The sequence below is a fragment of the Clarias gariepinus genome, chromosome 28, assembly GCF_024256425.1.
Source record: "Clarias gariepinus isolate MV-2021 ecotype Netherlands chromosome 28, CGAR_prim_01v2, whole genome shotgun sequence".
In the NCBI taxonomy this organism is placed as follows: domain Eukaryota; kingdom Metazoa; phylum Chordata; class Actinopteri; order Siluriformes; family Clariidae; genus Clarias; species Clarias gariepinus.
In genome coordinates, this window is record NC_071127.1 from 4964544 (window position 1) to 5028499 (window position 63956).

Consider the following 63956-nt stretch of genomic DNA (forward strand, 5'->3'; position numbering starts at 1 on the left):
TTTCTTAAATTAGGTTTAACAATATTGCAAACCTGCTTTATATGTTTTTGTAACATTACACATAACAGGAGCAGCTCAGGGATAATTAGCAATAGTTGATAGGCAACAGTTGACATTCTGCTATCTTAGCTATTTTAGTAAGCTAGCGCTTAGCATAATGATATTAACTTGCTTATACACTCACCTAAAGAATTATTAGGAACACCATACTAATACGGTGTTTGACCCCCTTTCGCCTTCAGAACTGCCTTAATTCTATGTGGCATTGATTCAACAAGGTGCTGAAAGCATTCTTTAGAAATGTTGGCCCATATTGATAGAATAGCATCTTGCAGTTGATGGAGATTTGTGGGATGCACATCCAGGGCACAAAGCTCCCGTTTCACCACATCCCAAAGATGCTCTATTGGGTTGAGATCTGGTGACTGTGGGGGCCATTTTAGGACAGTGAACTCATTGTCATGTTCAAGAAACCAATTTGAAATGATTCAAGCTTTGTGACAGTGTGCATTATCCTGCTGGAAGTAGCCATCAGAGGATGGGTACATGGTGGTCATAAAGGGATGGACATGGTCAGAAACAATGCTCAGGTAGCTCGTGGCATTTAAACGATGCCCAATTGGCACTACAGGGCCTAAAGTGTGCCAAGAAAACATCCCCCACACCATTACACCACCACCACCAGCCTGCACAGTGGTAACAAGGTATGATGGATCCATGTTCTCATTCTGTTTACGCCAAATTCTGACTCTACCATTTGAATGTCTCAACAGAAATCGAGACTCATCAGACCAGGCAACATTTTTCGAGTTTTCAACTGTCCAATTTCGGTGAGCTCGTGCAAATTGTAGCCTCTTTTTTCCTATTTGTAGTGGAGATAAGTGGTACCCGGTGGGGTCTTCTGCTGTTGTAGCCCATCCGCCTCAAGGTTGTGTGTGTTGTGGCTTCACAAATGCTTTGCTGCATACCTCGGTTGTAACGAGTGGTTATTTCAGTCAAAGTTGCTCTTCTATCAGCTTGAATCAATCGGCCCATTCTCCTCTGACCTCCAGCATCAACAAAGCATTTTCGCGCACAGGACTGCCGCATACTGGATGTTTTTCCTTTTTCACCAATTCTTTGTAAATCCTAGAAATCGTTGTGCGTGAAAATCCCAGTAACTGAGCAGATTGTGAAATACTTAAACCGGCCCATCTGGTGTAGATTCATATTTTGACAGGCATTATACAGAAACAATGGAGCTAACTGTTTACATCACGTATATGTGTCCAAATACACTATTAAATTATTATACTGTATATTAATGAACAAGCTAGTTTCCGTGTGCTAAGCGCTAGCGGTAAGCATAGTGATATTAACTTGCTTATAAATCCATATGTGGATGTATATTACAGAGATGCCATGGAGCTGATGGTTTACATCAGTGTTTAATGGTCTAAATAAGATGTTATTCCTTTTACATTTACATTTAGGCATTTAGCAGACGCTCTTATCCAGAGCGACTTACATTTTTATCTTATTACACATCTGAGCAGTTGAGGGTTAAGGGCCTTGCTCAAGGGCCCAACAGTGGCAACTTGGTGGTTGTGGGGTTTGAACCTGGGATCTTCCGAACCATAGTCCAATGCCTTAACCACTGAGCTACCCCTGGCCTTTTAATCACTGACATTTACACTCGGCACGGCATTTCCCCCAAACACTTCAATAGTATTCATCTGATTAATTTTATATATTAAACATTACCTGGTACGTGTGTGCAGTTGAAAATTTAGTAAAAATTATAACGTTATCACGCTATAATTCACTATATATTCCATCATGTTGAGTCCTGGAGCTGATATCCGGAAAGGTTCAGTTGCGTTTTGACCTCACTCCCATAGTCCTTTGCCCATTAGCTTTAGCTTTTAGCTTGCAAAATACGGGAGAAAGAGAGTTCTCACACAGGAAAAAGCACACACACACGGGAAAAAGCACACATTTACAAGAGAAAAAGCGCACATTTACTAGGGAAAAAACATACATTTACTAGGGGAAAAACACATTTTCAAGGGAAAAAAAACATTTACAAGGGAAAAACACATTTATAAGGGAAAAAGCACACATTTACAAGGGAAAAAACATTTATAAGAGACAAAGCACACATTTTAAAGGGAAAAAAACACTTACTTGGAAAAAAACATACACATATACAGGAAAGATGATTTGCCTTTCTGGGCCACCGTATTTCAATGACAACATTATACAGCATATAGGGTTCCTGCTGGGTTCAGTCTGTATCTGAACCAAAAAGATTTTAACTATATTAAGTAGCAAAGTGATAAATATGACTTGTACTGAGTCTCCTACAGGTTTCCTCAGATAAACTCCCCAATGCCAGTCCTGTCAGGTGAGAATCCCATCAATGTCCTGAAACTGTTCCTGTCCATTTAAGCTCTTTGTTCCACTCACTGGGTTCAGTTCGAGTCCATGTGGTTTTTCACCTGCTGATCCTTCAGGATTTTTTGGGATTGAAGAATGTATGTCCAAGTCTCTGAGTCTGTTCAATGTTATTATTAAAAGATTCCATTTGCTGATATAAAAAGGCAAGAAAAAGTGAATCTTCGGCACACCGCTGTTCATCTCGAACCAAATCTAAAAGAGAAAGATCTGAATTAATAAACACAAACTAGACAGGGCCGCTTCATGATCAACAGCACGTAATCACCTTTGCTGTAAGTAAAACATTACTACCTCATGTATATAATGTAATTTAACATTTATAGAATACTGTATTTCAGACTATTTATTACACCTGTACCACCACGGTCCCGGGGAATAAGATCTGGTTCTCCGGATAACTGAGCCGCCGCTTTGTCTCCCCCTAGTGTGTCTACGTTGGTATATGTCTCACGAAAACACTAAATCACACTAAACTGTGTCTTTCCCCTGTGTGTCTATTTAAACCAGCCGAACCCGTAGCTGCCTCTCCGTGCACTGTGATTTTCGTTGGTATGAAAGGTGTTCTAATCTCCACTGTCTCTTGTTTTTCTCAGGACTGAAAGGAGTCTGCAGGGGCGAGGTCTGATTTGTACCACATCCGAACGGATTTGAGTTCCCAGCTGAGGAGCACTTAGCCCTTTCGTTATCAAGCAACTTTGGTTGTGATTTTCTTTTAATTCGGTTTTGTTTTCTATGAAACCGACCACCTACAGACCCAGTCTGAGGAGTTCTCTGAACCCCTTGTTATTTTGTCTTGTTTAAACTATTGAACTTAAATAAATAGTCGTTGAAATCACTTCCTGCATCTGCGTCTGTCTCCAAGCACAGGAAATCATGACACTATTCACTTAGAACAAATGAAAACTTCCACAAGTTCTAACAGGAAAGTGAGCCGACATTTACAATCACATCACAGACTGATGCTTTAAAATCATATCACTGCTGTGTGTTTTATCTCCTGTTCTACATGTATATTTAAGTGCAGACTTTAAGAAGAAGCGGAGGTGAATTTTACAGGAATGACAGAAGACGCGGTGAGGAGGTGGAGAGCTGGAAGGAGTGTCAGAGTGAGTAAAGTAGCTGATTAAATCTAATATTTGTGGCAGATTTACAATCTGCATTTCTTCAAACCTGCACTCAGGTGGGATGTTTTGTAAACTCTGTCTGACTCCCTGTCTCCTGCTTTCACATGAAGTTTAAATCAACACCAAACAGCATTAAAGATAATGGTTAAAAAAAGTCTGATTTAATAGAATAAAGTGAAATTTTAACTCTGTAATCTGATATTTACTGGAACTAAAGAGAAATGCTAATGTACAGTACAAGCTAATGCTAATGTACAAAATAATGCTAATTAGCCCGTTAATGTGTTTCAGTGTTTATATAAAGAGATCATTACTCACCTCAGTGTCTGTAGTTTGTAATGTTCATCGTCCTTAAGGGCAGAGAGACACTTCCGTCCTGAGTCTCCTATTTTGTTCCCATACAGATCCAGTAGTCTCAGGTGTGAGGGGTTTGATTTCAGAGCTGAAGCGAGAGCAGCACAGCCTTCATCTGAGACACCACAATCATCCAACCTGCAGAGACACAATGACACACACTTCACTCTCAGGATGTAAACTTCAAGAGAAGGTGTGTGTGTGTGTGTGTGTGTGTGTGGAAAAAACTTGGGCATTTAATCTAAAATATATTACTTTAAGCTCTGTGATCTCTCTCTCTCTCTCTCTCTCTCTCTCTCACACACACACACACACACACACACCTACTGATGGTGTTCTCTCCTTTAGCTCTGTGTTACTATATGAATGGATTTAAGTCTGTGGGTTTATTCATAGACATTCTGTATTTATGACTAAATGTGTAATAATATAAGACTATTTTAAAATGTTAGAGAAAGAACTGATGGGGGAAACTGCATGTGTTTAATACTGCTTGTCCATTTGTCTGTTTCTGTAACCCAGATCTGGCACCTCTATTCATAGCACATAAAGTCAAACTGAAAGAACATTCAGTAACTAAATGAACTTTTAACTCTTAGAAGGAATAAAAAGAATGGTTTTTGTCTTGTATTGATTTTAAGCTTTTAAACCCTGCAGCTCACACAGTGCAGTTAGTTTGTGTCCAACTGCCCCTATCTCACATACGCGGTTTCGCGCCGTGGCCGTAAGTATGGATCATCATGATTCATCTTTAGTTTTGGCGCTGTGGTTATGTTTCCATCTTTCCGCGTGTCGGTCCTCGCATAGTCAAACTGCATAGATGAGATGTAATAACAGTTTCGGGCAGGTTTTCAGGGCCAGGGCTTGTAGGACGACTTTCTTACACACACACACACACACACGGATTGGGAATGACTGCTGTCTGGCTCACGGATTGCATATATTGCTGTTTGTTTCCGGCTTCGCTACCGTTTGGACGTTCCTGCTTACTCCTCTGCGCTTTGCTCTTTGTATCTGTAATTTTCTCTAATTCCTCTACGATTTTTACAAAAAGGGGACTTTTCCCTCCCCCTGCCAGCAGTTACATTCCAGAGATGGGAAAACAAAGCTGCCTACATTCAAATGAACAAGTGAAAAAAAAGCCCTTTGTGGAATCTACTTGTTGCATGACCTGCCACACATTTCGACAAAGGATTGCAGTTCTTGAAACAAAGTTACTTGCTGGACTTCCCAAACTGGCAGAACATTTAGCGGATCGTCAGCATGGACCCCTTCAGCATACAGCCGATGAGTCTCGTGAATCTAGCAAATCTCAACAGTTTATACAGAGTGTAGAGGAACATGCCAAAACTGATCAACAGATTAATCGATGGTACAAACAAGGAGAAAGACGCAAAGGCACTCAAGATATCAGATTGTCACGAGTATCTCATATTGCTGCAATAGCATCCTCTTCCCCAGATATAGCTGTGACAAGACTTGCGACTTGCAAACACTGGTATTTTGCCACCCCCCATTCATCTTGAGAACAGATTCAAAGCGTTGATTAATGTGGGTTAGGAATCCCCAAATGTTATTGAATATAGATCGGATCAGCCATCAGCTAACGCCGCTAACAACAGGCATTCAATGTCGAGCAGTGAGCGGCACTCAGCTCACAGAAAATGGAGAAACTGGCTTTTTTTTGTATTGTTGCCACGAAAGTTTCGCGTTTGTATCAGCGTTTAAATTACATAGTTTTTTATTTATACAATAATAATATTAATAGCAAATTAATAGTGAGAGCAGCGTTATTCCCGTAGCGGACAGTCTGGGTGCCACAGGCGGAGATAACCAGCCCCCGACTCCGGCATTAGAGCCCTCACAGCGGGGCGAGTGGGTCTCCTCTGGTTATAGGAGACTCTATAATGAGGCACGTGAAATTAGTCAGGCCTTTAGGGGCGCCAGCAGCAGTGGTTAGGTGTATCCCGGAAGCCAGAGCACCGGACATCAGGTAATCTTAGGGCTCTAGGACAGCACAGGTTCTCTAAGATAGTGGTACATGCTGGAGCTAATGATATACGCCTTCGTCAGTCAGAGGTTAGTAAGAATAACTTTATAGAGGTGTTTAAATTAGCGAAGGCGATGTCCGATGAAGTAATAAGCTCTGGTCCCATCCCAATGAGACGTGGCGACATAGCTTACAGCAGGTTATGAACTGCTGGATGTCCAGGTGGTGGACAGACAGACAGGCTAAACCAACCGTCTGCTAGCTGCATAAAGTCGTCACTCAGGGTTCATCATATTGAGACTGTGTCTGTTCCCCGAGCTAAAAACAAATTTAGAAAGACTCAAAGTCTGTTTTAGTAATTTAATTAACATAAAGACCACAAACTCAGATCATACTGAATGCACAGCCGGCACCTCTGATCTGAAGCTAGGACTATTAAATATTAGATATACTCTGTTTAACAGAAACCTGGATTAAACAGGACGAGTATGCAGCTCTAAATGAAGCTAGTCCTCCTGGATACAGCTACATACACCAGCCTCGGTTAACTGGTAGAGGAGGAGGCGTCGCAGTTATTCACAATGATAATTTGACTATTGTACAAAAACACGGACACAAATTTAATTCATTTGAAATTCTTTATAGTAACATAAGTGTATTTAACTATATTAAGTCAGCTCAGTCGATTCCACTAATTGTCATTTACAGACCTCCAGGGCCGTACTCTGAATTTCTTAGTGAATTTGCAGATTTCCTCTCAAACCTAGTCGTTTCTGTAGACAAAGTGTTAATTGCTGGAGATTTTAATATTCATTTTGAGAATTCAGAAGACCCTCTGAGAATAGCATTTATGTCCATACTGGACTCGGTAGGAGTAAATTAGTGTGTAGTAGGGCCCACTCATAAAGCAGGTCACACTTTAGATTTAATAATATTATTCAGATTAAGTATAAGAAATTTATTCACAATTCCACTATCTGAAGTTATCTCAGATCACTATCTTCTCTCAATTCAAGTGTGTCACAGTAATAATGTACGCACAGCGCCGCGCTACCGTATGAAACGTACATTCACGTCAACTAATCTCCCAGGGTTCCCAACTTCGATTAGATCACCGTCTGACCCCACAGAACTCGATCAGGCGCCTGAATATTTAGAGTCGACATTTCACTATACCTTAGATAATGTACCTCCAGTTAAAAGAAAAATTATTAGAGATAAGAAACTTGCTCCCTGGTATAACGATCACACGCGCACTTTAAAACAGACCGCTCGGAAATTAGAACATAAATGGCGTCAAACTAAATTGTATTATTAGTATTATGTAGTATTTCAAATAGCATGGAAGGAGAGCATCCTGAACTATAGAAAAGCTCTTAGTGTAGCTAGATTAACATATCTCTCCACTCTTATAGGAAATAACAAAAATAATCCTAGATTTTTTTTTAATGCTGTAGCCAAATTAACCAGAAATAAGACCACTGCAGAAATCTCCACAACAACATCATGCAATAGTGAGGACTTTATTAACTTTTTTAATAATAAAATTGTAAATATTAGGCATAAAATTGAGGCTTTGAAACCGAACAATGTAATTGATGCAGATGTTAATCTAGCCATGTCAGATCAGAACCTAGAGTACTTTACTCCCCTTGAAGAGAATGAACTAATTTTACTCATCTCTTCTGCAAATTCATCAACCTGTATATTAGATCCTGTACCGACACATTTTCTTAAACAGATAGTACCAGCAATAACAGAACCCCTGTTGAGAATAATTAATTCTTCACTCAGCATTGGTTATGTTCCAAAATCTTTTAAATTAGCAGTTATTAAACCGATTATTAAGAAACCTGACCTCGACCCCTGTCAGCTTTCCAATTACAGGCCAATATCAAACCTCCCCTTTATCTCTAAGATTCTGGAAAAGATAGTAGCGGAGCAGCAATGCTCAAATCTACATAGAAATGGCATAAATGAACTGTATCAATCAGGATTTAGGCCTCATCACAGCACAGAGACAGCACTCGTTAAAATAGTAAATGACCTCTTGCAGCTTTTGACACCATTGATCACAGTATTCTTCTTCTCAGATTAGAAAATGTAGTAGGAATTAAGGGTACAGCCCTCTCCTGGCTCAGATCCTATCTGACCCATCGTTATCAGTATGTAGACTTAAATGGTGATTATTCTGCATGTTTTTTAGTGGAGTTTGGTGTTCCGCAGGGTTCAGTTTTAGATCCACTGCTTTTTTTCCCTTTACATGCTTCCTTTGGGCAACATAATCCGTAAGCATGGTATTAGTTTTCATTGTTATGCTAACGACACACAGTTATATGTCTCAGCAAAACCTGATGAGAAAAAACAGCTTACTAAAGTTGAGCAATGTGTGCAGGACATAAGAAATTGGATGCTAATTAACTTCCTTCTGCTTAATCCGGATAAGACAGAAGTTCTAGTCATAGGACCGCAAAAAGCTAGGAGTAAAATTTTAGATCACACCATAACTTCAGATGGCCTATCTGTTCCATCAAGTGCAACAGTAAAAGACCTTGGTGTGATTATTGATTCCAGCCTTTCATTTGAAGCTCATGTAGATAATATTACCAGGATAGCATTCTTTCACCTCAGAAATATTGCCAAGATAAGAAATATATTGTCGCTAAACGATGCAGAAAAACTAGTTCATGCTTTTATCACCTCTAGGTTGGACTATTGTAATGCCTTACTATCTGGTTGTTCAGCTCGGTGCATAAATAGGCTTCAGCTAGTCCAGAATGCAGCAGCGAGAGTCCTAGAACCAGAAGATATAAGCACATCACACCTATCTTATCTTCACCGCATTGGCTCCCTGTGAAATTTCGCATTGATTTTAAAATACTACTCTTGACATATAAAGCATTAAATGGTCTCGCGCCGCAGTACCTGAGCGAACTGCTAGTGTCTTACGATCCGCCACGCCTACTTCGATCAAAGGATGCAGGCTGCTTGTCAGTACCGTGTATTATGAAAAATACAGCTGGGGACGGAGCTTTTTCTTACAAAGCCCCAAAATTATGGAATAGTCTTCCAAATAGTGTTTAGGACTCAAACACAGTCTCAGTGTTTAAGTCCAGGCTAAAAACCTATTTATTTAGCCAAGCATTTTTATAAATAGATTTGCCTTAGTAGAAAGGAGCAGATCTGAGGGACTCATGGGCGTAGAGTATTATGGTGAACTGGTATGTTTAGATGCTGTCTTCCTCACTCTCATTGATCACTCAGGTTTGCTGACGGTGAGGTGATTGTTTGCTTTACATCTCAAGAAGCCCTCATGTTTGTGTTTCCTTCTGGCTCTCCCTTTTAGTTATGCTGTCATAGTTAGTCCTGCCGCAGTCTCTTGCGCTTGCACTCTACAGTTAATATACATTCACATTATACATTGTGTGACTGTGACCATACCTAACTGCCATCTCTCCTCTTCTTCTCTTTCTCCCCCTCTTTCTCTTTCCTCTCTCCCCCTGTCTCCCCCTTTCACTCTTTCTCTCTCTCTGTCGAGCTACACATGTCGTTCCTGAGCTGCCAGTGATCCAGACTCCCTCTGCCCTCCGGACCTGTCTGACCCATCCTCAGGGGCGTAGCAAGCTTTTCAAAAGTGTGGGGGATGAATGTGGTTTGTTTGTTAACAATAAAAATGATGAATACAATGACAGAAGGGTACAAAAGGTATTAACATACAAGATATAAAAAGCTTTCAATTTAAATGAGTGATAGTGATACTAGATGATACTAAAAACACACTCTGATAATCTCAGAGAAATTATTTTGTTACTCCAAATATACAGACATTTCATACAAACAACATACTGTATATTCAGAACAAAAATATAAACAACTATGTACATATATAAATGCAACCAACAACAACAACTGACCAAATAATATATGACCAACTATATCTCTCATTTAAAAGAACCAAAAGTGCTCTTTCTGCTCTCCTTACAAGAGACAAACTGCTCAGCAACCTTTTTTCTGTTTCCCCTGTCCAGCTTGTCTTTATGTACATGGCACACAGCAACACTGTTGAGGCGAGTTTGGGTCAGTGAATATTGAAAAGTAAGACAATGAAATAAATGCAAACAGCATCTAATGGTAATAGGCTTTTAACACTAGAAGCGCCGAGCAGCGGTCATTTGACCGCAAGGGGGTAAAAAAAAAAAAAAAAACTTCACACTCGATCAAATTACAGGGCCCTCCTTTCATGACTTTTTCTAGTTCTGTGAGCTTAATTACCCTGTATGCTTACATTTTCAAAATCGCACCAGTAAAAGCCGCTGAAAAAATGTAAGTCGCTCTGGATAAGAGCGTCTGCCAAATGCCTAAATGTAAATGTAAATGTAAAAGCCAGTATAAAGCTATTTTGCCCTTATTAACGCGAAATCGCTGACAGCTGCGCGCCGGTCATGCCGTTTCCTGCCTTTTCCAACCTGCGATTCTCATTTCTCTCAGCAGATGGCGCGATCCCTTCAAGCTTAGATTAATATATAAACTGCTTCAAAGTCTTTTCACTCCGTGACCGCTGAGTGTGGAAATATATATATATATATATATATATATATATATATATATATATACTGTGAGAGGTGGTTGGAAGGTGTTACTTTAAATATATACAAACAAAATACAGCTTTTTTTCTCAGAGGTAAACGGAAAAGTGAAGTTGTTCAGCTGTTTAGTGTCACTATGTCATAAACAGTGAAACAACATGGACTCATCGCTGTGCTTGTTGTAACTGAAAAACGCTGAAACTGCTTCAAAGTCTTTCCACTCCGTGACCGCTGAAATCTGACACGACACTACGTTAGGCTACGTCTAGACTCATGTGCATATCGACGGTGATTAGATGTTGACCGAGGGCTCAGGGGAGGTGTGTGTGTGTGTGTGCGCGCGCGTGCGCCTACTTCGTGTACTTTTATAAACATTTTAAATATAAACAAACAAAATACAGCTTTTTTTCTCAAAGGTAAACGGAAACGTGAAGTTGTTCAGCTGTTTAGTGTCACTATGCAGATGTTACACTCAGTGTAGTTACCGAAATCTTTGATTTAGTTGTCATTCAGTGGCCACACATCACTTCCACGTTTCCCTTGCTTTTATTACATGAGCATAAGAAGTGAAACAATTCGCAGGTTTATAATACACTGTGGCAAAGTGATCCACGTTCCCGCCGATTGGGCGCGTGGTCCGTTGCCTAGCAACACTGAACGAAACGAGGCATAATCGTGGTGTTTGCTTCGGTTATGACATAGCATACTTTATTATCTGCTGTGGTAGATCTGATTTATTAAAATTTAATATTGTTTTAGCGATAATTTATATCATTGAAATTGACGAAATACCTAAATTGTCTAGATTAACCTAGTGTGTCCAGGACATAAAAGATTGGATGACCAATAACTTTCTCTTACTAAACTCAGACAAGACAGAGATATTACTCATCGGCCCAAAATCCAGCACACAACAGCTTTCACAATTCAGCCTGTGTTAAGAAGGATGTACTGTTACTACTAGCTCAACAGTAAAAGACCTGGGCGTAATATTAGACAGTAACTTGTCCTTTGAAAATCATATTTCCAATATCACAAAAACAGCCTTTTTCCATCTTAGAAATATCGCCAAACTTAGGAGCATCTTATCCGTATCTGATGCAGAAAAGCTAGTTCATGCATTCATGACCTCCAGACTGGACTATTGTAATGCATTACTAGGTGGTTGTCCTGCATCCTCAATAAACAAGCTTCAGTTAGTCCAAAATGCAGCCGCCAGGGTTCTCACCAGATCCAGAAAATATGATCATATAACCCCAATATTATCATCCCTGCACTGGCTACCTGTTCAATTTAGAATTAATTACAAAATAGTATTACTTACATACAAGGCTTTAAATGGTTTAGCTCCCACATACCTAACCAGTCTTCTGATACGCTATAATCCACCACGTTCCTTAAGATCACAAAACTCTGGACTTCTTGTAATTCCCAGAATTTCAAAATCTACAAAAGGGGGTAGGGCTTTTTCATATTTAGCTCCAAAGCTTTGGAATAGCCTTCCAGACAGTGTTCGGGGCTCAGACACAGTTTTCCAGTTTAAAAGTAGACTCAAGACGCATCTCTTTAATCTGGCATACGCGTAACTCATTCCATAACTTCATACTTCAGTACATCTATCCTGAATGGCAACTACGCTAATTCTCTCCATCTGTTCTGTACTTTTCTACCCATCCCGAGGCATCTGGAGATTGTACCAGCTTCAGTAGACAAAGGCCAACCCTGCGAGAATCCTGAGGCATCCAGAGAAGGACCAGCTCCAGCTGAATTCTGCCATATTATGGTTGGAGCTACACATCCTGCTCCTGTGCTCCCAGTGATCCAAACCCCATCTGCGCTCTGCACCTAATGACTCATCCCTATGTTGAACTGGACTTCATGTTAATTTAAAGAATTTCTGTTATATTGTACTGTACTTTCAGCTGCATAACACACATGGTGTTATATCATCTCTATCTGTTATCACCCAAATGAGGATGGGTTCCCTGTTGAGTCTGGTTCCTCTCAAGGTTTCTTCCTATTACCATCTCAGGGAGTTTTTCCTTGCCACTGTCGCCGTCACCCTTGGCTTGCTCATCAGAGAAATTTCATTTATTTATCTCGTTATTATCTAGACACATTTTTCTCACACATACACAATTTATTATTATTATTATTATTATTATTTTATTATATATATATATATATATATATATATATATATATATATATATATATATTTTTTTTTTTTTTTTTTTTTTTTTAATTAATTTCTTTCATCTTTGTGAAGCTGCTTTGAGACCATGACCATTGTTAAAAGCGCTATATAAATAAAATTGAATTGAATTGAATAATTTCACGGAAGCAAGTTCAGAACTAAATCGCTGCTCGTGCTCCACCTGAGACGTTCAGAAGCTTCAAATAGAATGAACAAACTAATACATTTTCTTCATACGATATAAAATTAAGTAGAGCTTTCCTTTTTTTTTTTACGAAGCCCCTAGATGGACAAAGGAGGAGAAAAAACGGCAGAAAAAAGTCATGCCAAAAACTTTGGGTTATAATGCAAAACATGACTTGTTTTTTTTCTGTTTTTCCTCTTCCTTTGTCCCCTTATAGACTCTGTAGTAGGTTTTCTTAGTTGAATATGAAAAAAAGATACCGCTGATTATCAACGCGGGAATAAATGGCGCATTGTCCAAGTACAAGTTGATCTTGGAGCTAAAATATTTGCTTTGGGTGAAAGCGCCATCTAGCGATCATTGTGTGTCAGCAGCAGCTTCCCATTCAAAACAATAGGCGGTCAAATGACCGCTGAACTGCGTTATAAGTAGGTGACACTGGCGCGGCGCATGATAGAAAGGCCTTCCCAGGCTGTACAGCTGACCCATCTAATCTACAACCTATTATGCATCAAACTAAGATTACCGTGGGGACAAAAAGTAAGGTCATAAAGTTAGCATTTTTAAATAATCGCTCACTAAAAAATAATTTTTAATCAATGATTTGATCGCCACAAACAAATTGGATTTTATGTTTTTAAATAAAACTTGGCTAGAAGATAGCTGCAGTGCAACAGTCCTTAATGAAACAGCCCCTCCTAAATTTACGTTCAGGAGTGTCTGCTAGGACACAACTGTTAGGAGAGGTGGAGGTGTAGTTGCTCTATTTAAAGATGGTTATCAATGCAAGCAATTGTCATTTGGTCAGTATTTGTCTTTTAAATATCTAGGGATTTTGCTGAAAGGTGCTCCATGTATTTTGTTCATCATCATTTACAGACCTCCAAAATACTCTCCATACTTTATTGTAGAGTTCACAGAACTGCTATCAATGATTTTCTCAGAGTTTGACAGTTTTTTTCTATAACATGGGACTTTGATAGTCATATTGATAATGCAGAAGTCAATACTACAGATGTCGCCATGAAAAACACGTTTCGAGAAAAGGGATTCCGCGACTGTGAAAATGCCCTTCATTACCTGTAGGGGGCAGTCGTGTTTCATTCTAAAGTATTTTGTGTCTACAATTAACAATGCCTTTTGGAAAGTGAAAGTGAGTTGTGCGTGCGGCTTTTTGATCAAAAGTGTGCGCAGATATGAGCAGATTTATCGATAAAACTACAGACATGAAATGCAACAAACACAAAAATATGTGCTACTCGCTGAATACAACGCGACAGCACGCAGAATCCCTTTGACTGCGCTTTCTCCATTCATTAGTACTGTAATAGTACACTAAAAAAATGCTGGGTTTCTGTAAATGTAAAATGTAAATGTAAAAATGCTGGGTCAAAATTCTGTGTTATTTCGGGTACTTTAATCAAACTCCTGGGTTGTTTTAATTAAAATCTAACATTTTAATGGTTAGTGATTGGTGCATGGGCATCAACGTATAAATTATATATTAAAGAAAACGATTTATAATGGGAAATTAATAAGCATAGGAGGAACTGGATTATAATGGAATAAAATTTTGATGCGGTCAAACGAGGTGAAGGTACAGGGGAGGAGACTGGAGATCCCCCCTCTCAGAAACTGTATAAAAGAAGCGTGATTTTGACTGTGAAGGTAGTCTGATTTTGGCACTGCTTGGGATCTGATCCAAAGCATTGCTAGTCCGGCTCACGCAAATAAAAGATAAATGAATAAATAACTTTAAATAAATAAATAAATATTATGTATAAAGAAAATCTAATTTATATATTTGTGTTTAATTAAATTCTTAGCATTTTAATGGTTAGTGTTTGTTGCAGACATTTACACTATTTTTGGGGAAGAGCTTGGCTTGTACAGGCTACTTTACACTGATCAGCAGTCGACGCCCTGCCGTAACCAGCTGATCAAAGGAGCAGTTATCAGCCATGACACGTAGACTTCTGAGTTTGGAGGCCAGGGTTGGTTGGTTGGTTGGAAGCATGTTTGAAGGAGAAGATAACGTCATAAACACACACACAAACTCTCCGTGCATACACACCTACAGGACAGTATGAGACGCGCGCACGGACACTAGTGATGGGTCGTTCATGAAAGATTCTGAACTAATCTTTAACATGACTCAGATGAACGAGTAGTCTCGGAGAGTGATTCGTTCATTTTCTATTAGGCGCGCATGCGCAAAGCATCGCAAAACCTCCGTATGTTATATACAGGAAACAGTATTGAACGATCCTCAGCAATGAGTCTTCAAGTCTCGAGTCTTTCATTCTTTTGACACGTGACTCCCACTAGACGCTATGCAGTGCAGTACACAGGAAACAGTATTGAACGATTCTCAGCAATGAGTCTTCAAGTCCCGAGTCGTTCGTTCCTTCGTCACGTGACTCCCATAGACGCTATGCAGTGCAATAGATTCAAAAGAACGAACGACTTAGATTGGAAGATATAAGAGGCAAGCTGTTCAATCTGTTTATTATAATATGTCCTTAGATGCATTGTAAAATTTTCATAAATATTTTTAATATTAATAATTAATATTAATAATATTAACACACACACATACAAACTCTCTGTGCACACACACACAAACTCTCTGTGCACACACAAACAAACTCTCCGTGCCCACACACACACACACACACACACACACACACACACACACACACACACACACACACACACACACACACACTCTCTCCGAGCACACACACACATACAAACTCTCAGTGCAGATACATCGTGCCCAAAAAAAGATGCTTTAAAATTCATCTAAAATTCCTTCATCGGCGTGTATAAACCCACGGCTCGCACGTTCACTTAACAAAAGGCAGCGTTTTGATCAAAAGGATGATAAACGCGTGCGATTTACCAAAAAAATGCAGACATATCGTAAATGAAAAGTGAGAAGAAATTCAGCAGAATCTTCTGACACAATGCTTGCTCTGAAGGACTATACTTAACAAAAATATAGAGAATAAGAATCATATTTATAATAAGATTATTAATTACATAATGCAATTATATAAAAAAAATATTTATCTAAAAGCCAGACCGACCACTGCTGAAGTAGGTAAATATGCTTATACTGTAGATACGTAGGTTACGTTTTACAATTGCAATTACAAAGTACAATTGCAAGTAAATTACAAACTGCATGTAATGTTGTAAAATGTAAATAAAACAGTATTAGACACAAATATCTGATATGGTGGTATATAAAATAAAAAAGTGCTCAAATGTAAAGCAATTATTTATAATTTATAATTATTTAATTAATTCATTTATTGTGTATATTTAACTTCATTCAGCCGTTTAAGTTATATGAAAAATAACGTTCCTATCAGCCCACTATTATTTTTTGTTCAAATTTAAAGATTCCTGCGTGTGTGCAAAAAGATGAATACTAATAATACAAAAGTGTATAATCTTTAATAAAGTTAGCCTAATACAATGTGGTTTCCAATGCTGAAGCAAACATGATTTTGTTTTAGTCTATTCGCTGAATACAACGCGACAGCGCTCTCCGAGGTGACACCCAAAACCCCCAGTTACTGTAATCCCTCTTCTCACCTTTCATTCATGATAGGTGTGAAGGTATCAAACCGGTTTTCCTGATGGGGGAATTCACAGAATTGAGGAGTTTAAAACGATTTAACAATTTTTAAAACGACAGAGCAGACGTCTCTGCCTAAAATGTATTTCGTCAGCGAAACAAAAATATTCTATATTTAATAAAACTGTATTGAAACAAAATTGTGTATTCTCCTTATTTAATATCGCGTCCGGAACATTGTTGTCCAAACGTTGTATATATATGGAGAACAGTGAAACCTAAGCACAAACAGAAAGGACGAATAAAGAAATGTACGAAACATTAACACCTTTACCGTGTTTAAATGAATAAAGAGTTACTGCATTATGTTTCAAGACATCCTTAATTTACATTTTTCTCCTAATTATATTATTAGGGGGTGCGGTGTGGAGATCCGCACCAAAAGATGTTTTACTGATTATAAGATGCCTGACGCAGGGATTTAGAGGGTGTCAGTGAAATAGGAGTTGTTGTGAGAGCTTATGACAGACACAGGGAGACATTTTTATTTGGAGATAGCGTGGGATTATGAATTAAGAAACTTGAAAGAAAGCCAAAAGAAAACTGAAAACACAAACTAAACAGAGCTCTGCCGTCTAACCGAGAACGGACGGGATTCTGGAAACTAAAACAAAAAAACTAAAGATGCTCTCGGGGTTTATGCCCTTACCGAGGATTTGTAGGAAGAGAGACAGTAGAGTTTATGCTTTGTGCACTTTCCCGCTGGTGTCTTAGACAGACAGAGGCTTGGGCTTTGCCTTCTTCTTCTTTAGCGTGCGTTGTCTTTGGCCCTGACACCTTTTACCGGTGCGACCAAATGATTACACAGAGTTTCGCGGTATCACGACCGGGCCCGTTCTGAACAGTTTACTTTAACAGTTTACTTTAACATAACATTCACTTATCATGAATTGCATTTTATGAATGTGAGATGCGTACACAAACAGATACTGTATACACATAAAAACGTATTCAGTAAATTTGTAAAATACACTCAAAGTAATTATGAAGTCTGATTTGATTGGACCTTTAAACATTTTATTTCTGTTTATTCTATGTTTTGCTGGCGAAATACATTTTAGGCAAACCGTCTGCTCGGTCTTGTTAAATCGTTTTAAACCCCTAAATTCTGCCAATTCGCAGGACATTCGCATAGTTAACACTATCAGATAGCCCATATCAGGAAATTAAATTAATTTCAATACCATTTAAACCATTTACCATTTAAACCAATACCATTTATTGCTATACCATTTATTTATTGCTATGTCTTTCATTGTTTTGTCCCTGTAAAGACATTACAAAAACTATATAAGAAACTTTAAAAGCATGAATTTGGGCATCTCATTTCATCATTATAAAATTAATATGAAGCACATATACACACGTTCATCATGAAATATCTGTTGTAAAACAAAATAAAATTCATGTTTGCTTCAGCATTGAAAACAATATTGTTTTAGGTTAACTTTATACACAATTCATCGTTGTACTTGGTCCGGCTTTTAGATAAAGTCCTTCCATGGGCCATCTGGCAGATATTCAGTGAAGCACAAAACCATTATTTAAATTCCCGAATGTTGCTTGCAGCAAGTCACCGGCACGCCGCGTGCCAAATTGCGACATCTCGCAAAAAAACACGCGCAGTCTTAATGGCGACATCTGTACAAAAGAAATGTTAACACTTTTGACCTGATTCAACATGTGCACGGACCCACACATAATCGTGGACACACTTTAGATTTACTCATCAGTAAGGGTCTAAACATCTCATTTGTGATCTGATCACTTCTGTATTTTCTTTGATATATTGATCTCTGTTACCACTGAAACTAGATGCATTATTGAGAATACAAGTGCACTATTTATGAAGACTATATCTTTAACACCAAGCATTTCTGCAGACTCTGTTGATATTCTCCTTGATTCCTTCAACTCAAAAGTTAGGAATGTTATTGATGATATTGCTCCGGAAAAGGTCAGAAAGACGGGCAGACAGAAATCACCATGGAGAAAATCACCAGTAGTTCAGGGTATGAAAAGACAATGCAGAAAATCTGAGTAGATGTGGCGGAAGACAAAACTTGAAATTCACTATAGCATCTATAAAGCCAGCCTTCATGCTCTCAATTTGGAACTAGCCACAGATAGACAGACCTTTTTCTCAAACATTATAAACAGTAACTTAAACATCACATGCACTCTTTTTGCTACTGTTGAGAGACTGACAAACCAACCAAGTCAGATTCCCATAAAAATTCTCTTTGACAGCAAATCCAATGAGTTTGCTTCCTTTTTTTTCTGAGAAATGAGTAATATTAGAAGGGCTATTAACACATCAAGTTATGGAGAGGTCAGAAAAACTCAAACACAACCTCACAAAACAGTTACTTTAGCCCTATTCGGACGGGACTAGTTTTACAGAGGGTTGTTAGAGAAATTTCTGTTTCACAGATGTACTTTGTGATTTTAATCCCGTCCGAATCTGCCATGTCCGTATTTCTCTCACACGACTGCGAATGTCTGTTATTGCCAAAAATGTTTTTTCAAAAACGCGTTTTTTTTTGTGTTTTGGTCAACGTGAACTACTGTACTATCTCTAGCGCACCGGTATTCAAGTTTGCGCACCAATAATGGATGTAGATGTGTTTGCTACCCTGCGAAGAAAAAAAAATTAAATCAAGAAGAGCCAAATCACGTAAATTGTTAAGACTGGCTACTGTAATATCAGATTCAGGTAAGAGTACTTTCATTTCTCCAGTCAATCCACGCGCATCCTGGACATGTGGTCTTGTGCAACGCCCACATGTAAAACACAGACACTCCTACCTCCGTAATAAACACGGAGATGTTAGTCCGGTCTGAATGCACACATGAAATGACAGACATCGTCTGCAAAAAACTCTAACTCAAACGTCATTTGGAAAACTAGTCCCATCCGAATAGGGCTTATGTCTGTCTTTTAAGCAATTGATAGCAAAATCTTGGGAGAAATAGTACAGCACCTCAAATTGTCAACCTGCGACCTTGACACACTTCCCACATCTTTTTTCAAAAGCGTGTTTAACTGTTTAGAAGCAGATCTTTTAAAAGTGGTGAACACCTCACTTCTCTCTGTGACTTTTCCGAACTCTCTAAAAACCGCAGTTGTAAAGTCACTTTTGAAAAAGAGCAATCTTAATAATACGATATTGAAAAACTACTGACCAATATCAAATCTTCCTTTTATAGGTAAGATTATTGAAAAGGTTGCTTTTAATCAGCTGAACAACCATTTAAACTCAAATAGATACCTGGGCAGTTTTCGAGCGCATCATAGTACAGACCACTCAGATCATTAGGATCGAGTCATTTAGAAATACCACGGGTTCACACAAAACAAGGGGAGTCTGCCTTTATCCATTATGCTGCCCGCAGTTGGAACCAGCTTTAAAAAGAGATCAGATGTGCTAAAACATCAGTCACATTTAAATCTAGACTTAACACTCATCTGTTTAGCTGTGCATTTATTAAATAAGCACTGTGCTACATCGGAACTGACTGCACTATATTTTAGGTTTACTTAATTTTGAATTTTTTTCTGTTTCTAAATAAAATTTTAAGTTTTAAAAGCATCATTACGAACTGTTTTTATTTTTATTTTAAATCTAATTTAAAAAGTTTAATTTGTGTTATTATTTTCTATTTCTTTTTATAACTATTTTCTTCTCTTTTATGTAAAGCACTTTAAATTACCACTGTGTATGAAATGTCCTATACAAATAAACTTGCCTTAAATTGTTTTTGAAAAAGTAACTAAATAACTGAGTACTTAAATAGCTGACCTAACGTGTTAGATTACTCGTTACATCAAAAAAGTAATCCAAGTACTCAAACGCGTTACACCCAACACTGTTAGTTACAGTGTTGTAGTAAATTTTACAGTGACTTCAGACACACTGCAGTCGCATCAAGTCAGGTTTTGTGCTGCAGCTTCTCACATACGTACATCTGACCCAGAGACTCTGTGACAAATCATCAGTGTGCAGTGAAAAGAAACAATCTTCCTCCTCAGGACATTGATGATGAACCTAAAACCTCTGCTTCAGTCTCACTATTAGAGAATGTGTCTTACTGAGGAGCAGGTCATGTGACTCTCAGAGAGATTATCTTACCCCAGTGTCTCCAGTTTACAGTCGGGATTTTCCAGTACAGCAGAGAGACACTTCACTCCTGAGTCTCCTAGATTATTCTCAGACAGATACAGTTTTCTCAGGTGTGAGGGGTTTGATCTCAGACCTGAAGTCAGAGCAGCACAGCCTTTACCTGAGACACCACACCTAGAAAACCTGCAGAGACACAATGACACACTTCATCAACAGATTTACATCTTGGTTTATTTATTTATTTTTTTAAATGGTGAGTCTACAAAATGGTTCTGTAACAGACTTATATTGCACTATACAGGGACAATAAACATGTTTCTCCATAACCTTTGTTTGATGACACTAGCCATTTATATAACACTATAGATTTATATTACTGCAGAAAAAAGAATGTAAAAGTCTGAATCAAGGTAAAAAATAAACACAATCATGAATTTTAACCAAGTTATACTAATTTCAGTCCAAAAGTGTTACTTTTGAGGAGAATTAAAACTCAGGTCTTAACTAATCAATATTACTGACGAATAATTTATTGCAGTGCAGGAGTTAACATCGTGAATACAACTGACTTTAAGGTTACTACGACAACTTAAACCCCATTTTTCTTCCCTTAGAGAAAAAAGTGACGGAATGTCACTAAGCTATAGATGTGAAAATAATTCGTTCCTGACATGTGCTTGTATATCAAAACACTCAAATATCAAAGTGAATTTCCCGCACGAGAAATAATGGAAACTCAAAACAAAAATAAATCGTATAAAAATAATTAATACAAAATATAAAGTAAAAATAAAACAAATTAACCTGGACTTAACCTTTAAAAAATCTTAGTTGTAGTGATTGAGACCAGAGAGAGAGAGAGAAGGAGGAGCAGGTGGTACTGTGTAGAACAACTTTCCCTCACACACACACACACACACACACACACACACACACACACACACACACACACACTCACAAACACACACTAACACAATCATTGCTCTCTGACATGGACCCTGTCTCTGTGTGTGTGTGTGTGTGTGTGTGTGTGTGTGTGTGAGTGAGAGTCTCTCTAATGAAACTTGCTTTTGCCTCGTTTTGAGGATTTCGCGAAAATGTGACGTTACATTGTCGTTAAACTGATTTATCTCCTGCACTGCTATAGACTTTTTAACCTTTTTCTTCACCTGAGGTCATTGTTGCAGTACAGCTACTAAAGAACAGTAACTAGACTTGGACACAAAATAAAAAATGCTTCACACACACAAAAGTGGTCAAAATGTTATAGTAAACAGGAAAAGCACAGATGTTGACTATACGAGTGATGCACGCATACTGTGACTGAGCATGGGAGACGATTACCCACAATCCCTTAGCGTAAAGAACCATTGACTCAGTTGTGATCATGTGACACTCGGCAGACAAAATATATACATACTACAGTACTCGTATATTAATACATCGCTCGTTTAACAGGTTAAAATTAATTTTCAATTTTTGCTTATCTTGCAAAACAGTCACAATCCAAGATTCCACTGTAAATATTTACACAGTGAAACCTCGGATTGTGAATAACATGGTTTGCGAGTGTTCCGCAAGACGAACAAAGATTTTTTATAAATTTTGACTTGAAAACAAGCAAGTCTTGGTTTACGCGTACCGAGTATCATGTATCATGTATGCGCTTCTTGTTTTGCCGCCGAGCGTCAGCGCCAATGGTTTTTTTCTTTCTTGTGCTGCGGAATTGTGGGTAATCATCCTCCCTGCTGGGTCTTACTGCACGTCTCTTACTGGTATGATCAACATCTGTGCACACATATACTGTTAACTGTAACACTGTGGCCACATGTGTGTGTAAAACATATTTTACGCCTGTAAAGCAAAAGCAAGTCTTATTAGAGAGGTTAAAGATCCATTTCCTCTCTCTTTGTGCATCAGCCTGCACTTTGTGTCTGCACTTGTAATTGGACACCGTGCCCCTTCACACACACCCCTCCTCCTCTCGCCTTCACACACACACACACACTCTTTCTCTCTGCAATACACAGAAACACTGCTCTATCATGATTCTTTTTAAAGGTAAAGTGCAGGTTTATTTGTTTCAGTTTTACTTTATATTTTGTGTTAATTATTTTATGTATTTACTTTTTTGGGCTGTGGAACAAATAATTTAAGTTTTCATAATTCCTTATGAGAAAATTTGCTTTGATTTATGAGTGTTTGATATATGAGCCGCTCCCGGAACGAATTATGCTCGTAATCCTAGGTTCAACTGTAAAATGATCTGAGCAGATGCTCTGTTTGTCTAACGATATGGCAGCAGCAGGGGTATGCGACGTCATGCAGGTTTGCTCTGTAGTGACACTTACAGCTTTAGGATCCACACTTCATCATTATCATTTTCAGAAAACCAAATCAGAATTGTCGCTCAGTAATAAAGTATTTAAATTTGAAATGTTTAACCGTCTCTCTTTCTCTCATACATACAGTAGACACACGCACGCGCACACACACACACACACACACACATTTTGGGTGAGCTGTATATAATCTTTCTGCTTCACTCAGTAAAATATAACATGTTCCAATGGGTGGAACTGAGCCCCGAACTGGAAGAGGGTCTAACACATTTCTTTTGTTTTTTAGGAAAATTGTGTGTCTTATACTGCTTGTCCACTGAAATGCTTTTGTGAAACACAGATCTGGCAACCCTGTTCATAGGAGATGGACAAAGACAAACTTAAAGAATATTCAGTAACTAAATAAACTTTCAACTCTAAGAAAAATCTTTTAAACCCTGCAGCTTACACAGTGCAGTTAGTTTGTGTCTCAGCTGCAGTTTGTGTGATTAGTTACAGTGTTGTAGTAAATTTCACAGTCATTTCAGACACACTGCAGTCGCATCAAGTCAGGTTTTGTGCTGCAGCTTCTCACATACGTACATCTGACCCAAAGACTCTGTGACAAATCATCAGTGTGCAGTGAAAAGAAACAATCTTCCTCCTCAGGACATTGATGATGAACCTAAAACCTCTGCTTCAGTCTCACTATTAGAGAATGTGTCTTACTGAGGAGCAGGTCATGTGACTCTCAGAGAGATGATCTTACCTCAGTGTCTCCAGTTTACAGTCAGGATTCTCCAGTACAGCAGAGACACACTTCACTCCTGAGTCTCCTAGATTATTATTATAGGTCAGATCCAGTTCTCTCAGGTGTGAGGGGTTTGATCTCAGAGCTGAAGTCAGAGCAGCACAGCCTTCATCTGAGACACCACACTTACATAAACTGCAGAGACACAATGACACACACTTCATCAACAGACTTATGTCTTGGTTTAAATTTTATATTAAAGATGGTGAGTCTACAAAATGGTTCTCTAACAGACTTATAGTGCATTATACAGCGGGACAAAAACTTATTTCTCCATAACCTTTGTTTAATAACACTAGAAACATTATAGATTTATATTAGTGCATAATCAAGGAAGTAAAAGTCTGAATCAGGGTGAAAAACAAACACAATCATGAACTTTTGAGAAGAATCAAAACTCATGTCTTTAATAAACAATATTACTGACTGATAATTTATTACTTAACTTTTCCCAAGGAATTCTTCCATTACTGTAAGTGTTAACACAAAACAGAGTCTTTGGGCGCTTTGGCACCCTCTAGGGTTATGTTTATGTTGTAGTTTTGTTTGAGGTAGACTTCCCACAGGGCGCCTCGGTCAGGTGAAGAAATCACGCACCTGAACCGAGGCGAGTCAACAATTAGATTTGTTATAAAAAGTCTGTTTAAGTTGAGCCCTGCGTGTAGCATTGTTATTGTTATTTTGATGTTGGTTGGTGTGTCGTTTAAAATACGATGATATATTAAAGTTCTCGGAGGGCTCTAGGAAAAGAGCATTGTTTTCTGGTTTTCCTTACTATAGTATATCAATAAAAAGACTAACCTGAAGTCCTTGTCTCAGCCTCTGCATCTATGCCACGCAAACGCTGACAGCCACATCGTGACAATTATGTTCTGACTCCCTACGTCAGTTGTACCTCGTGATTATATTTTTTCCCATTATAATTAATTTTTCTTGCAAATTACTTTTCATTATCTTTACGCTTCTTTTGCTTAGTTTAAAAAAACTTAGGGTGACGCTTAATTTTACTATACATTTCTTGTTTTTCCTGCTTTATGCTATGGTCCCCAGTTGAAAGACCATGGGTAAGCATCACTTTCGCACTATTTCAATTACATTTGAAATAGTCTTTGTTTTCCAAATTTGTTGTGCTTACGTATTTTATAGCTGATACTGACTTACTGACTGATAATTTATTACTTAAAAGTCCAGAATTATAAATCTGATGGAGTGTAAAATATTTACAAATCAGGTTCATTAGATTCTACAGATTTAGGACTTCAGATTTACAGTAAATAAAATATACAGGACTGTGTAAGAGTCTTATACACATGTACATAAGTGCTGTAGAGCAAGGATGACTTTTGTACAGTAACAAGTACCACAATGGAGTACAAGGTCAGGTGAAGGTTAAATGTGTGTTTAACTTTGTGATTTAAATATCTGACTCCAAGACATTTAATTAATTATCTCCAATTTATAATCTCTTAGTGATTGTTAGAAGTGTAATATCTTAGTGTTTTATTTGCATTGAATCTTAATCAGCTTCTTGTTAAACTTGTATTATAAGCTGATGTTCCTATGTTGGAGGCTTTTATAACCTATTTATTAAAACATCTATTTAGTTAGCTTAGAGGTTTATATCCATGTACAAGCTTAGGCTTTTCATATTTACTTGTCAAAGGTTATATTTAAAAACAGCAGGTATTAGCCTTCTATATTAGCATGTCAGAGGTCAGGTTTAAAATGTAGGCAGGTTTGATTTCAAATAAATCCATATTTCATGACGAACAAGGTGTTGACAGAAACATCATACAAATTCAGATAACAATATTTAAAGTATAAGGCCATATCTCTCTCTCTCTCTCTCTCTCTCTCTCTCACTCACTCACTCACACACACACACACACACACACGTTCTGGGTGAGCTGAATATAAACTTTCTGATTCACTCAGTAAAAATATAACATGCTCCCCATAGGAACAGCTGAGCCCTGAGCTGGAGGAGGGTCTAACACATTTCATTTGGTTTTTAGGAAAATTGTGTGGACGTCACAAAAAGGACAAATCTGAAGAGTAGGATTGTTTATAGGAATTGACACAAGCTGTACACACACTACAGAGACTCATGTGACTGTCCTTAATGAACAAAAAATGAATTTTACTGCCACAGTTTATAAATCCTCTACACTATTGAGTGAATCTGCATGGGTTTAATACTGCCTGTCCGTTTGTCTGTTTCTGTAACACAGATCTGGCAACCCTGTTTATAGCACATAGACACAGATGTAGTGAAATAATCCTCACTAACAGAACTAATTTTCATCTCTGAGAATGTCACTGCTGCTTTTAAACCCTGCAGCTCACACAGTGCAGTTAGTTTGTGTCTCAGCTGCAGTTTGTGTGATTAGTTACAGTGTTGTAGTAAATTTCACTGTCATTTCAGACACACTGCAGGTCATGTGACTCTCAGAGAGATGATCTTACCTCAGTGTCTCCAGTTTACAGTCAGGATTCTCCAGTACAGCAGAGACACACTTCATTCCTGAGTCTCCTAGATTATTATAGGACAGATCCAGTTCTCTCAGGTGTGAGGGGTTTGATCTCAGAGCTGAAGTCAGAGCAGCACAGCCTTCACCTGAGACATCACACTCACACAACCTGCAGAGACACAATGACACACACTTCATCAACACATTTACATCCTGATTAATATTTACAGTGCTGTTTTTGTGCAGATTCATCACACTTAAATAATCCAGATGTTCAAGTTTTAATATTAAACAAAGATTACCAAATGGAAAATGCAGTTTTTAAATAACGATGTCATTTTTCACATCACACAATGACACACACTTCAACATCACACCTTGGTTTAATACTTACTTTAAAGGTACTGTGTCTGTAAAATTATTTTATTATTCATAAATGTCACGAGGATTTAATATCACCTGATTATTCTAATTAACAGTGTAAATAATAATGATAATACTGAGTGTTGTATTGACTTTCTGACTTTTTAACTTAGTTTATAACTTAGCAGCTGTAGCTGAACAGAGACCAGTAGACGGACCATAAACTTGAGTGTGTGTGTGTGTGTGTGTGTGTGTGTGTGTGTGTGTGTGTGTGTGTGTGTGTAAGTGAGAGAGAGAGAGAGAGAGAATCTCAGATGGTTCTCTATTAGACTTATATTTCACTACACAGGGACAATAAACCTGAACCTTTATAACACTACAGATTTATATTATTAAAAAATATAGAATGTCTGAATCATAGTGAAAAGAGAATCATAAATAAAAATAATATAACTTTGACCAGAACACTTATCAGACACACATGTGTGTACACACAGTTAGCTCAGGACCGGTAACACACACACACACACACACACACACACACACACACACACACACACACACACACACAGTACAATTTTTCACTGATGTTACCTTTTTGTATGTTCCCCAAAAAATAATGTTTCTTTGCCTCTTCATTTCATTAGTTAGCGTTAGTTAGCAACACAGCTACATTCTCTGGGAACTTTTAAGGTGGAATGTTTCTGTGTATTTTACTGAGTGCAGGAGTTAACAACATGAATCACTCAACTCACTTTAAGGTAACTACGGCAACTTAAACCCTGTTTCTCCTCACCGGCAGAGAAAAGTGATTAAATGTAGTGCCGGTGCGCTCTTACAGAACTACAGCTGTGATTCACACACACACGCACGCACGCACACACACAGGCGTTCTGGGTGAGCTGAATATAAAATTTCTCATTCACTCAGTAAAAATACAGTATAACATGTTCCCAATAGGAGAAACTGAGCCCCGAGCTGGAGGAGGGTCTAAGACATTTCTTTTGATTTTTAGGAAAATTATGTGGACGTAACAAAAAGGACAAATCTGAAGAGTGGGATTGTTTTATAAGAATTGACACAAGCTGTACACACACTACAGAGACTCATGTGACTGTCCTTAATGAACAAAAAGTAAATTTTACTGCCACAGTTTATAAATCCTCTACACTATTGAGGAAATCTGCATGGGTTTAATACTGCCTGTCCGTTTGTCTGTTTCTGTAACACAGATCTGGCAACCCTGTTCATAGCAGATAGACACAGATGTACTTAAATAATCCTCACTAACAGAACTAATTTTCATCTCTGAGAATGTCACTGCTGCTTTTAAACCCTGCAGCTCACACAGTGCAGTTAGTTTGTGTCTCAGCTGCAGTTTGTGTGATTAGTTACAGTGTTGTAGTAAATTTCACTGTCATTTCAGACACACTGCAGTCACATCAAGTCAGGTTTTGTGCTGCAGCTTCTCACATACATACATCTGACCCAAAGACTCTGTGACAAATCATCAGTGTGCAGTGAAAAGAAACAATCTTCCTCCTCAGGACATTGATGATGAACCTAAAACCTCTGCTTCAGTCTCACTATTAGAGAATGTGTCTTACTGAGGAGCAGGTCATGTGACTCTCAGAGAGATGATCTTACCTCAGTGTCTCCAGTTTACAGAGAGGATTCTCCAGTACAGCAGAGAGACACTTCACTCCTGAGTCTCCTAGATTATTATAGGACAGATCCAGTTCTCTCAGGTGTGAGGGGTTTAATCTCAGAGCTGAAGTCAGAGCAGCACAGCCTTCATCTGAGACACCACACGACTCCAACCTGTAGAGACACAATGACACACACTTCATCAACACATTTACATCCTGGATTAATATTTTTTTAGGGGGGGGTGGGGGGGGGGGGGGGGTTCCAATTTTCTCCCCTAATTTAGTCGTGGCCAATTCCTCCCCGTCACTAGAGTGCTCCCACATTAAGGCTACCACTACCACTCAGCCGGGAGGGCCGAAGACTATCACGTGTTTCCTCCGAACCGCGTGACGTCAGCCGACCGCATCTTTTCGAGCTGCTTGCTAACCCACCACTGTGAAAGGAATAGGTATCTTTAGTAAAGAGATTAGATTATCTTAACTTGCAGATGATACTGTTCTTTTTTTGAGAGATAAAGAACTGTTGCCTGCAGATTTACAGTTAGTAAATGAATTTTCCGATGCTTCTGGGTTAAGGTTAAATGTTAATAAATGTGAAATAATGTGTCTTTATAATTCAAGTGAAAAGCTTCTGTCCAATATCCCAATTAAAAATAAGATTAAATATTTAGGAATAAATATTACTAAAGATCTGACAGAGAGACAACAACTTTTCCCCTAAACTACAAAAAGCTCAAAGAATTTTTAATAATTGGCTTCAAAGAGACCTGACTATGATAGGCAGAGTTTTATTAACCAAGGTAGAAGTGGTACAGTATCTAGATTTATTTACCCAGCATTGTCACTTTTCGTTCATGATTGTACTTGTAGAAAAATTAATGATTTGTTAATACAATTTGTTTGGAGGAATAGACATCATTATTTAAGAAAATCAATTCTTCAAGGCCCCAGAAATGAAGGCAGATTTGAACTTTTGGATTTTTGTGATTTAAATTATACTTTTAAAGTGAAATGGCTTAGGAATTGCTTACTTAAACCTGACTCAATTTGTTTTTTTTTATACCTTTTAATATTTTCAAAAAGGTTGGAGGATTGTGTTTTTTTGTTAATGTGCGATTATTCTATTAATAAATTACCTGTGGCATTATCCAATTTCTATCAACAAGTTCTGAAGGCTTGGAAGTTATGTCATGTACACAACTTTTCTCCTCATAAAGTAATCCTGTGGAATAATGCTTACATTACAGTTAATCGTAAATCTCTTTATTTACAAAGCTGGATGGATAAAGGTATTTGTTATTTGTCTGACATTTTAGACCAATCAGCTAATTTGCTTTCTTATGAAAATTTTATGAACAAATGGTCATTTCCTATAAAATATAAAGATTATAATTATGTAATGAAAGCCATCCCCACAGGTTTACTTATGTTGATGAGAGGTCATATGATGTCATATAATATTTGTCGATCTGAACCTGCTCTCTGTCTGAATGGAGTTGATATTAATAGTAAAAAATGTACAAATAAGTTTATTAGACAGTTGTTTTTTAAAAAAAAAGAGCCTCGAGGGAAATTTTTCTGAAACGTTTGTTTTACAGATATTATATGGAAAAAGGCTTGGTTGTTACCTTACAGATTTTGTATCTCTAACAAACATAGAGAATTACATTTGAAAATTCTTCATAACATTTACATCAGTAATTATACTTCGTCAAAGTTTACGGATATTGATGAAAAATGTTCATTTTGTCTGGATGAACCAGAAAAATTAGCTCATCTTTTTTATGAATGTGTACATTCAAAGAAGTTTTGGGGAGACGTATCCCTGTATGTCCAGAAGAAAACAGGTTACAATTGTGATTTGACTTCTAAAGATGTGTTATTTTATTTTGAATCAAAGAGTATATCTGTTAATTTTATGTTGAATCTTATAATTTTATTTGGTAAATTTCATATTCATAAAAGTAAAAGAAATAGTAATTTGAAGCCTTGTTTAAAGGCTTGCTTAGTTGATATAGAACTATACATGGATTCTATTCAGATTATTGACAGTAAAAAATGTAAACAAACAATACTATTTGCTAAAGAACTGAATCTTTTTAAAAAATGATTCCATCTTGTTTTCTATAATAATTTTTATTTAGTTGCTGTATGTAGTTGTCAGGAAAGAAGTATTTGTAAAATAATGTTTGTAATGATTAATGTAAACCCTTTGTCTTGTTTTAAATTTATTTTTTATTTTTATACTATTTGGATGTCTTGATAGTTTTGTATATTTGTTATTGTTTGGTCTAGTTCTAATAAAAAAAAAAAGAAAAAAAAAAGCTTGCTTACGCACCGTTAGGGGCGGAGTAACACACTTTGGAGGAAAGCGCTAGCCGCTCCTTCCCGTGCGCGAGCTGTAGAGCCGTGATTAATGTGGGAGCACTAAGTACCTCTCATCCCTCCCCCTTGAGAGGGCTCGGCCAATCAGCTCTCTCTGTGCCTCCGGCTGTGAGAGGAAAACAACATCACCCAGGGTTCGAACCAGCGATCTCCGGATGATAGGGCGAGTGCTTTACCACTGCGCCACTCGGAGGCCTGGATTAATATTTACGGTGCAGTTTTTTGTGCAGATTCATCACACTTAAATGATCCAGATGTTTAGGTTTTAATATTAAACAAAGATAACCAAATAGAAAATGCAGTTTTTAAATAATGTTTTTTCATATCACACAATGACACACACTTCAACATATTTATTTTAAATATGTGTCTATTATCATTCAGAATGTCATGAGGATTTAATATCACCTGATTATTCTAATTAACAGTGTAATTAATAATGATAATACTGAGTGTTATAGTTAGTTTCTGACTTTTTAACTTTAAGTTTATAACTTAGCAGCTGTAGCAGTAGACTGAACTTTAATGTGTGTGTGTGTGTGTGTGTGTGTGTGAGAGAGAGAGAGAGAAAGAGAGAGAGAGAGAATCTCAGATGTTCTCTATTAGACTTATATTTCACCACACAGGGACAATAAACCTGAACCTCCACAGCCTTTATTTATAACACTACAGATTTATATTATTAAAAAATATAGAATGTCTGAATCATGATGAAAACAGGATCATAAATTAAAATAATATAAAGTTTAAAGCATTTATTCTGAGGAGAATAAATTACTGTCTTTTACTCTTTTCCCATGTGGTACTTGAATAAAACAGAGGAAGCCCTTTATTAAAGTACTTTACTGTAACACCAGATACTGTACATGACACACAGTGAACTAAATAAAGGATCAACAGCCTTTTATTCTCTCTCTCAGGCTGATCTCTGGTGTGATGTGACTACAAAGTAAATGTCTGGTTTGACCCTCATGGAGAGACAATAAAAACAGAATGGATCACATCCCTCATCGGTGTAAAAGGTGTGAGAGGTAATACTTGTTAAGATGACGTGTGTCATGTTGGACAGTCTTCCTTTTCTTCACCAATCCCAAGATATTATTAACACACACCAAAGTATTACTGCTGTTATTGAGATTTATCTACATTTAGTGCACTAGAGCTACAAAAGTATTGATGTTTTAAGAGAAGATAAAAGTAATGAGTTAGGTTTTGTAGAATTTATCCCTGTTTAACAGTATTGTAGTGTACATGTATCTCATTGTAGGTCAATTTAATTATTATTATTATTATTATTATTATTAGTGAGTAATATATTTGTTCTGCATACTGTACTCTTACAGAAAAATGTCAGTTACTAAAACACTGAATAAAATATTAACTGCTGCTTTTAGTGAGTTATTGTGACTCAGAGAGATGATCTTACCTCAGTGTCTCCACTATACAGTCAGGATTCTCCAGTAAAGTTTTAGAGACACACTTCACTCCTGAATCTCCTAGATTATTGTTAGACAGATCCAGTTCTCTCAGGTGTGAGGGGTTTGATATCAGAGCTGAAGTCAGAGCAGCACAGCCTTCATCTGAGACACCACAACCACACAACCTGCAGAGACACAATGACACACACTTCATCAACACATTTACATCCTGATTAATATTTACTTTAAAGATAATGTGTCTGTAAAATGGATCTAACTGTACGTCTGTTTAATTTTATTGTTATTATTATTATCATTATCATTATTATTATTATTATTATTATTAGTGAGTAATATATTTGGATAGAAAAATGTCAGTAACTAAAACACTGTATAAACTATTAACTGCTGCTTTTAGTGAGTTATTGTTTGTGACTCAGAGAGATGATCTTACCACAGTGTCTCCACTTTACAGTGAGGATTCTCCAGTACAGCAGAGAGACGCTTCACTCCTGAGTCTGTTAGTTTATACCGAGAGAGGTCCAGTGTCTTCACAGTCAGATGCAGTTCTTTCAGATTGGAGGTTTCTGAGTTGAGCACTGAGACCAGAGCTTCACCACTTCTCTCTTTAATTGTATTACACCTGATACTGAAGGAAATAAAATAAGACATAATGAACTAACACTAGTACAAATGATCAAACAGATCCTCAAAGCTTTCACTGCACCTTCTCATTTTTTTATAAACACCAAAAGCACAAACAGCAGTTAGACAAAACAGATAAATGCTGTAATAGTAATTCACAGTCAGAGCGGCTTTGTGGGAGTTTGAGCTTCATCATCACACACACACACACACACACACACACTGTATAAACATGGAGCATACGATTCAGACAGATGGAGAAGTGAGAGTCTAATGGAAAAACAAAAAGTTTCATTCAGAGTTAGATTTATCTGAACAGTTGAGACATTAGATTTGTTCTGTAATTAGTGAGATACTGAAATGATAACCAGGCCAGGGGTGAAGGTGATTAATGTTTATGTACGGTACCTAGCATTAGCTAACAGGCTAACAGTGTGTGTGTGTGTGTGTGTGTGTGTGTGTGTGTGTGTGTGTGGTTGAGAGACAAATAATTACATCAAAGAAGTACAGCGTGAAATAGAACAAAAGTTGTCACGTTAATGCAACATACAGTGGAACGAACATAATTCATTTAAAATTTGAGTGAAGGGGATGATGTAGTATCCAAAAAAAAAGAGATACATTTCAGTGTATCTCAGAGTGACATTAAAAGATTTGCATTGATTTTAAGCATTTAGCACTATTTATAAGAATGCCTAAAGTCTAACAAATGTGTTTAAGATATATAATAAATAATAATAAAACAAATTAACCTGCAAATTAAACTCTGAACTGTCCCTCACTGAGAGGACATTCCCATGTCAAATGTACAAACACACACACACACACACACACACACTAAGTTAGTTGTTCTTGAGTAAAACCAACACCAGATCATTTCACCCTGGAACTCTCTCACTGCTCTAATTCACACTACAGTGACTGGGATCTGTTGTGTTTGTTGTGGATGAACAATATGGAGACTCCTGGTTGGAGCTGAGCACCGGGCTGGTGGAGGGTCTTCAACAAATTACACTCTTTTACACTCAAACGTCATTAACCCCAGCAAATCTGAAGCACGGATTTATAAATAAAAAATATAAACAATTGAAAAAAACACAACACCTACCTTTTTTATTTATAGTTTTTGCATGTACACACACACACACACACACACACACACGAGTGAGTCATTTAACTGTCCAAAATGATCCAAAAGTGAATTTTCCCAAACTAGGAGAGCAAATTAAAAGTCCCAGAATCACACACAGTTTAAATGGGGCTCGGATGAGTTTTCTCTGCGCTCTTGAGAGAGCAGTGCACCGATAAGTGCCAACACCCTGACAACCACTCACATCAATTACAATCCTTCTATGAAGATATGATAGCAGGAATGTTTTACTAATAACAATAAAATCAGTTCAGTGTGTGTATACCTGCACTTCTAGTCTAACACATTTGAAACGTAAAAAAAATATAAAAGAAAGTTACAATGAAAATTTTAAATACTGTAGACATGGGTGTGAAATTGATAATGTTTATGTAAATGAACAGTTTTGTTTTACAGGATTTTTACAGGCTCTCCTCTGAACTCTAGGGTGTGAACACGTGTTAAATAGAAATAAATCTGAATATCAATAATGTTTCTCATTATTTCAGGCAACGAGGCATTAACGCAAGAGTTAAAAAATGTTGTTCACCTCAACTGACAGAAACTGTCTTCCACACATTTAATATCTGCCCTTTAGTCTTATTGATTTGTTCACATGATCATTATTCTCTTCTGTAAGTATTTATTTATTCACATTAACACCACTCTGTATCACCTAAAGCTTAAAACATCTTAAAGTACATATTTATATTAACGTGTTTTTTAGATCCTCTATTTCTAAAGTAGAACAGATTTATACAGATGTACTTACATTGCTTTTCTGGATTCTGCAATCACAGGCATCACCCTCACAAGAACCTCATCTGTTATCTTCTCTGGACTGATATATTTATTCAGGTCAAATTCCTCCAGATCCTCTGCTGATGTCAGTAACACAAACACCAGAGCAGACCACTGTGAAGGAGAGAGTTCACTTTGTTTTCCAGATTTCAGGTAGTGTTGGATTTCCTCCACTAGAGAATCATCACCCAGTTCATTCAGACAGTGGAACAGATTGATGGATTTATCTGCAGTATGTTCACCTTCTTTACTGATCATCTCCTTAATGTACTGAACTGTTTCCTCTTTGCTCTGGGAACTACTTCCTGTGTGTGTTACTAAGTCATGTAAGAGTTTCTGATTGGACTCCAGTGAGAGACCCAGAAGAAAGCGAAGGAAAAGATCCAGATGTCCAGTCTTACTGTCTAAGGCCTGATCTACAGCACTCCTGTGGACATCTGAGATTGTAGTAAAGGACTGACTCTGTTGAAGAACATTTCTCTTTTCCCTCATGGATGTCAGGTGCACATACAGAGCTGCGAGATGCTCCTGAATACTCAGATGCACAAAGCAGTACACTTTATTCTGGTGAAGGCCAAACTCCTCTCTGAAGATCTGCGTACACACACCTGAGTACACTGCTGCTTCTCTCACATCAATGCCACACTCTCTCAGGTCTTCATCATAGAAGATCAGGTTGTGTTTCTCCAGCTGCTCAAAAGCCAGTAGTCCCAGTTTAAGAAGCATTTCTTCATCACTCTCCTGCTTTTCTGAGTACTTTTCTCTAATGATGTTTATCTGAATGATAAGGAAGTGTGTGTACATTTGAGTCAGAGTCTTGGGGATCTCTCCACTCTCTGCTTCACCAAACATTCTCTCTAGAACAGCGGCTGAAATCCAGCAGAAGACTGGAATGTGACACATGATGTAGAGGCTTCTTAATGACTTCAGGTGTGTGATGATGTCATTGGCCAGGCTCTGATCACTGATCCTCTTCCTGAAGTACTCCTCCTTCTGTGGGTCATTGAACCCTCGTACCTCTGTGACCCGATCGACACACTCTGAGGGGATTTGATCAGCTGCTGCTGGTCGGGAGGTGATCCAGATTAGAGCAGAGGGAAGCAGATTCCCTTTGATCAGGTTTATCAGCAGCACAGGCACTAATGCTGATTCAGTTACATCACACACACTCACTGTGTTCTGGAAATCTAGAGGAAAACGACACTCGTCCAATCCATCAAAAATGAACAGAACCTTTTCCAAACTGGACATTTCTGTTTCTTTTGTTTCCTTAAAACAGACATGAAGGAGCTCCATAAGACTCAGTTTTTGGTCATTCATAAGATTCAGCTCTCTAAAAGGAAGTGGAAATATGAGGGGGACGTCCTGATTTGTTTTCCCTTTAGCCCAGTCCAGAATGAACTTCTGCACAGAGACAGTTTTTCCGATGCCAGCGACTCCCTTTGTCAGCACAGTTCTGATAGGTTTGTCTTGATCAGATAAGGTCTTGAAGATGTCAGTGCATTTGATTGGTGTTTCCCCTGTTATTGTTCTCCTGGGTGCTGCCTCGATCTGTCTCACCTCATGTTCTTTATTGACGTCTCCACTGTCTCCCTCTGTGATGTAGAGCTCTGTGTAGATCTCATTCAGGAGTGTACGGTTTTCCTGATTTATTATCACGTCATTTAAACACTCAAACTTCTTCTTCAGATTTAATCTGAAGTTTTTCTGAAATTCATTTACAGCAGCAGATTCCAAGTCGTGTCTGTGACAGGGTGGAGTAGGAAGACATGACCACATTTTCTGATTGGTTACCACAGACAGTTCTTTATGATTTTGTCACTCTGTATATCTCCTGTATGTTTGAGATTATCTAATAATTCTGTATGAAATAACAGCAGAGAGGTTTTTAACACCAGTGTGTGATGTAGTTAGTGTTTATCTTACCCTGTATCTGTAATAATGGTCTTTTTAATTCCGTCACCTGTCTTCTGTAAATCACTGAAAAAAACAAACATTTTTAAAGACAATAACGTCAACCATTTAAATACTACAGCCTTACTTTTAGTCCTAATGTTTCGTTCATTCTCTATACTGCTAATCCTGTACATGGTTCCAGTTAACCTAGAGTTTAGTCCTAATTTTATAAATTATTTTGTATGAGTGGATTAACATTTGAAGAAAAATATTGTAGAACTGGGAAAAAAAAATATTTCTGCACAGTCATTAGAGATGTAAGGGAATATTACTACTGTACATCATACAGAATAAACAGACAATGTGTTTTATTTTAACTCTAAGAACTATGGGATGTTACCTGTGTACAGATGAGGAAACTCCATATTTAACAGTTGCAGGAAGATCTATAGACCCATCACTCTTCATGGAGACACAGCTGGGTTCTAGTGAGTCTAATCTCTTTATCTGGAGTTTACTGTACAACATTTTAAAGTGGACATAAGACGGAATTTAGTTCTCAGTAATATTGTGATTCAAAAGACTTAGAGAGATGAACCTGAAGCTCATATGTGGCGCAATACATCCATTTAATATTTTGATGAGCTCTACCTCGTTATACACAGTAGATGGCAGCACTAGTGCTAGTAGTACAGAGAGCACAATGTTACAGATGTGTAGAATGTAAAGAATGACTAACTTTACAGCAGTGATTCCTTTATTGTGTGTGCATGTGTCATGGAACCTTTCTAATGGAACTCGTGTGCGCGCACACACACTAATGGAATCTCTGCTTGCTTACAAGATATTCCTTTCTATGTGTTACATAGAATGTAATACTGTATGATTAAATATTACAGAATAATAAGGATGCACTGATTAATTGGCTGTACATTGGTATCGCTTAATATTTACATTGTTGACTGCAATCGGATGATATCTGCCACGGCAAAAATGTGAAGATTCACCGCTGGCAGAGGGCAAAGATTTTCTGTTGTGTTGCATCAGTTTTGTGCTGGTTAATCGTGAACTGACTGGGACAACAGTAGCTGATCCAGCTGTAACTTGTACTGGTTATTTGAAGTTTCTGTCAGAGGAAAGATCCTTACACTGTGTTCCCATTTGCTGGGACATTGTAATTATTAGCAATAACCCCATCATACTGTAGCTGTTTAGTATAGAGAGCCAAAAACTGACTTGCATATGGATTTCCACACTGTACCTTTACTCGGACAAAAATAAAACATCATTCACATTAATCCAGAATCCACAAGCCTACATTCACTCTGTCATACATGACTGGAACACAGAATACAATAATCATTCCTTACACCGCTCATTATGGAGTAACAGGTTCAGCATGGAGGTTAATTAGAGCCGCATCATAGCACTCTTCTTCTCTACACATTCAAGTTTAATTTACACTAACAAGAAGACACGCCCCTTTTGGCATTAGTTGGCATTACCGTATAGTCCCTATAACAAGCTTCTGATTGTTACTGTATGTAGTGCACACGAAAATATATTCTGTATCAAATACACAAGAGCTGTAACCAAACAAACAAACAACGGTATTAGCCAACAGATATTTATAATTTTAATCAGCATCAGCCCAGAATTTCACAATTGTTACATCCTTAATTACTACATCATGAACAGATAATGTGTTTGACTTTAAATATGCGAACTATGGGATGTTACCTGTGTACAGATGAGGAGACTCCATGTTGAAAGGTTAAAGAAAAATCCATAGAGCGATCACTCTTCATGAAGACACAGCTGGGTTCTGGTGAGTCTGATCTCTTTCTCTTGAGTTTACTGTACAACATTATAGAGTGGACATAAGACCGAAATGAATTGTCTAATATCATGATTCAGAATATCAGGAGAGACCCGATATGAGCAGCAAATTTGTATTACAATATTTCTTTTTAAGAAACTTCATGAGCTCCACCTTATCTTACAAACTAGATGGCAGCACCAGATGGTGTAGCATACAGAGCTCATCAAACACTCTTTTAATACTGACAATGTTAAAAACTAAAAAATATATACATTGTGATTATTCCCCTTCAGGACCTCACACAAATGCTGTCAGGATAGTGGGAATAGATTTATAACTCTGAAGAGAATGTGGATAATTACTGAGTGTGTGTCGCTCTCAGTCTGGTTTTTATTTCCAGTTCTCATCAATCAACCTTTTTACATGAAATGCACACACAAGCATGCGGCCTTGTTTCTGGCTCTGCAAACGCGTACAAGCATTTTCTCTTTCTATATTTATCTCTCTCTGTCTAACACAAACACACATGCCCTCTCCTCAGGTGTGTGTCCTTTTCCGTCACTTTACTTGACTCCGCCCCTCACCATAGACTTAAGCTTTAATTAATAGTTATGTTTTATTGCTGCTACTTGCGGAAAAAGGAGCCGAAGGAGCCGAAGTCTGCCGCCACTTTTATATGAAATTTAAAGGGCACTATGGGCGATCACCAATTTGTGTGAAGTTTATGGAGAATTTTTAGGGGGACTGAGTTCAAATGTTAAGGGGACTAAAGCTGCTCTAAAAATGGCCTAGCTACGCCCATGACTGTGACCATACCAACCTGCCATCTCTCTTTCTCTTCTGCTCTTCTCTCTCTCGCTCTCCCCCGTCTCTTTCTCTCTCCCTGTCTCTCTGTCGAGCTATACATGTCACTCCTTAGCTGCCAGTGATCCAGACCCCATCTGCCCCCTGGAACTGGCTAACTCGCCCTGTTGTCTTGTTTCTGGTTGGAGATCTCGTCGCATGGATGTGGTCTGCCTGTGATGCGTGTGGTGACTGGGAAAGGTTCCACTTTTCCACGAAGACGGTACTGTCCTCGGCTGATGCAGACAGCTTTTCTCTGAGGACTTGTACAGGACTGGAGTTTCCTACAGTGTACCTGAGCCTCTAATAATGAACTAGACTCCATTTTACGTTAAACACATCTCCTGTTATACTAAACTTTCAGTCTCACACAGTATGATGCAGATCAATCTCTGCTATCTGTTTTCACCCAAATAAGGATGGGTTCCCTGTTGAGTCTGGTTCCTCTCAAGGTTTTTTCCTATTACCATCTCAGGGAGTTTTTCCTTGCCACTGTCGCCGTCGTCCTCGGCTTGCTCATCAGGGACAATCTTATCATTTTGATTCATACACACTCACATCTCATACAAACTTAACTAATTATTTAAATTGTGTAAAGCTGCTTTGTGACAATGTCAATTGTTAAAAGCGCTGTACAAATAAAATTGAATTAAATGAATATTTAGAGAACACCGTGATAAATACATAAAAATTTGTTTCTGTTTTAATTCAAGGTTTCCTGATTAATTCCTTTTATGTGATCCTTAGAGTTGTAACAACATATTACTACATCATACAGTATGAACAGATAATGTGTTTTACTTTAATTCTGAGAACTATGGGATGTTACCTGTGTACAGATGTGGAGTCTCCATGTTTAAGGTCCAAAAGAGGATCCATAGACTCATCACTCTTCATGGAGACACAGCTGGGTTCTGGTGAGTCTGATCTCTTTCTCTTAAGTTTACTGTACAACATTATAGAGTGGACATAAGACAGAAATCAATTGTCTAATATCATAATTCAGGATACCAGGAGAGCAGCAAATTCGTATCACAATACTTCTTTCTTTCGTATCAAAAAACTTCATGAGCTCCACCTTATCTTGCAAACTTTTAATATTGACAATGTTAAAAACTAAAAAAGATATACTTTGTGATTATTTTACTTCAGGATCTCACACAAATGCTGTCAGGATAGTGAAAATTGTTTTATAACTCTGAAGAGAATGTGGATAATTACAGAGTGTGTGTCGCTCTCAGTCTGGTTTTTATTTCCAGTTTTCATCAATCAACCTTTTTTACATGAAATGCACATTCAAGCATGCGCGCCTTGTTTTTGTCTCTGCAAACGTGTACAAGCATTTTCTCTTTATATATTTATCTCTCTTTGTCTCACACACACACACACACACACACACACACTCTCTCTCTCTCTCTCCTCAGGTGTGTGTACATTTCCGTCACTTTCCTTGACTCCGCTTCTCACCATAGACTTAAGCTTTAATTTAAAGTTATGTTTTATTGCTGCTACTTGGCTTTTCCTTTTTTTCCTTTTTTGGATTTAAAGTTTTTTTATTAGGAAAGTCCAATTAAAGACATAATTATTAAGTTTATTTAATTAAGTTTTTATCTTAATTGTCTTCATTGTTAGTTATCACTGGCACAAAACAACCTCAAGATAAATTTAAAACCTAAAACCTGAATAAGAGCTATTAAGTACTAGTCTGATTAATCAATTACAGTGGAACCTCGGACTACGAGTAACGCGGAGTGTTCTGCTCTTCTTCTTCTTCTTTGTCTTTCGGCTGTTCCCTTTCAGGGGTCGCCACAGCGAATCATCTGCCTCCATCTAACCCTATCCTCTGCATCCTCTTCTCTCACACCAACTAACTTCATGTCCTCTCTTACTGCATCCATAAATCTCCTCTTTGGTCTTCCTCTAGACCTCCTGCCTGGCAGTTCCAACCTCAGCATCCTTCTACCGATATATTCACAATCTCTCCTCTGAACATGCCCAAACCACCTCAATCTGGCCTCTCTGACTTTATCTCCAAAACATCTAACGTGGGTTGTCCCTCTGATAAACTCATTCTTAATCCTATCCATCCTTGTCACTCCCAAAGAGAACCTCAACATCTTTAGCTCTGCTACCTCCAACTCTGCCTCCTGTCTTTTCTTCAGCGCCACTGTCTCTAAGCCGTAGAGCATCGCTGGTCTCACCACTGTCCTGTACACCTTTCCTTTCATTCTCGCTGATACTCTTTTATCGCACAACACACCTGACACTTTTCTCCACCCATTCCAGCCTGCCTGCACCCGCCTCTTCACCTCCTTTCCACACTCCCCGTTGCTCTGGACCGTTGACCCCAAGTACTTAAAATCCTGCACCTTCTTTACCTCTGCTCCCTGTAGCCTCACCGATCCTCCTGGGTCACTCTCATTTACACACATGTATTCTGTCTTGCTGCGGCTAACCTTCATTCCTCTGCTTTCCAGAGCATACCTCCACCTCTCCAAATTTTCCTCCACCTGTTCCCTGCTTTCGCTACAGAGCACAATGTCATCTGCAAACATCATAGTCCATGGGGACTCCTGTCTTACCTCATCTGTCATCCTGTCCATCACCAGAGCAAACAAAAAGGGGCTTAGAGCTGATCCTTGATGCAGACCCACCTCCACCTTAAACTCTTCTGTCACACCTACAGCACATCTTACCACTGTCTTACAGCTCTCATACATGTCCTGCACCACTCTAACATACTTCTCTGCCACTCCAGACTTCCTCATACAACACCACAGCTCCTCTCTTGGCACCCTGTCATACGCTTTCTCTAAATCTAAAAAGACACAATGCAACTCCCTGTTACCTTCTCTGTACTTCTCCGCCAGCATCCTCAAAGCAAATACTGCATCTGATGTACTCTTTCTAGGCATAAAACCATATTGCTGCTCACAAATGCTCACCTCTGCCCTTAACCTAGCTTCCACTACTCTTTCCCACAGCTTCATTGTCTGGCTCATTAGCTTTATACCTCTATAATTGCCACAGCTTTGCACATCTCCCTTGTTCTTAAAAATTGGCACCAATACACTTCTCCTCCATTCCTCTGGAATCCTCTCACTCTCCAAGATCCTGTTAAACAAACTTGTCAAAAACTCTACTGCCACCTCTCCTAAGCACTTCCATACCTCCACAGGTATGTCATCAGGACCAACAGCCTTTCCACTCTTCATCCTCTTCAACGCCCTTCTCACCTCACTTCTACTAATATTCGCTACTTCCTGTTCCACAACAGTCACCTCTTCTACTCTTTGTTCCCTTTCGTTTTCCTCATTCATCAACTCCTTAAAGTATTCCTTCCATCTTCCCATCACCCTCCTGGCATCTGTCAGTACATTTCCATCTCTATCTTTAATCACTCTAACCTGCTGCACATCCTTCCCATCTCTATCTCTCTGCCTTGCCAACCTGTACAGATCCCCCTCTCCCTCCTTACTGTCTAGCCTAGCATACAAGTCCTCATATGCTCTTTGTTTGGCCTTTGCCACCTCTACCTTCACCTTACTCTGCATCTCCCTGTACTCCTGTCTACTCTCTTCAGTCCTCTCAGTGTCCCACTTCTTCTTAGCTAGCCTCTTTCCCTGTATACACTCCTGGACTTCCTCATTCCACCACCAAGTCTCCTTGTCCACTTTCCCCTTACCTGATGATACACCAAGTACCCTCCTACCTGTCTCCCTGATCACATTGGCTGTAGTTGTCCAGTCAACTGAAAGCACCTCCTCACCACCCATAGCCTGTCTCAACTCCACCCTAAAGACTTCACACCATTCTTCCTTTCTCAGCTTCCACCACTTTGTCCTCTGCTCTGCCTTTGTCCTCTTCGCCTTCCTCACCACCAGGGTTATTTTGCACACCACCATTCTGTGTTGTCTGGCTACACTCTCCCCTACCAACACTTTGCAGTCACTGATCTCTTTCAGGTTACAACGTCGACACAAGATGTAGTCGACCTGAGTGCTTCTGCCTCCACTCTTATATGTCACCCTATGTTCCTGCCTCTTCTGAAAGAAAGTATTTACCACTGCCATTTCCATCCTCTTTGCAAAGTCCACCACCATCTGCCCTTCTACATTCCTGTCCTGAAAACCAAACCTGCCCATCACATTTTCATCACCTCTGTTTCCTTCCCCAACATGTCCATTGAAGTCTGCACCAATCACCACTCTCTCCCCTCTGGGGATGCTCTGCATTACTTCATCTAACTCACTCCAGAATTTCTCCTTCTCTTTTAACTCACATCCTACCTGTGGGGCATAACCACTAACAACATTGAACATTATCCCTTCAATTTCCAGCTTCAGACTCATCACCCTATCTGATACTCTCTTCACCTCTAGAACATTCCTTACAAACTCCTCTTTTAGTATAACTCCTACTCCATTTCTTTTCCTATCCACACCATGGTAAAACAGTTTGAACCCTGATCCTAAGCTTCTAGCCTTGCTACCTTTCCACCTGGTCTCCTGTACACACAGTATATCCACCTTTCTTCTCTGCATCATATCAACTAACTCTCTTCCCTTCCCTGTCATGGTCCCAACATTCAAAGTCCCTACTATCACTCCTAAACTCTTGCCTTTCCTCTTCTCTCTCTGCTTACGAACACGCCTTCCTCCTCTTCTTCTTCGACCAACAGTAGCCCAATTTCCACCAGCACCCTGTAGGTCAACAGCACCAGTGGCGGTCGTTGTTAACCCGGGCCACGACCGATCCGGTATGGGAATTATATTCTTGATTCGCATCATTGATTTGGCAAATGTTTTACGTCGGATGCCCTTCCTGACACAACCCTCTGCATTTATCCAGACTTGGGACTGGCACAAGAAGACACTGGATTGCGCCCCCCCGTGGTTGCATTGCGGAGTGTTCTAATTGCTTGTAAACCAAGACAATGCTCATTTTTCAAGTCAGAATTTATAAAAAAATTATTGCTCGTCTTGCGGAGTGTTCTGCAAGACGAGCAATAATTTTTTTATAAATTCTGACTTGAAAAATGAGCATTGTCTTGGTTTACAAGCACCGAGTATCATGTACACTAAAAAAAAATAACTTGGCTACCTGTTACATGTACTAAAATGTAATATGTGTTTTGTACATAATTTTATGTTTCCAAGATAAACATGAATAAATTGTGTTGTTTTTGCATGAAATTTAACAACTTAACATGTATTAGATTCAATCATGTTGAGATAAACCAAAGAGATCTTGTCACTATGAATACTGGAAATATCAACGCAAACATTGCAAGAAGAGAACACAGTTTCGAGAAGACAAACATTTGGCGGGCATGTGGAAAAGGTAAGCAGGAATTAATTCCCATTTTTCTAAATATAAACGAAATACTGCACATAAATTGTATTTTTAATCACACTTAAAATACCGACGGTTATATGCGTGTGCTTAATCTGCGGTTCGGTTCTGGTTTCGGTCTGTTCTCATGAGTTGTGAAGCGATAGGAACAAAGTATGAATATTGTTCATTTGCTAATTTAAGTATCATAAATTTTAATTGAATATCTATCTTTTTTAGTTTTTTTACAGCAGTTTGTGACTGAAAAGTGTCCTGTCTGCATCTGACTTAAGGGTTTTCTGACCAACCGTATCTAACGGTCATATTTTAAAATCATAACAGACAGTTATAAAGTACAAAACGTTTCTGTTGGTGTTTAATTTTTTTCTTCGATTAATACTTATTTGTGGTGTTTTATGTTTTGTACATCTTTTCAAATTGAGACCTCATTTGTAATTTGCTGTTGGTGTAAAACAGGGTTTTTATTAAATATAAAATAAAAATCTCAGTTTTATCCCGTTTGTCTTATGCTTCCTTCCTTCATGCACTACTTGTTTTGACGCCGAGCGTCACGTGATCACAACTGAGCCAACCGTAAGGGTTAACCCCTAGAGGGCGCCAAAGCGCCCAAAGACTTTGTTTATGTTTTGTAATTTAGTTTGAGTTGGACTTCATGTCTCAGACTGCACCTCGGTCAGGTGAGGGGAGCACTCTATAGCCAGACTGAAGTTAGGTCAGGCGTCTAGCATTTGTTGTTCTTATCGTTATTATGGTGATTGTGTTTCAAGTAACATCATCAGTTGTGCTCCAGTGTATTATTTCAGTTTTAATAAAAAGCATCTTTAAAACGTTATCACAGCCCCTGCAGTTATGCCACACAAACGCCGACACCCGAACCGTGACACCAACGGTTTTTCTCTCTCTTGCACTGCGGTATTGTGGGTAATCGTCTCCCCTGCTGGGTCTTAGTGCTCGTCTCTTACTGGTATAATCAACATCCGTGCACGCTTATACTGTTTACTATCACTGTGACCCCGTGTGTGTGTAAAACATATTTTATTTTGTGTTCGAAAGCGTGTGTGTACAGCGCATGTACTGTTTCTTATAACACACGTGTGTGCGCGCGCGAGTAAAACAAAAGAAATTCTCAATACAGAGGTTAAAAATCAATTTTTTCCCCAGCTCATCACAGTGTGTGTGTGTGTGTGTGTGTGTGTGTGTGTGTGTGTGCGCGAGCGTAATTTAACACTGTGACGTGTGTCTGTGTGTGTGTGTGTGCGTGTGTGAGGAGCCCCCTTCACAAACACACAAATGCGCACAGAAATTAAGGTGAGAGGCACACACTCTCTACACAGAAACTCAGCTCTGTCTCGATTTTTTTCAGAGGTAAGGTGCTGGTTCATTTGTTTGTTTGTTTTAAAGCAGTGTTTCCAATAGTATGCGCTAACACGAGTGTCATTAGCGATGTTCATTGCTAATTTTCTACACTACATGTTTACGTTTACATCTGGACCATTGCACAAAGACACTTTAATAACCATTGCACAAAGACACTTTTTTTTTCTATGCATATTTGCATACCATCTTTCTCCCAAAAATATCAAAATTTCACAATTTCTTAAATGTTCTTGTACAGTATATTTCTATTTGTACAGTATATTTCTATTTTCGTACAGCATATTTCTATTTTTAGTTCTATTTTTCCTAGTTCAATTTTATTTTTATTTAATTTTTCTATCGTATTTCTTTTATTCATATTTATTTCTTATTATAAGCTTTTCTCTTTTTTAAGGTTGTCTCTTTTTAAGGTTACTGGCGGTCGTATAGGCATTTCACTACATTTCGTACTGTGTATGACTGTGTATGTGACAAATAAAATTTGAATTGAATTAGATTTTCAGATAAAACAGTGTAGCGGGAGAGACGTAGATTTATGATCGCTGTTTACGGAAATGTAGTCCAGTGTGGGAGATGCATTGTGGGTAATGCAGTCAGTTGCGTGGGAATGCGAGATGTAAGCTAGGATATAGAGCCTACGTTTTGTTCTTCAGTAGTTTTTTTTGGTGGATTTAAGTGCAGGATTCACCCGAAAGTTTGTACTATAACCTGACAATGCAGCAAATAAAAGAACAAGCATCTACCAGTTTGTCCATCTCATCATTACATGAGCATAAATTAACGGGCTGTTACGAGGTTGCAAGCAACATTAAAATAAAGCGGAAAAGGTTTAATAATTTAGAAGAGAACAACAGTCTTTCCGTTAATGTGTGTGTGTGTTTAATTCAGACAAAAGGAGGGGCTAAAAGGAAGTCTCCACTTACTCTAGCCTCTCTCACACATACACTCACAGCGCCTGCACTTCAAGCCTGTGCTTGATGTAAATCACACTCGTGTCTAACACCATTCAGAAGCACAGTGTGTTTGTACTGGTGGTGTGATTTTATATTAATTAAAATAAATAAATAAAACTATATAATATACATTGTAGTTGTGTCTCTGCAGGGTCTCACTAAAATGCCGATGTGTCCCAGTCAGAGTGAGAGTTTAACACCCTGTGGTAGTGATATTGCAGTCGTTGGATATGTTGCCATTACAGAGAAAAATTAACATAATGCAATTTAATATAAAGTGTTTTGTGTCGAGACTGCCTGTTCATTATTGTAAAGCCTGTATAGCAATACGTCTTATATCATGACATTAGTGTATTGTCTCATGACTACTGTTTACTTTTTAACTGCACTTATTAAGGACATTTTTTTAACATGAACAGATTCTGGGATTTTTGTCAGGTGATGTCTGTGTTAGTTATTATTTTTATGAATACTCACTACATATATTAGATATGAATGTTCAGTGACTAAAACACTAGGACATAGTAACTTACTGCTTTTCTGAGGGCGGGGCCTCATTCTCTGTCTTCAGATCAGGGCTCTCCATGTTTGAATATTAGTGTATGTACAGAGAGCTCATAGACACACTGCTGAATCCTGAAGATGCTGATCTCTACTGCTGGAATAAATTACACTCCTAAACACACAACAACAATCATGCCATTAATAAATATCTACTTGTTTTAAGGAAATTGTATTTAGTCAGATATAATCACAGCAGAGGGATTATGAGCGTTATGCAGTGTGTCATGTCATGCAGGAGCAGAGAGAGAGAGAGAGAGAGAGAGAGAGAGAGAGAGAGAGATTTCTGTGTGTGTAGTATATAGGGAATATATGTCATTCAGGTAAAGTCTGAATCTACATGTTCTGAATATTTAGGAGTAAAGGGCAGGTGAAAAGGGTTAAACATGATCAGGACAAAACTGAAAAAATGTCCAAATCTAAAAGAATTACATCAGAATGTCATGTTGGTCTCTTCAGCAGGATCCTGATGATATATTGTTCCTGGAAAGACTGAGCTGTAAACAAATACATGTGATTGTCAGGAGCTGCAGTTTGTCTGAATAAAAAGCATTAAAGGCAGTACTTGGTGTGAAAACTCTGCTTTAAAATAAATGTACATGATGCAGATAAACACAGTTTGATTAATAATCCCTCTTTTAATAACAAACTATCATAATCCTTCTCCACATCACAATTACTGCAGTCACCGTCTCTTTATTTACTTTGTCTTTCCTTATCTCATCTTCTAACCACAGCACTGATCCACAGTGTTTCTTTCTTCTGAATACACTTTAGTAGAGTCACAGCACACCTGTGTGTTCCTCACCCTCACACACTCCTGTAATACTCCAGGCTCTAACTCATGACCCCACACACATGTTGGATGTAGTTCAGCATGGTTTCCTAGAATAAAACTATTCCTATTAAACTAGAACAAAGTTCATTAACGCTGAATTTTTGTTTTTGTTTTAGTTTTAGAAGGTTTGAAGAGTTTGAATTTATTCATAAAAAATTACCAAGATCGTTTCTTTGGCAAGAAAATCCCAAAAAACTAAACAGTTCAGTTACGCTGACATGAAAGTTTTACTGCTGTTTTTACACTAGTTCAATAACATATAACACGAGTTTTATATTAAATATAAACTTATTATTCCGATATAAAGTCGTTTCTGATAAATAAATCACTCACTTTTACTCAGCAGTCCTTGTTGTGTGACATTAATATCACCGTTTCTGTCTGGAGTTAAAGTTTATTTGTTTTTTCCAGCAGAAACAAATGAAGTGTTCGAGAGAAACACTTTCACTCCATCCGAGTCGTTATCGTCCAGGGAATAGACTCTTTGCGTCAACTCGTATAGATGAACTCACACAAGCTATGTTTCTATTTAGGTGACACAGATCTGATGTTTTAACGGTAATGGAAAAATCCGCTGAAAAAGGGACACTACATAATAGGGTATTAGATTTCCCTCAAGTCTCTGTCCCGCCGCGGTGTGTATTCATACACACTCCTCCCCTGAGCCCTCGGTAAACAACCAATCACCGTCCGTATGCAAATAAGTCAAGACGTAGCAAGAGTGGATTGGAGAGAAGAGAGCTGTTCATTTACTATACAAGAAATAAAAAAAATAAAAAAATTAAAAAACATAATATGAATTGTTCTATAGCCAATCTGCTTTAACTTAGTTTTTTTTATTATTATTCATAAGACAACCTTTCAGTTTTGTAAATATTCTAGTTATAGTGTGTTAAGTGTTACTTTAGGTTTAAAGTTTTTTTTAGAATTAGACCATCCAGCTAAGATAAATGTTATGTCGTTGATTGATAAAATCTGGATTAAGGATATTTTGGTTTGTTTTATTTATTGATTTTTTTTCCCCCCCCTGAGGGATCGCCACCTTACTGTGGTCAGGGGGTTTGCGTGCCTCAATGACCTTAAGAGCTTTACCAGCAGGAGCTTAGTCTTCAAGTGGCACACACTAGTTGGACAGGTCTGAAGGTAGAGACCTGACAAAGTGCAATCCACTTCTCCAGACTTCGGACACAGCTAACAACTCAATTTAGCAAGGACAATACTGTTACTATAAGCACAGGGAAAAAAAACAGTGCTCGAACATGATGTGTACACATGATGCCCTTTCCACTTTTCTGACTGCCCCCCCATATGTGTCTGTCCAGAACCGGCCCTGTTACATGACAACATGTAATCCACACTAGTGATGGGAAGATCGAAACCTTTTAGTGACTCAGTACTTTGAAACCGTTCATCGAAATGAAAATAAAATGTTACATTTTCAATAACCAGAACTCTAACACGACTACATACACAAATTGTAATACAATTGTGAAATAAATTAATTTAAATAATAAAATATGTCTGATATATATTTATCTTTATTTTAAATTTAAATGATTGTATTTAAAATTTAAATTATTAATTTATTTTACAAACAAAAATAAATACTATTGTAAAACAATAATGTAATACTGTGTTTGGTGTTTATTGCATAACTGCATAACGTCTATGGGAGTCACATGACAAAAAGAATGAACAATTTGGACCAGAAGTATCACGAGGTCTGTTTCCTGTACATAACCTACGGGGGTTTTGTGATGCTTTTTACATGCGCGTCCAGTAGAAAATTAGCAAATCACTCTTTGAGACTACTCGTTCTTTTGAGTCACATTAAAGACTCATTTAAAAAGAACAAATCGTTCATTTTTTGACCAAATTCACATCGACGAATCGAGTCCAATAGACCCATCACTAATTTAATTCACATGCTCCAAACCTGCTCTGTTTAAATGTGGCATTAAAAGTGTGTTTGAAGCCTCCGAGTGGCGCAGCGGTAAAGCGCTCGCCCTATCATCCGGAGATCGCTGGTTCGATCCCCGGGTGATGCTGTTTTCCTCTCACAGCCGGAGGCACGGAGAGAGCTGATTGGCTGAGCTCTCTCAGGGGGGAGGGATGAGAGGTACTTGTGCTCCCACATTAGTCACGGCGCTACAGCCAATCAGGGGCGTCTGTGAGCTCGCGCACACGGAAGGAGCGGCTAGCGCTTTCCTCCGAGTGTGTTACTCCGCCCCTAACGGTGCGCGAGCGAGCAGTTCGAAAAGATGCGGTCGGCTCGCGTCACGTGGTTCGGAGGAAACACGGGATAGCTTTCGTCCTCCCGACTGAGTGGTTGTAGTAGCCTTGATGTGTGTGGGAGCCTCCTAGTGACGGGGAGTAATTGGCCATGACTAGATTGGGGAGAAAATCGGGGAAAAAAGAATTGGACAGGACTAAATTTATAAAAGAAAAAAAAAAAAAAAGTGTGTTTGAAACAACTTCAACTCTGCTGACGTTCTGAAAATCAATTGTGGTGGAAATTCTGAAAACATTATAAAAACAAGTAATTCATACAGTGGGTAAGAGCAAAGTAACAAAAGTTTTATTTTAAACTTCTGCAGAAGGACCAGTTTTATACAGCAAACAGTTGCAGCATGAAGAAAGGTGATCTCTTTCTCTCTGCTGTCCCATATAACCCAGTCCCAGTCCGTTACGTCCGTTTTCTGTTTTTGCTGATATTCTGATGATTGTACATGACGTTCCTACATTCAAACTCATGACTCTTAATCTGACCCAGACCAGATGTCCAAACCTTATAATTTATTCAGGGACAACTACAATCAGGTTGTTTCTGTTCTGTTTTCGGCCTTGTGGTTTCTAGGCTTTGACAAACAAGTTTAAAACTTCTATAGCGTACATGGCACAATCATTAATACATATTTAAAATGTGATTTTTCCATTACAATTTCCCCCTTTTGTCATTCTATTACAACCTAATCATTTTAATTCTACAATTCAAAAAAAAACTAATAAGCCATGCATTAGGTAATTTTCATCAGATATTGTCTCTCCAACCTGGGTTTTTAAACATCATCATCACTAACACTCTAATGCACACAGAGGACACTACAGCTGTTTTTATGGGGAAAGACCCCTGACACAAAAGCATTTTTAAAAGATTTTGCAACTTACTTAAATATAGGTGCTTTATATTTCTCTAAAAATTTACATTATGTCTTCTTCCATATCAGGATCCAAATTACATTTAAAATAATAGTCACCAGAATTTTGAACTCTGTCAGAAGTTGGGTTGTCCCAGTCCGTTACGTCCGTTTTCTGTTTTTGCTGATATTCTGATGATTGTCAGATATATAGAAACAAGATGTTTTTAGAACCTTACACACTCCACCTCTCTCGGCTAATAAAATATACAGAGCTATTCTATTTTGAACCGTAATCTCTCTGACCTGCTTTAAGTTTATCATTTACTAACTGCAGGGCATTTACAGTGTCATTTTTCAGTATCAATAACATGTATAACATTGTAACATCAATAACTGTAGCCCTAAACCATTTACCTTGTTTAGGGCTACAGTTGTTCCTCAGCCGAGGAAGAGTGACCAATCTAGTCCACAGGTTTGCTAAAGTGTAACCATGAAATTTAACAGGGACATCTCTTTTCCTTCTTTTCTCTGACATCCGTGGCCCCCACAGATTTTCTGTGTGTACTGACACACTAGGGGTTACATATGCAGGGTAACATGCCTGTCCAATTGAAAATACCTGCGTCACATATGCGATTGACCCACGCACCCACATTACCGTATTTGTAGACGAAAGTTTTATGAACTACCGTCATTTGGAAAATAATTACCACCTATACTACATTTAGATGACCTACCTTTTAAATGATTGGTTATACGAACATAAGTGGTGCACTCAGACCATCCTAAGTCAGGTTCCCCATTTTCCTTTTGATCTTGCACGACGCAAATGTCTCCTTTTTGCCAAGGGACCACATAAGTAGAATTGTCTTCATAATTTTTTTAGCAAACTTTGGAGCATCAAAACATAGGTTATTGGGATAATTACACCCAAGGACTGCTAAGTTTGGCCTCCCTGTTTGCTTGAAGTACGTCAGTATCTACAGGACGTCCAAGGTGATTATTGGTATGATACAAGACGTGTTGTCTGCATTTGCTTCTGCTGCTGTGACATTATTAAGGGGCAGTGCTACCCAGCTCAAGGACATGACATGGCATATCCAGCTGTCCTGTATGTCTGTTATATTATCAGCAATGTCTAATGACAAAGCACATCCCCAATTACTAGCACATCTCAAGATTAGCGTTTGTCACACACACCTGTTTTGCCTTATGCCTTTTTATCATGCTGTCTCCTCTCTTTATTTTAGTTAAATGCATGTGGCTTGAGTTTGTTAAATAGACTTTACCATGGCCGTTTCTCTTCGAATTCTCAATGAGCATGCACGTCAGGGTAACAATTTCTACTATTATTTCTAATATTACCCAGATTACTTTGGGGTGTTGTTGGTGTTGATTGTTCATTTTTTTAACCAAGGGTCCAGTCCAGCTAATTCAATGTCTGTAGTGTGTACAATCTCAGTCACTGATATTCTCTGTCCTATAAAACAGTCTTTTATTCTGTCAGTAGTTACAACACTTACTTTTAACTCTAGTTGCTGCTACTTTTACATGTCACCATATGTTACTCTGTGCTACTGATACTTTGACACCTTACAATTTCCTTACGTGTTGTACTCATATGTAGTGTACTTATTGTTGTGATGAATTTGAGTGGAAACTCGTGGTTCTGCGTTGTTCCTGACACTCTAGCTGGTTCTTCTGACCCATGCACTTTGCGTGCAGGTAAGGGTCTGTCGGGGTTTACAGGAGAGATTACTAGCACGTCACTGCTCACCCTTGTTGACCCTTTGTTTTTTTGTAGGTTCTAGAATACGTGGGTGGCTGGCATGTGTACCCATATCTCTGTTTCCACTACTTTGACTTCTGTTTGTGGTGTTAGGAGCACTTTTAGTGGGCCTGTATTTAAAATAAAACCTTTAGAGAGTTTTGCACAATAACACAACATTTCATCTTCACAATGTCCTTTTACTTTTTGTGTGCTCTGGCTTCATCTTAATTCCTTTACCTACAGTGCAGTATGTTATTAGAAAAAAATCCACACACTATCGCCCATTTCCCCCTTTGACACATGGTCCTTAGCTTAGAACAAAAATAGCTTTTTGGGTAGACATGGCTTGTGAATGGGGTCCTACCAAACCCCTTCTGTGAAAACACATCTCGCTTTTCTCCAGAGTGTCTTCTCTTCTGGAGTGGCTGTGCTCTGAAGCTCTTCAAGGTTAGCTGTGGGTAAGAGCATTAGACACACACATGTTATGATTATAAGAAAGAGAAGTTTGACCATGGCCTTCGATGCTGCATCTGTTTTTCTGAAATAGAATCTAATTTGTTAGTGTGAGTATTGCATTTACACATTTAAAATTTTATGTGCTATAACCACTGCAAACTCCTGTTAGCATATATTTCTGCATCACAAAATACATTCACGTTCATTTTATATCAGGATTCTGTAGTGCCTAATAGTTGTTTAATAGTAGGCAAAGTAGCAGTGTGTTCTCCTTTGCCTTTTGTAGAAAAAGGAGTTACAGGATTAAAACTATATATCTTTCCACAGTGATGTTTATAATTCAGCATTGTACTTTAAGTGTGTTCTTTTTCTGTATAAAAGATACTGAAACTGCATGAACTTGAAATGTCAAAATACTGTAGACCACTATATATCTTTATTCTACACCTGCCTTCTCAGTTTCTGGTACTGAACATAGACACATAGGTGATCCTGCTGCTACAGGATCTTATTTGGCTAAGAAGTGAGATAAAGAATTTATTTTTCTTTATGCTTCTGTAGCCAGACTGAAATCATGCAATAATACTTTTCATCAACAGTTTTGTAAAAGGCCTTTTAGAATTTTAAATGCCCAATATTGAAATAGTTTATAATGCCAAATTTAATTCAGTGAAAGGTTATTCTTGCTTCCGGAGTTTAACTAAATGCACTGTGGGCCAGTAGGCCCTCCCCATGAGTGTATATCTCACTGGGGCCTCGAGGATTGCATTGATCAAATTAACTTTTCTGCAGTAAAAACACTTTTACTTTTTACATTTCTACTTTGGCATAAATTTTTCTTATATGTTTTAAAATATTTTGGACTACTACTGTATTTGGACTTGACTTATGTGCGAATTGTAGCTTTGCTATGGCTTGCTTTATGACCTTGTTCTGCTGGACAATACGGAGTTGCTGGTGTGTGCCATGACAACAGCTTTCAAGTAAAAAATTAAACACTGGAATTATTTCAGCCAAAGATTTGGGTAGGAGGGAATACAGTATGAAATTTGTAGGACCTAAATATGTACTACTCTCACATACAGCACACAGAATCCCCGGGCTGTGACTGCACTTTCTCCATTTATTAGTACTGTAGTAGTACACAAAAAAGAATTGCTGGGTTTTTGTAAACGCGTCGTTGGCTTGTTTATGCTGGGTCAAAATTCTGTGTTATTTTGTATACTTTAATCACACTGTTGGGTTGCTTTTGCTATGAATAAAAAAGTGCTGCATGATTAAACTCAATGCAAAAAAAAACGAAAAAAGAAACTTCTCCATTTTGTCCCTAGACTTTTTTTTCTGGTATTTATGCAGTAACCCATGGGTGAACACGATGATTTAAGAATTTAACTAAACACATATATATATATATATATATATATATATATATATATATATATATATATGATATTATATATATTGTAGCGTTTTACCGCCGGAAGGATCTTTGGAGAACGAGTGAGCTTGCTTGCTGCCCAATACAATAGCTGGGAGAACTTTATTTCACACACAGTCACCAATACAGCATGGGAAACACATTCACTCGAGAACCACACCCACATAATTCAGCCGAAGCATGAACTGGAGCACAGTTAGCACGAAGTAGCACACACTCACTTAACACACAAACATGGCCGAAGCCACCAACCGCAAGGCATGATGGTGGCAGCCACCGCCCCGCCTACGCCGCACTGCCCCCCACCCGATCTGTGACGGTCCCTGGTCACCATGACTACCTCAGTCTCTGTGGGACATAAGCTTGGGCGAGAGCCCCTTCTTCCTTCCGGAGAAATACACCCATACCTGCTCTTCAGTAGCAAAGTCTCGCCCCCGGCTGTGAGTGTCATAGACATGGCGCTGCTTAACACCGGCGTCCGCCAAGTGTTTACGCGCCAACTCGTGAACCCGGAACAGTTTGTCCTTCAAGGCACAAAAATAATACAACCCAGGCTTCGTGGGTAACTCCGGTTGGGAAGATGGTCCGAACACGAGGTCCACTAAAGTGCGCAGCTCACGGCTGAACATTAAAGCAGCTGGCGTTAGCTGGGATGACTCCTGCACTGCTGTGCGGTTTGCCCAGAGCACGAAAGTCAAATGTCCGTCCCATTCCTTCTGCCGATCGCTGGTAAGCACTGCGAGTTGTGTGGTGAGAGTCCGGTTAAAGCGTTCCATGAGGCCGTCACTTTGAGGATGGGGGGCGCGGTGCAGGTCTCACACACTGCCACAAACACCTTCGCCTCGAAATTTCGCCCCTGATCGCTGTGTAACTGCTCCAGGGCGCAGAATCGGCTGAAAACCTCATCTACCAGCACTCGAGCCGTGGTGGAAGCGCTCTGGTCAGGCACAGCAAAAGCCTTCGGCAATTTCGTAAAATAGTCCATGACCACCAGCACATAACGGTTACCGCGATCGGAAATGGTAAAAGGTCCAAGAATGTCCACGCCCATACGCGCCATAGGTGCCCCCAACCAAAAGTCCTGCAGCGGTGCCCGCGAGCGTTGGGTAGGGCCCTTCTTTGCCTTGCAAAGGTCGCATCGGTGAACAAAGAGTTCGCTATTGATATGACAGCCCGGCCAGTAGAAGCGAGCGCAGAGACGCTGCAGAGTTTTAGTTACTCCGAAGTGTCCCAAACCTAAATGTCGATGAACCAAACCCAGTACACATGTCCGCAAAGCCTTTGGTACCAGCAGCTGAAAGCATTCGCCCGCATCGCACGGCCGTTCCCAGCGGTGGTAGAGTAAACCTTCGTGCAATGCTAGGTGAATAAACTGGAAGTAAAGAGTTTTTATCTCTAGCCCTAGATGAGCGACTCTGGTATAATCCGGTCTCAGGCCCGCTTTAACCCAACCTAGTACCTTATGCAGGACCGGATCCTTCTCCTGCTCGGCAATTAGCTGATCACCGTCTAGCTGTGGCACAGGCGAAGCGACTACGGTTGATGCTCTAGACAATGCAGTAACTCAGCTGCACGCCGGCTCGGACGGCTGATCATGGCCGGAGAGTCCGGAGGAGTGTGCGGGGGGAGTGTTCTGAGTCGAGGGTTTTGGAGAGTGTTCTACGTCGCAACCGCACACACGCTCTTCAACCTGCTTGCAGTACCGACGGGATAAAGCATCGGCGTTAGCATGTAGTTTCCCTGCTTGGTGTTGAATGGTGAAGCTGTAGTCTTGTAACCGCTCGAGCCAACGCGCTAACTGCCCCTCGGGCTCTTTAAAACTGAGCAGCCAAACTAACGAAGCACCATCGGTCCGCAACAAGAAGGTTTGCCTGTATAAGTATGCCCGGAAATGTTTTAAAGCCGCGATGACCGCTTACAGCTCATGCTGCGTGACGCAGTAATTCCTCTCGGGTCCAGACAATGCACGGCTGAAGTAGGCGATAACATGCTCTTTATTCTCGGAAACCTGAGACAGTACAGCCCCCAGCCCTACATCGCTTGCGTCCGTGTTGAGGATGAATGTGCGAGATGCGTCAGGATAATCGAGAATGGGAGACGTGACCAAAGCTCCACGCAATTGGGCGAAAGCACGCGCATGCACATTGTTCCAGCGAAATGGCTGGTTCTTTTTCATTAGCCCCTGCAGCGGGCTTGCGATCGTGGCGAAGTCTTTCACGAAACAGTGGTAGTAAGCGGCTAACCCGAGAAAAGTCTGTAACTGGGACACATTTACCAGTTCGGGCCAATTCTGTACCATAGAAATTTTGGCTGGATCGGTAGCAATTCCTTTAGCACTAATCACGTGACCTAGAAAAGCGGTCTCTTGCCGCAACAGCTGGCACTTTTTGGGGTTAAGCCGCAAATTCGCCCGTCGAATAGCCAGAAATACTTCACTTAGTGCGCCCTCAAACTCTTTTCTGTGCACCAATAAATCATCCAGGTAAACTACACAACGGTTGCAAGGGATATCCGCAAGTACTTTCTCCATCAACCATTTAAAAGTGGCTGGAGCGTTACATAGGCCGAAAGGCATACGGCGAAATTGCTATAGCCCTTGCCCGATTGAGAACGCGATTTTAGTGCTTTAGGTCGTGCTTCCTGGGCGAGCTCCATCTGCCAGTACCCGCTACACAGATCCAGTGAGCTAAATCAAGCCAAGCCCACCACATGTTCTAACGCATCATCTACAGTATCCACGGCAATGAATAAGAGTCCTTAGACGTTACCTCGTTTAAACACTGCCAATAATCGTCCTTCTTTCGCACTAGCACAACCGGTGAAGACCACGGTCCAGATGCCGGCTCAATGATGCCCGAGTCGGCCATCTCATGTAGCTTTTGCTTGGTGATAGCTCGGTTAGCTAATGGAAGGCATCTCAGATGTAGCCGAATAGAAGCTGCGTTGCCCGTATTGATCGTGTGCTGCACCAGGTTGGTATGGGTGCACTCGCGCTCATTTACAGTGAAAATCTTCCTCCTCGATATTCCCCACAAACAATTCACGTGAATGAATCTGCTCACCTATTTTTACTCGAACTGTGCGACAAGTCCATATCTTCATGTAGCTCCCAGACACGGAGGGAATGTTGAAGGCTGGATCAGGCAGTCTGCAAACGCCCTCGCTTTGTCCCAATAATCCACAGCGCAACAGCGAAACAGTAGAACCAGTATCCACGAGCGCCCGTAGTAAGACGTCGTTCAGAACACAGCTCACATAAACTCCAGCAAGATTTCCTAAACGTCCCGACCGGAAGTTGAATCAACTAGTTGGGGGAACACGAATGGTTGCGGGAGGCGGCTTCCCCTCAGGCCTGAGAACATTGCAATGGTAGTCCTGAGGTCTTGTGCCTCAGCGTTGCCGCGAAACCTCAGAGGCTGGTTCATTGTCTAACCGTGACGGGTAGCCCTGTCCCCGGTTAGGATCACGTACCGAGCGCTCCCGAGCTACGGGAGGTCGCTCGGCTCTTTCGCCATGATGTTCCGCCATTATGGGTTCAGGGAAGCTGGTGCCACTAACCTGATGATAGGGAAGGGAGAAAGCAATTAATAGGAATTGCGCCTAATTAGTAATATTGCTTGTGTAAGGATACGCAGCGATTAATAAAATATACCCGTTTTTATGAGGAACATATTGAGGTATGTCATAAGCATTTTGTAGCCACCTTAAAATTTGTATTGTATGAGGTTTTGTGGCTTTTATATATATATATATATATATCATTTTTTATGAGAAACGCACTGTTGTATGTCATAAGCAGCTTGTTACCAGACCGGTTGTATGAGCCCTTGTTAAATTAATAAATAAATAAAGAGCTAAATAAATAAATATTAATAAATAAAAGGGACAAGTGTGAGTGCATGAATAAGCCCTATTTAGCAGAAGGGACAAGTATGCAAGAATAAAACCTCTTTTCTAGGAAAAGAGGGACCAAGTATGAATGCATAAGCCTAAAAATAAATAAATAAATAAATAATTAGTGTAAAGTTGTGAATGTGTCTGAACCCCATATTAATACTGTGGCATTAATCGGTTATTAATGAAAGTGTTCACTGTGTATAAAAATACTGTGCTTTTTGGCAAGTACTAATAGAATAATGGTAAAATATTTTACATAAAGGAGTGATTATAATTTTTGAGCCTTGTTAAGGAAGGTGGATATTTCTGGGATTATACAATATTGTATGTTGGTGTAAGTAAATTTATTCGCTAAGTAAGTGCACAGGCATAAGATAAAGTAAGACTTTCTAAGTTGTGGTGACATAGGCTATAAAGCATAATGGCAGCCTCTCCGGTAGAAGCATTAGTGCTGAAGCATCCTTTGTGTGCAGACCTCACAATTGAGATCTCCAATAAATGGCAAAAGAGAAATAAAGATATGATTACAAAATGGCCAAAGGAGGGGACATTTGATGTGGCACTGTGTTCGGAGATGGAAATATTTTTGAAAAATTATAAGACGGTGGCAAGAGAGAAAAAGCGTGTCCAGAGAGAGTTGAAAAGACAGCGCTAAAACACCAGTGAGAACCACCCGACAGTGATAGCGAACAAGGTCTTGAAATCTGTGTGAAAGGGGTGGAGGAAATAACGCAGAAAAATGGGAAAAATATAGTGGATAGCATACCTAATGATCCTGATTGTAAAGTTTTTTTTAAAGTTACGTAGTAGGAGAGACGAGCTGCTCGGTCTGTCCGCTGTGCTTTGGTTAGCTTTTCTGGCGCCAGGAGAGACTCAGTCAAACACACACACACACACACACACACACGCGTTGTCTGTCAGAAAGGTCTCTGTCTATTAACAGCAAAAGATGGGGTTTATATATGTTTGACCAAACGCCTGTGCCATAGACATATGTTACTACAAAGAACATGAACCATTGTAAATGTCCTGGTAAGATCCTGAAGAATCAGAGGAGAGGAAGATAGAGAGGTGTCCGTCCAGAGACAGATCACAAGATGTTGGCTCGAGTTAGGGGGAGAGGGGGAAGGAGACAGAGGGGGAGAGAGAGAGGGGGGGAGAGAGACATAAAGAGAGTATGGGAAGGTGAGCGTGGGAGCGTTCACACCTTAAAGAGCAGATGCAAGAGGAGACAGAAAGATAGCAGCAGGAAAGATTTAACACGTTAATATCAGATCTATGAGGAAGAGAGCAAGAGAGTAGAAATAACTCCTTTATATATAAATTTCTTGCGAACGACTTGTTTTTAGCTTCAGACCAAGGCTGCATCTTAATACTAGTCTTACTTGATCTTAGTGCTGCATTCGACACCATAGATCATAATATTCTCATAGATCGCCTACAAAATCATATAGGTATTCAGGGGCAGGCATTAAAATGGTTTAGATCATACCTGTCTAATCGATACCATTTTGTAGATCTAAATGGAGTACTGATGTAATGCCAGTGAAATATGGGGTCCCACAAGGGTCAGTTTTAGGACCTCTGCTGTTCTCAATATACATGCTTCCTTTGGGAAACATCATTAGAAGGCATAGGATTAGCTTCCATTGTTATGCTGATGATACCCAATTATACATCTCAACAAAACCAGATGAAATACCCAAGTTGTCTAGATTAACCGAGTGTGTCCAGGACATAAAAGATTGGATGACCAATAACTTCTTTTACTAAATTCAGATAAGACAGAGATATTACTCATCGGCCCAAAAACCAGCACACAACAGCTTTCACAATTCAGCCTGCGTTTAGAAGGATGTACTGTTACTACCAGCTCAACAGTAAAAGATCTGGGCGTAATATTAGACAGTAACTTGTCTTTTGAAAATCATATTTTCAATATTACAAAAACAGCCTTTTTCCATCTTAGAAATATTGCCAAACTTAGGAGTATCCTATCCGTATCTGATGCAGAAAAGCTAGTTTATGCATTCATGACCTCCAGACTGGACTATTGTAATGCATTACTAGGTGGTTGTCCTGCATCCTCAATAAACAAGCTACAGTTAGTCCAAAATGCAGCCGCCAGGGTTCTCACTAGATCCAGAAAATATGATTATATAACCCCAATATTATCATCCCTGCACTGGCTACCTGTTCAATTTAGAATTAATTACAAAATAGTACTACTTACATACAAGGCTTTAAATGGTTTAGCTCCCACATACCTAACCAGTCTTCTGATCCACCACGTCCCTTAAGATCACAAAACTCCGGACTTCTGGTAATTCCCAGAATTTTAAAATCTACAAAAGTGGGCAGGGCATTTTCATATTTGTCTCCAAAACTTTGGAACAGCCTTCCAGACAGTGTTCGGGGAGCAGACATGGTTTCCCAGCTCAAAAGTAGACTCAAGACGCATCTCTTTAATCTGGCATACGCGTAACTCATCCCATAACATCATACTTCAGTACACCTATCCTGAATGGCAACTACGCTAATTCTCTCCAACTTTTCTGTATTTTTCTACCCATCCCGAGGCATCTGGAGATTGTGCCAGCTTTAGTAGACAAAGGCCAACCCTGCGAGGTTTCTAAGGCATCCAACGAAGGACCAGCTCCAGCTGGATTCTGTTTTATGATGGTTGGAGCTACACATCCTGCTCCTGTGCTTCCAGTAATCCAGACCCCATCTGCCCTCTGCACTTACTGACTCCCTGTGCTGAACTGGACTTCATGTTAATCTACACAACTTCTGTTATATTGAACTTTCACCTGCACAACACACATGATGTTATTTCTATCTTTTATCATTCAGATGAGGATGGGTTCCCTGTTGAGTCTGGTTCCTCTCAAGGTTTCTTCCTATTGCCATCTCAGGGAGTTTTTCCTTGCCACCGTCGCCGTCACCCTTGGCTTGCTCATCAGAGACATTTCTTTCATCATTCATCATTAAAATTTAAAAAAATCAATGCGAAATTTCACAGGGAGCGAAGTGAAGATAAGACAGGTGTGATGTGCCCGTATCTTCTGGTTTTAGTGAGGACTCTCGCTGCTGCATTCTGGACTAACCTAAAGCTTATTTATGCACCTAGTTGAACAACTAGACAGTAAGGCATTACAATAGTCCAACCTAGAGGTGATAAAAGCATGAACTAGTTTTTTCTGCATCGTTTAGCGACAATATATTTCTTATCTTGGCAATATTTCTGAGGTGAAAGAATGCTATCCTGGTAATATTATCTACATGAGCTTCAAATGAAAGGCTGAAATCTATAATCACACCGAGGTCTTTTACTGTTGAACTTGATGGAAGAGAAAGGCCATCTAAAGTTACAGAGTGATCTAAAATCTTACTTCTAGCTGTATGGGTCCTATGACTAGAACTTCTGTCTTATCTGGATTAAGTAGAAGTAAGTTAATTAGCATCCAATTTTTTATGTCCTACACACATTGCTCAACTTTAGTAAGCTGGTTTACCTCATCAGGTTTTGCTGAGATATATAACTGTGTGTAGTCAGCATAACTATCAAAACTAATACCATGCTTACGGATTATGTTGCCCAGAGGAAGCATGTAAAGGGAAAAAAGTAGTGGGCCTAAAACTGAATCCTGTGGAACACCAAACTCCACTAGAGAACTTGCAGAACAATCACCATTAAAGTCTACATATTGATACCGATCGGTCAAATAGGATCTGAGCCAGGAGAGGGCTGTACCCTTAATTCCTACTACATTTTCTAATCTGTGAAGAAGAATACTATGATCAATGGTGTCAAAAGCTGCACTGAGGTCGAGTAATACAAGCATAGTTACACAACCTTGATCAGAGGCCAATAGGAGGTCATTTACTACTTTAACGAGTGCTGGCTCTGTTCTGTGATGAAGCCTAAATCCTGACTGATACAGTTCATGTATGCTATTTCTATGTAGATATGAGCATAGCTGCTCCGCTACTATCTTTTCTAGAATCTTAGAGATAAAGGGGAGGTTTGATATTGGCCTGTAATTGGACAGCTGACAGGGGTCAAGGTCAGGTTTCTTAATAATCAGTTTAATAACTGCTCATTTAAAAGATTTTGGAACATACCCAATGCTGAGTGAAGAATTAATTATTTTCAACAGGGGTTCTGTTATTGCTGGTACTATCTGTTTAAGAAAATGTGTCGGTACAGGATCTAATATACAGGTTGATGACTTTGCAGAAGAGATGAGTGAAATTAGTTCATTCTCTTCAAGGGGAGTAAAGTATTCTAGGTTCTGATCTGACATGGCTAGTTTAACATCTGCATCAATTACATTGTTTGGTTTCAAAGCCTCAATTTTATGCCTAATATTTACAATTTTATTATTAAAAAAGTTCATGAAGTCCTCACTAATACATGATGTTGTTGTGAAGATTTCTGCAGTGGTCTTATTTCTGGTTAATTTGGCTACAACATTAAATAAAAAATCTAGGATTATTTTTGTTATTTTCTATAAGAGTGGAGAGATATGTTGATCTAGCTACACTAAGAGCTTTTCTATAGTTCAGGATGCTCTACTTCCATGCTATTTGAAATACTAACAATTTAGTTTGATGCCATTTACGTTCTAATTTCTGAGCGGTCTGTTTTAAAGTGCGCGTGTGATCGTTATACCAGGGAGCAAGTTTCTTATCTCTAATAATTTTTCTTTTAACTAGAGCTACATTATCTAAGGTATAACGAAAAGTCGACTTTAAATATTCAGTCGCCTGATCGAGTTCTGTGGGGTCAGACGGTGATCTAATCAAAGTTGGGAACTCTGGAAGATTACTGATAAAACTCTGTGTGGTAGTTGATGTGAATGTACGTTTAAAACGGTAGGGCGGCGCTGTGCGTACATTATTACTGTGACACACTTGAATTGAGACAAAATAGTGATCTGCTATAACTTCAGAAAATGGAATT

At 39.0% G+C, this 63956-nt stretch overlaps 1 protein-coding gene across 1 annotated transcript; it reads right to left on the reverse strand.

The window, feature by feature from the left end:
* Positions 1-2067: 2067 nt before the first annotated feature.
* On the reverse strand, positions 2068-48743 carry LOC128515929 (NLR family CARD domain-containing protein 3-like). The gene is made up of 12 exons (XM_053490194.1): positions 48619-48743; positions 47420-47562; positions 40031-40147; positions 38277-38393; positions 36937-37053; positions 34612-36384; positions 32520-32714; positions 28261-28434; positions 23738-23914; positions 20657-20830; positions 3882-4055; positions 2068-2631 (listed from the first exon to the last, which is right to left on the reverse strand). The coding sequence occupies exons 2-12, from the start codon at positions 47470-47472 to the stop codon at positions 2616-2618; spliced, it is 3087 nt and encodes a 1028-aa protein (XP_053346169.1). The 5' UTR covers positions 47473-47562; positions 48619-48743; the 3' UTR covers positions 2068-2615.
* Between the last annotated feature and the right edge of the window lie 15213 nt (positions 48744-63956).

Bases quoted from the DNA above. Each gene is read 5' to 3' on its own strand.
- LOC128515929 (XM_053490194.1), bottom strand. From the start codon at position 47,472: ATGGAGAGCCCTGATCTGAAGACAGAGAATGAGGCCCCGCCCTCAGAA. The intron at 37,054-38,276 runs GTAACATCCCAT...AATGTTGTACAG, and splicing joins GTCTCCTCATCTGTACACAG to TAAACTCCAGATAAAGAGAT. The intron at 23,915-28,260 runs GTAAGATCATCT...GTGTCTCTGCAG, and splicing joins TGTAAACTGGAGACACTGAG to TTTATGTAAGTGTGGTGTCT.